Genomic DNA, 72,089 nt, shown 5'->3' with positions numbered 1-72,089 from the left:
GGGTGGTGCACGCATATTTTCTTCCTAACGTGGGACGCCCTACCACACGTTTTCTGGGTCCTCCTCGGTCGTAGCGCCGAAGCAAGTAAATGAGTCGTCAAATGATGAAAGACTACCTTTCCTGCCGAGTACATCAGTGAAGCACAGTGGCTAGCTAGTTGGGCTAGTTCGACCGATTAGCTAGGCCACCGCCACATTTGTTTTTTCACCCCTTTTTTTATCTACTTGCCGGCAGGTAAATTTAAATATCCACCGCAGCATTGCTCTGGTGTTTGGGTGCGGTAGGATTTTTTATTTTTTTGATTGACGGGAGCAGGTGCGGCAGGATTTTTAATTTTTTGATTGACGGGAGCAGGCGCGACAGCAATTAGTCACGATGACTCCGCCTGTAAAAATCCACTGCTCCCTAATGTGAGAAGTCGTCGACTGGTGTTTTACCGTGGTGAAAACCAAAAGATTCCCCGCTCCTCGGCTGGCTGCCTCCGCCTTCCCGTAGATTGCATTGCCTTTCAGCCGTTTCGCCCCCTTTGCTTCCTCTCCCCATTGCTTCTACCTGGTGCCATGGCGGCGCAGCAGATCATGGAGTCCGAGGTGAGGCGCCTGACACAAGAGCTCCATGACAAGGGTGCGGAGCTCAGGGCCAAGGACGTGGAGCTCCATGAGCTCAAGGAGGAGAGGAGTGCCATTCTCCTCCGTTATGTGCGGGAGTTCACGGAGCTACAAAAGCGGCAGGCGTCCACCACAAAGATGCTCGAGGCGTCGGCGGTGTTGCTGCAGAAAGCGGGAGATATGATAGGCCTTCAGGGGAGCCAACTGGAGTGCGAGCGGGCCGATCATGACGAGGTCCAGGATCGCCTCAGCCACTTGGTGAACCAAGTTGCCATGCATGTGTTGCGGCTGTCCGATGCCTGCCGTCGTGCCAGCGCGACAATGCCGGCCGTTGGGATAAACCCATTCGACCACCCGGTCGACTTCAACGAGCTGCGGCTTCCTGACCTGGTCTCCTTCTTCACCTATATCTCCGAGGAGCCGAGCCGTCTCCGTGCGATGGTGGGGGCTGAGCTAGATAAGGAGGGGTTGTGGGCTGCCGTCGCCGTTGCTGGGCGAATCCTTTTAGGGATCCGTCACCGGAATCCATTCGTGCCATTGGACGCCGTCTTTGACGAGCTGGCTCCCGTTGACCGGAAGCGGGCTCTGCGGGCGGTTGCACCCTGCATCACCAACGTCATGCGCCTTGAGAAGCAGAGGGACTTTGGTGGTGTTTAGGCGCCCTCTGCATGTGTATGTCCATGTCTCAGCGCAACATGACCGTTGGATCAAACTCGGACGGTGTAGATCAGTCACTGTAGCACAAAGCGTGTGGGTGTGTTTGGTTGCATTCTCATCTCAATATAGTTGTTTCCTCTTCGTGTATTTTTGTCAACCTACTAGTGTGGACTCATGCACCCTTCATGCACTCTGCCAAACACCCAAAAGTGGGTCGAGAAGGGAACTTTTGCTCCCATCCCGTGCACCCTTCATACACCCTGTCTAACACTATGCGTGCTTCATATGGTTCATGTTTCATGGAGTACTGTAGCACCATACTCTCCGTGCGCTGTGGACCTAGTTCTGTTAACATTGATCTCACCGTTCATTCTCGACCGGACATGCGAAAAAGAGGTACTATGTTACATATAGGAGTAGTTGACATGCGCACAACATCATTTGTTATCGCCATATCTTACTACACTAGCAACAAGATTGTGTAGTACTGACATATGAACCACTGCACATGACTAGTAGTAGGAGCACTATATATGTTCAAGTGGCTGCCGTGTTTCGCACTCCTCCGTCGTAAGAGTGGAAACGCTTGTTGTAATCATTTTTTTCTTCAGAATGAAAAACAGTGGACACGCTCTACCGTGCGGATCCTCCTCCAGCCATGTACTAAATTACTCACTTTCGCCGACGTGTGGGACAGCCACCACCTGGGTCCACCAACCATGCACTAAATTACTCCGTAGTAGAGTGATGGTAGACTACCCCGATCGAACCACCACATTAATGCCCAATGAGCTGTAAAATCACAAAACCCCCTCCTTTCCAGCAGTAAGTTGGACGGACGAAGCAACCATCATTTCACTCTTCTCTCTCAGCTTCCTCTCTTGAAGAAAACCCCCACTCGCTTCGCTTCTCCCTCATCTCGTTCCTCCTCTCACTCTTCTCTCTCAGCTTCCTCTCTTGGATGGATGCCGGAGCACCGGCCGACGTGATGTCTATGGCTCTGGCCAAAACTATCGAGCTCATGGTACAAAGAAGCGCAAGCACCCCGCCGAGACTACCGCAGACAAGCTCAAAGCCATCGCCCTGTCCAAGCCCCCCCTCTCTGGGATCCCTCATTAAGCAAGTCCAGGTAATGTCTCTTGTTGACGATCTTTTTCTCGATCTTGATCGTGTTTTTTCATCTAACACGCAGTACTAGTACTGGTAGTACAACTTTCTGGGTGATCTTGCATGTGATTTTAGTGTGGCAAATGACGGTTCTAAATTCCTCTTTTGACCAAAACATGCGAGAGGTTGACACTGATTTCTTATAGATTACTTTCAACTACTCCCTCTATCCCATATTTGTTGTCTTAGATTTGTCTAGATACGGATGTATCTAATACTAAAATGTGACTTGATACATCCGTATCTAGACAAATCCAAGACAAGAATTTTGGGACGGAGGGACTACTTTATGAACATCAATGCTACCTTTTAAGAGGGCATATTTGCCTCAGTAACTTGTGTTATGGATATTGCATGTAATCCCTCTACTCGCATGCCTTTGAAGACATGTTCTAGTGTCTTTGTTCACTCATTTCTGTGTGTATATGTAGTCATATATGGAGTATAATATTGAAAATCATGTTATATTTCTGAACGGAGGTAGTAATAAAATATGGTTTTTGTTTGAATTAGAACCAGGTCCGCGGTGGAGATGAAGTTCTCAAAGTCATGTCGCATGAACTGGAAGACCTGATGATGAGTTCTACTACTGAACTATCCAGCTGTTGTGTCCTTGTCGCCACGTGTCCTGAACTAGTGTTTTCCTGTAGCATTGTTGTCAGGCGTGTTGTCGAGGCTGTACTTGACCACAACAATTTCCTGGTTGTGCCTTCGATTACGAAGGGTGTGGTTCTTGTAAAGCTTCCCCACAAATCTGATGCGGCCTGTCTTCATCATCATGTTTATGAGTGGAAAGACCACTCTTTTAGGTTCTCCAAGGTTGACAAGATGGTGATGGTGCATGTAGACATCTCACACAAAGTCCATGGCCTAGTCAGTTATGCGGGGTTCATCCCGTAGGTCGGTGGCAAGAAATAGTCTGCAGAGTTTAGTTAGTGCAACTTTGCTTGTCTGTAGTAAGTACTATTGTTCAGTACTTGATTTGTGTTTGTGAACCCTATATTGTTTATTAGTACTGCCGCTTTTGGTGTGTGATCAGTCCAGAGAAAGGTCTATGTTAATGTCTGTGCACTCAATTTAGTCTATGCATTTTGAAGTATCCAGATCATATTTTTTGTGAGGACGGTTTATCAGTTATGGGTACACTCCAATATCTGTATGCATTGCAGGGTTTATCGCACCACCAGGATTTCCAGTCCCATGGATGTTCGGTCCATACGATTTGTCATGACCTTTGGACTGTCCTGCTTGTGGGAGTAGGTGGGGCCCCTGCATGCCACACGTAGTTGGACGATCAATCTTTTGTTTAGTACTTCAACATAGTGATTTCCTGGTAAGGGTTCACTCGTGTCACATCAAGTAAATCTTATTGATTTACTGTCTAAATCTTATTGATTTAATGTCATGTTTTCTTTCTTTTCCTGCAATTTTACGATGCAGGTTTTGCCATGTGACATTCATCACAGAATAAACCGTTTGGTTTGCTCTACGATGGCTATTTTTGCAGGTTTCACTTATTATGTCGTGTCACTAACGAAGGCACTATCCATCACTTATATTACTGGAAAAAATTGGATCAGTCTGTTGTCTGAGTACAAGTTGAATTCCTATGATGAACTGCAGTTTGGTTTAACAAAAACGCCACAATTAGTCCTTTCGTTTAATAGAAATGACGAAAAAAATGGATCATGGTCACGGATCCTAGTCAAATTAGAAAGCTGATCATAGCAAACCAGACATGATCGCCGCTGTCTCGCGCATATCGAGCACCGGCGGTTGCTCTAGTACTAACAGCGGCAGCAGCTCAGTTTGATCCAGCTGAGGATTGGGCACCGACCGCGTCAACGGATCAGTCTGATCTACCGGAGGATCAGGCATCGACACTAGCACCTGCTCCGACACCAGCACCAGCTCTACAAGGAGCACCATCTCCGGCAGCAGCGGCGGGTTCGGCACCTGCACCAACACTTGCACTTGCATCTGCTCCGGCCCGTGCAGTTGCACCAACAACAGACTGGGCTGCAGTTTGCACTTCATATACTAAAGTCCTTACAAAAACCGACATGTCCACCTTCTTGGTAAGCATTGGCCGCCCAAGTGCTTCGTTCTTTTTTATTTCCATGTTGTTTCACATGATTCACTGTGTTGATCTACCTGTTTGGGTATGTCTTCTTGTTTGCAAATAGATAATTCCGAGAGCAACGAGGGAGTCGTTCAACAATCCGGGCGACCACGGCCAAGTTTCTCTTACCATGCGAAGCCTTGGTGTGAATGAACCTGCTCAATATACCATAAGTACAAAGGATGGTCGCATGATGATTGATGCTAAAGGATGGTCAAGGTTGAAATCTAAATCATATCTTGCGGTAGGGGATGATGCCAAAATCGAACTTTCTCGGCAAGGAGAGCTGGTCCAAATCAACTTTGAAATTCTTCAGAGCACGCAACTGCTGAACTGATCTATTCTCCGAGAGATTTTGATGTAATAATCTGGCATGGTGAAACAAGTGTCTTGTGTGTATAAGTAGTACGATAGTATTATTTATCACATGGTATATCGTTGATAGAATTGCAACTCTGATTGCTGGTTAGGAACTGTCGTTCGATTTCATTCCAACTCAATTTTGTGTATTCGCCTTGCGACAGCATCTAAAACCAGCGTCGTACCGATCGCTTGCAATATGAAAAGCACTGAGGTAGAACACATGGGCCCCCAAACATGCAGGGCCGGCCTATGGCCCAAAGTCTAGAACCGTGAGCCTATCTGAGTATTATATTCTTAGCTGAACCACAATAAGAAAAGCTGAGCCCCCATAATGCCCGTGCGCTGTAGAGGGAGTATATTTCTCGGCAAGGTGAGCTTGTGATATAAAAGATTTGTATATTTCTTTACAGAGGGAGTATCTCTCTGTCAAAAAATATATTTATGTGTAACTAGTTACTCCTATCTTTCTACTTCCTTTCGCTGATATGTGGGGCAACCGGCAATGGGGTCCACGTGCCATATGCAGAAATTAGAGTGCACAACTTCACGGTAGACACACCCCGGTCGTAGCGCCGCAGTAATGCCCAATGAGCCGTCAAATCACAACCCCCCTTTCCAGCTTTAGCAGTAAGCTGGACGGACGAAGCGGCAATATTTCACTGGGCCTGAATCCCCTTCTCCCTCGTTTGCTTGTTCAGAGAAAATCCCCGCTCGGCGATTGCATAGGGTTTTCTCATGGAGAACCAGGTACAAATTGTTCATCCATCCCCGATAAATTCAAGTACCTTGGTCGCAGGTAATCCTAGGATGGCAGCCGCCGCTGTTGATGCATTTTTCTTCATACTGAATCTAGTGTGTTTCAGTTCTAGTGCCCAAAGTGCGAGTACCCTACAGATTTCTGCGCCTTCGGTGAGAAGCCACACTTGTTCCTTCTCATCCTAACACAACATTTTGAAACGCGCACAATATGTTCCTAGAATCCTCTTTTCTATTCGGGAGGATGGTTTTTTTTGAACATGCTGTGTTCTCATATTATTTTTCCTGCCATGTATTATTTGCTCTGCGAGAACACATGTACTCAAGATGCTCGACCTTGCCATAACTGAATACACTAGTTTAATGGTCACAATGAAGACAAGCCATGTATATTACTTCCGAGTTGGGTTCATGAACCAAGAAGATCGCTGCTTTTTTTATGGCCGAACTTGGATAAAATTTCTCAAGTGTTACGGACTGAAAGTTGGCGCACGAATGTTGATGGAAATAGCAGAACCTGGTCTCCTCTTCACTGCGATCTTCCACCATGATGTCGTTCCAATTTTTCATCCATGTTTGTTTCGTATCTGGTTATTGCTTGTTGCCTCGATTACTTCTTAATCCACCTATTCTGTATAACTAATCACAATTTAACTTTAGAAGTAGCAACGAATCTCTCACGAAGATGCTACTTCTAACTAATATTTTCTTATAATTAGTGGCACGTGTAGGTTTTTTCAGAGTTAAGTAGTCTGCTCGTTTGTTACTCTGTAATAACTCGGCTGTTATTAATGGCACTGAAGTTGACTGGATCGACATCCACAAGTTCCTACACTTTATTGATCGTCTTGAGGTCCTTGTGGGGCGTTTCAATGGTGGAGGGCCACGTGGGATATGTGTGCCACTACTGCACTCGTTGAACAGGTCCAACTATGTCGAGAAACTTATGGTACGAGTTGTTTTCTGTTATATATGTTGTTCATAAACTATTGCCTATATACAGTTTTACAGTTGTGATCTTCTTGAAACAGGAACTGCCGAGTTCTATTGTTCCTATACAGATGCCTGACCATGGTCGGGTCAGACTTGCGCTTGGTCACAACATGATGTTTATGTCGACCTACTCAATTCCCCTTGGAGGTGAAAAGATACTTATTCATGGGTGGTCTCAAATAATGAAGGCCCGTCCATCTTGGAGAATAGGACAGAAGATTATGTTCATGCTTTTCCATGGCACTAAAGCGAATATCCTGTTTATTGACCGCGTTGCGAGATGAAGCCGCTTTCAGAAGGTTGTGTATGCGCGGGGTGGAGCCTGGGCCTTGTCCTAGGGCTTGGCGGCCTCACCCTTGGTTAACTGTAGGCAAAGTAGCACTGTTCGAGGCGTGCTTTGTGCGGTTGAACCTGTATAAGTACTCATACTGCTTTCAGCTTTGGCTGTTAAGTGCCCCTGCTGGTTTCAATTAAGGTTGTTAAGTACTCCTGCTGCTTTTACAGTCTGTCGTGTTTCTTCAGTCCTGTCTTCCTCCAGCCGCCAAAACCAAATCAGCACCGGCAGGGCCGCCTGCTTCCGCCTCCCACGGCTAGCTGTGCCTCAGTGCACGCATCGCCGCCCCCACCATCTCCTAAATCATTAACGCCGACGTCCTCTGCACGCTGTGGTGCGCTCGCCGCAGCACCGCCCTCTCGCGTTGTCAACATGGTCAACAAACAACAGGAATCGGCAGAAGTACGTGGAGAGGATGACAGTAGGGGCCCACCACGTCAGCATATGGAAAAATAAAATGCTTCCTCCTAGTGTTTTCCTGACATCTGGGACCCACGACATTGTGAGCGTATACAATCAATAGACAAGAGAACAGCACAAGATCGGCTGACACCTGGGATATAGCTACTCGAGCAGTTTTTTTGTTTGGTTTTGTTGAGACGGAGCAGGGTTTGAACTGGGCTGTGGCCCGTCTAGCCCAGGCTTATATTTTATGTTCACCATGTGACCAGCCCAGCTAATTTTTCTTTGTGAAAATGAGCCCAGTTTATTTTTTCTGAAGAATACCCAATCCAGGCCTAGTTATATTTCTACGCCCTAATGGGCTGCAACTCTTTCAAGATGCCTGCAAATCTTGAAAGTAATATGAAATGGGTTGTAAATATAAAAACAGATGACAAATTGGCAATTACTTTATAATTTCTGATTTTTTCACATTTTCAGATTCCTATTTCACTGGGCATTAACCTAATTTAAATATATCTTCAAAGTACTTTAAATCTGGCTCGACATTTCGGTATTAAAAATAGTTTGGAACCCACAGAAATATGCGAAATTGGCCCTGGCCAACCAAAAAAACGACTGCAATAAATTGCATAAGAAGTTGCCATGAGCGATATATAAATTATTTAAAAAAAGAGGGAGTTGTCTGACCTGTGGGCCTGTTTAGTTGATGCGTATGCAAGATTTTTTTAGTTATTATATACGTCAACAAACGATTCTAGCAGATGTAACCGTTGGATGTCAATCCAACGGCCGTCATGTTTCTTCAATCTCTAATCTTCTTGCTCCAGCCGCCAAAGCAGCGCCGGCGGGACCGCCTGCTCCCGCTTACCGTGGCCGGTTGTGCTGTCGCGCAGGCCTCAGCGCCCCCTACTACTCCCACCGCTGGCGAGGGCATCCCTCTACTCACCCACACCCCCTGTTATTCTGCGGTGACGGCAGCCTCACACCGCAGCCGAACCGGTGAACCCTTGTACTCCTCTCCGCGCGGGCTTCCACTGCCGCATCTTCCCCGGCTCCGCGTCGTCCCCTTCCTAGGCCTCGCCGTTGTCCACCGCCGTGGTGCTCTCGGCGCGGTGTCGTCAATGTGATCAATGACCGACTTCCATGGGAAGAGTACTGTACGTGGAGAGGCTGACAACTGGGTCCACGGCAGCCGCAAGGAAGTGCCTCCTTATTACACAGAAAATAATTATTCCTCCACCTGACAGGAGGGACCCACCGAACGGGCCACCAGTATTTCACGAAAAAACATTTCCCCCTGACTGCTGGGACCCACAGGACGGGCCACCGTATTTTGCGAAAAAAATGTTACCCCCGTTGTCAGCTCGGACCCACCGAAAATGCCTCCTTATTACGCACAAAAAAATGAATATCCCCTGCTAGCTGGGACCCACCTTGGTGGGAGGCTAACTTGTGGGCCTACTAAGTTGACTGGGACGGAGGCCTTTGTCACTTTAGTCAATATATGAACGATTCTAGCTCCACTGACCGTACGATGTCCATCCAACGGCCGTAGTGCTTCTTCAACCTCTAGTCTTCTTGCTCCAGCCGCCCAAAGCAGCGTCGGTCGTGCCGCGTGCTCCTGCCACCCGTGGCCGGCTGTGATGCCGCGGAGGCCTCACCACCCCCTACTACTCCCACCGCTGGCTAGGCCATCCCTCTATGCACACACACTCCCTGTTATTCTGCGGTGACGGCAGCCTCACACCGCAGCCGAACGAGTGAACCCTCAAACTCCTCTACGCGTGGGCATCCACTGCCGCATCTTCCCCATCTCCGTGTCGTCCCCTTCCTAGGCCTCGTCGTCGTCCACCGCCATGGTGCTCTCGGCGCGACGTAGTCAACGTGGTCAAGGAATGGTTTCCATCGGACGTGGACTGTATGTGGAGAGGCTGACAGCTGGGTCCACGGCCGCAGCAAAGAAGTGCCTCCTTATTACGCGCAAAATAATTATTCCTCCACCTGACAGCGGGGACCCACCAGACGGGCCACCGTATTTCACGAAAAAAATGTTTCCCCCTGTTTGCTGGGACCCACCAGCTACATCTTCGCACGCAAGGAAGTGCATCCAAAAAAACGATTCGCCCCCCTGACTGCTGGGACCCACCAGCTACATCTTCGCACGCAAGGAAGTGCTTCCAGGCAAAAAAAAACGACTCGCCCCCTGACTGCTGGGACCCATGAGCTACATCTTGGCGCGCAAGGAAGTGCCTGATAGTCGAGACCCACCTGGTCGAAGCGTATGTAGCATTGTCATTCTGGTCGCGAACGTGTACGTACATATATACTGGTCGATGTAGAGGCGCGCACGTGTCGTAGTAGAGGCACGTACGTGTCATAGTAGAGGCGCGCACGTAGCATGTACACGTACGTACAACGACCATGGTGCAAGAAAGAAAATACGGCCACGTGCGTACATACGGGTGGGGTCTCGAACGCCTACTCGCGCATACGTACGGCCAGGGCTCGTGTGCATGGCTGGGTCGGAACGGAGAAACAGCGTCGTCGTCGTGTTCATGTGGAGGCAACGGAATGCGTCGTGTTCATGGGGAGGCAACGGAATGCGTCGTGTTCATCGGGAGACAACGGAACGTGTGGGAGCCAACCGGCTGGGTTGGAACGGAATGCGTGGTTGTGTTCATCGGGAGGGCTTGGACGGAACAGGCGACGGAAACGAGGCCTGGCGTACCGCACAACGGAGGAAACGAACCTCCTACATTCGGAACGGGGTCTTGTTGATCGGGAGGGGTGTGGCGTATCGCAGAACGGAGGAAACGGACCTCCTACAGTCGAAACGGGGGTCCTGTTGATCGAGAGGGGTGTGGCGTAACGCAAAACGGAGGAAACGGACCTCCTACGGTCGAAACGGGGGTCCTGTTGATCAGGAGCGTTGTGGCGTACCGCAAAATGGACGAAACAGACTTGTGTTGGAGCGCTACGGTCGAAACGGGGGTCCTGTTCATCGGGAGGGGTGTGGCGTACCACAAAACGGGACTCCACGGGATACTGTTCATCTCCACCGTCGACCTCCTCCAGCCTCCACGGGCTCCTGTTCATCCAGCCTCCACCACGCGCTACTCCACCGGCTACTGTTCAACCACCCCTCCACCGTCTACTGTTTATCCAGCCCTCCACACCATAGGGTCCTGTTCAACCACCCCTCCACGGGCACCCCTCCACCACACCACGGGGTCCTATTCATCCAGAGGCAACGCCACCGCTCACTGTTCATCCAACCCCCCCGGCAACGCTCATTGTTCATCCAATCGATCGGCTTCAGTTAGCAACAGTAGCGAAGGAATCGCTCGATCGGGTTCAGTAATGCATAGCCTGTAGTGCAATCGCTCAGCTTCAGTTAGAGCCCAACGCCTCACTCGGGTTCAGTTAGAGCCAACGCCTCGCACACACGTGCGTACGTGTACGTGAGAAACGCGCATTGCTCGGCCCCCGACCTCACCGTAACCGGCAACTACCCGAATTTTCCTCGCCCTCACTTCTACCACGGTTTTTTACGTCATGGACGGCCCAAAGAATGTCATGCAGCTGCGTCTCCGCCCCGCTCAGGAAGAAAAGCCCATTTTCTGTCATGATTTTTTGTCATAGAAGTAGGAGCCCACCACATCTATGATGATACCGGGTTTTGTCACAATTATCGTCATAGAAGTTTCATATGTATGACAGAAAAAAATTCGTTCGGCCCAAAATGTCACGGATGTGTCTTTTTTTTGTAGTGCCTCTCTTTACTTTCTGTTACTTAGAATAAATAAAGTAGAAAATAGTGTATTTTGTCTGTTTTCTGAATTATCCATGCAATAAAAAATATCCCGAAAATAAAAGTGCTCCAAATGCCCTGCAAATTTAGTATGATTTTTTATGTAATATTTGAGGATTTTAGGCACTGAGAACACTGCAGGGGGGGTCAAGCACCTGGCCACGAGGGTGGAGGGCGCGCCCCCTCTCCCTGAGCGCGCCCCCCTATCTTGTGGGCCCACGGTGGACCCCCTCCACTTATTCCTGCACCCACACACTCCATCTTCCTGCCAAAAAAATCCCCATCCAGCTCAAGCACAAGTTCTAGCTCATTTTGCTGCGATTTTCGATCTCCTTGCTCAAAGCTCAATTTGCAAAACTGCTTTGGGAGATTGTTGCTTGGTATGTGACTCCTCCTTTGGCCCAATTAGTTTTTGTTCTAGTACTTTATTCATTGCAAATTCTGCTGCCTTGGTGACCCTGTTCTTGAGCTTGCATGTTAAATTTATGAGGCCCCAAGTAATTCTAATGCATGATATAGGCTCTAGGCACTTGTAGGAGTGGTTGCTATCAATCTTGTTTGGTTTGATTTACTTTTATTTTGAAGTTACTAAAAATTTCAGAGTTTGCAGAAAAAGATGAAGAGGTGGCGCTTGAGGGGCTCTTCTAGCCAAGCCTCCAAAGATAAGCAAGCTAAGGAGAAAGAAAAGGCCAAGTATAATCTTCCTCGCATAGCGGAAGTAAGGCCTTGTGAGTGGCCATGTGATAATTTCTTGAGAGCGGCCGGGATTTATGAAGACTTTTATTCTTTGACTAAAAATGCTGGCCTCATCGACTTCCTCCACGACCGGATCGAACAGTATCTCTTACTTACCAATACTTTCATGCAAAACTTTTATTATCATCCTAAGAATTCACCTCCTTCAGTATCTTTTCATTTATATGATGAGGCTAAGGAAATTTCATTACATAATTTTTGCGCAGTTTGTAGAATACCCTTTGAGGGTAGCTTAGATGAACCACATCATAAAGATGTGGAGGGTTTCATTGATACTATTACTGTAGGGGAACCGAAGAAGGGTTCCGATGCAAGAATCACTAGCATACACTTTCTTGTTTTACGCTACTTTGCCATATTTGCTAGTCGATGCTTAATTGGTCGTGGAAATAGTGGAAACTTCAATGTTTCTGATATTGTTATTCTGCTCCATGCCTTATTTGGTGATTACACTTTTAGTATGGGTGCCGTTATTGCTAAACGGTTAAGTCTAAATCGTACAAAGGGCCCCATCTTTGGAGGCATCTATGTTGCACGCCTTGCTAAATACTTCGAGATGCCTATCAGACATGATGATGAAGAGGAGACATCATTGCCTCTTACCTCTTTAGATTACAGGAGCATGGTAGCGCATGAGTTTATTATTTACAATGATGATATATTTACAATGATGATAAGATGCTCCTGTATAACCTGAGATTTAATAAGAAACACAATGAGGTTATTACCCTGCCTGCACCTTCTTTGTTTGATTTAGCTGCAGGTCATTACCTTGTCTCGCCGGAAGCAGTTTACGCGTACCGAGGCCAGACATCCGCTCCAGAACTTGAGCCGGAACCACCACTGGACCCATATTGTCCATCATCTTATCAACGGGATCCGGAGGAGATCTTCAACCGGTGGCAGTACGATGACACTCCTCAGTACACCGGGGAGAGTAGCCGCTATCCACGGCCATAGACCAACTTAGGCCAAAGCCTAAGGTTGGGGGAGTATGTATTTCCACTAACTTTACATTCATGTTCACACACTATTATAGTCGTCGGTGCTCATACTCTTTCATTGTATTATCCATGCTAGTTTGAATTCTTTTTCTAGTTTTCTTCCTGTATGCTTAATAAACCTTATGAAAAAACCAAAAAGAAAATTAGTTAGTTTAATTTCAATGCATGTAGTAATAATTAAAAAGAAAACCCAAAAAGATTTCTCGTTCTTCTTTTACTTGTTGGGAGCTTTCCCGTGTAAATAGTTTTATTTTCTTTTCTTTCCTTTGGGGATAGAGAGTAGAACACCATATTGAAAATGTTTGGCGGCTCTCATATGCATGACTGTTGATTTAATTTAGAGCCATATTACTTTGTCTTCTCTCTTGATTTGAATGCTTTCAGATTCCAGCTTAGTCCAATGCATGTGCACTCTTATTATTATACACATCGTTCGGTCGTGCAAGTGAAAGGCAATAATGACGAAATATAATGGACTGTTTGAGATGAGAGAAGCTGGTATGAACTCGACCTCTCTTGTTTTTGTAAATATGATGAGTTCATCGTTCCTGATTCAGCCTATTATGAATGAACATGTTTGTAATGACATTTAGAGACTATAGTTGCTTATGCCATGCTTAATTAGCTATGAGTTATAATGGTTTACCTTGCGTGCCAACATGCTATTAAAATGATTGTGATGTGGTATGATGAGATGGTAACCTCCTTTGAATGAATTGAGTGACTCGACTTGGCAGATGTTCACGCATGTAGTTGAAACAAAATCAACATAGCCTTCATGATATTTACGTTCATGGTGGATTATATCCTACTCATGCTTGCACTCGGTGTTGATTAATTTTAATGGATGTTCATGACTGTTGTCTCTCTCTCTCAGTTGGTCGCTTCCCAGTCTTTTGCTAGCCTTCAACTGTACTAAGCGGGAATACTGCTTGTGCATCCAAACTCCATGAACCCCAAAGTTATTCCATATGAGTCCACTGTACCTTCCTATATGCGGTATTTACCTACCGTTCCAAGTAAATTTGTATGTGCCAAACTCCAAACCTTCAAATAAAATTCTGTTTTGTATGCTCGAGCAGCTCATGTATCAACTAGGGATGTCTGTATCTTCCATGTTAGGTGGGTTATTCTCAAGAGGAGTGGACTCCGCTCCTCATTCACGAGAAAATGGCTGGTAACCGGGATGCCCAGTCCCATGATCAAAAAGATCAATGCAAATCAAAATAATTAAAACAAAACTCCCCTAGGACTGTTGTTAGTTGGATGCACTTGTTGTTTCGAGCAAGCCATGGATTGATGTTTGTTGGTGGTGGGGGAGTATAAACTTTACCATTCTGTTTGGGAACCGCCTATAATGCATGTAGTATGGAAGATATCGCCATCTTATAGTTATTGCATTGATAGTGAAAGTATGCCGCTCAAAATGTTATTTATCTCTCTATTTTAAAATCGAGCTCTGGCACCTCCTACAAATCCCTGCTTCCCTCTCCGAAGGGCCGATCTATTTACTTTTATGTTGAGTCATCACCCTCTTATTAAAAAGCACCCACTGGAGAGCACATTGTCATTTGCATGTATTACTATTAGTTTATATTGGGTATGACTTGACTAGATCTCTTTTACCATGAATTACAATGTTTAGTCAGTCCTTGATCTTTAAAGGTGCTCTGCATTTATGTTTTGCGGTCTCATAAAGGGCTAGCGAGATACCATCTTGTTATATCATATTATGGTTGTTTTGAGAAACTGTTGTCATCCGAGTTTCATTATTATTGCTCGCTAGCCGATTATGCCATTGATATGAGTAAACATGAGACCTAAGTGTTATTGTGAATGTGGTTAGTTCATAATCTATGCTGAAACCTTGAATGCTGGCTTTACATATTTACAACAACAAGAGCAAACAGAGTTTGTAAAGGTTTTTCTTTATCACTTTCAGTTTATCAACTGAATTGCTTGAGGACAAGCAAAGGTTTAAGCTTGGGGGAGTTGATACGTCTCCAACGTATCTACTTTTCCAAAAACTTTTGCCCTTGTTTTGGACTCTAACTTGCAAGATTTGAATGAAACCAACCCGGACTGGCATTGTTTTCAGCAGAACTGCCATGGTGTTATTTTTGTGCAGAAACAAAAGTTCTAGGAATGACCTGAAAATCCACGGAGATAAGTGTTGGAAAATATAAAAAATACTGGCAAAAGATGAAGGCCAGGGGGCCCACACCATGTCCACGAGGGTGGGGGCGCGCCCCCCTATCTCGTGGCCCACCTGCTGCTCCACCGACCTCAACTCCAACTCCATATATTCCTTTTCACGGAGAGAAAAATCAGAGAGGAAGTTTCATCATGTTTTATGATACGGAGCCGCCGCCAAGCCCTAAAACCTCTCAGGAGGGCTGATTTGGAGTCCGTTCGGGGCTCCGGAGAGGGGGATTCGTCGCCATCGTCATCCTCAACCATCCTCCATCACCAATTTCATGATGCTCACCGCCGTGCGTGAGTAATTCCATCGTAGGCTTGCTGGACGGTGATGGGTTGGATGAGATTTAACATGTAATCAAGTTAGTTTTGTTAGGGTTTGATCTCTAGTATCCACTATGTTCTGAGATTGATGTTGCTATGACTTTGCTATGCTTAATGCTTGTCACTAGGGCCCGAGTGCCATGATTTCAGATCTGAACCTATTATGTTTTCATGAATATATGTGAGTTCTTGGTCCTATCTTGCAAGTCTATAGTCACCTATTATGTGTTATGATCTGACAACCCCGAAGTGACAATACTCGGGGTACTTCTCGGTGACGACCGTAGTTTGAGGAGTTCATGTATTCACTATGTGTTAATGCTTTGGTCCGGTACTCTATTAAAAGGAGGCCTTAATATCCCTTAGTTTCCACTAGGACCCCACTACCACGGGAGGGTAGGACAAAAGATGGCATGCAAGTTCTTTTCCATAAGCACGTATGACTATATTTGGAATACATGCCTACATTACATTGATGAACTGGAGCTAGTTCTGTGTCACCCTATGTTATAGCTATTACATGAGGAATCACATCCGACATAATTATCCATCACTTATCCAATGCCTACGAGCTTTTCATATATTGTACTTCGCTTATCTACTTTACCGTTGCTACTGTTACAATCGCTACAATACTGCTATATTTACTTTTGCCACTGTTACCATTACTATCATACTACTTTGCTACTAAATACTTTGCTGTAGATACTAAGTTATCCAGGTGTGGTTGAATTAACAACTCAACTGCTAATACTTAAGAATATTCTTTGGCTCCCCTTGTGTCGAATCAATAAATTTGGGTTGAATACTCTACCCTCAAAAGCTGTTGCGATCCCCTACACTTGCGGGTTATCAAGCACCAACAACATAATCACTAGCATCACACACAATTTCAAAAGGTAAGTTCCAATCAAGTGGCTGAACAATAGGTGCAGAAGTTAAGGCTTTCTTACATGTTTCAAAGGCTTCTACACACAATCGTCATAAAAAATAAATGGAACATCTTTTTGCAAAAGATTAGTAAGAGGCCTAGAAATTTTAGAGAAGTCTTTAATAAACCTCCTATAAAAACCAGCATGACCAAGGAAACTTCTTATACGTTTGATAGCTTTAGGACATGGCATTTTCTCGATTGCATCAACTTTAGCCTTATCCACTTCAATGCCACGCTTAGAAATTTTATGCCCCAAGACAATACCTTCATTCACCATAAAGTGGCACTTCTCCCAATTCAAGACAAGATTAGTTTGTTCACATCTCTGCAAAACTAGATCATGGTTGCTTAAGAAATCATCAAAAGAAGTTCCATAAACGGAAAAATCATCCATGAAAACCTCAACAATCTTTTCGGAAAACATAGAGAATATAGCAGTCATACATCTTTGAAAGGTAGTAGTTGTATTGCGTAAACCAAAAGGCATATGTCTCGAAACAAAAGTACCGAAAGGGCATGTAAAAGTAGCTTTTTCTTGATCCACTTATGACACAGGTATTTGGGAAAATCTAGAGTATCCATCTAGAAAACATAAATGTGTATGCTTTTATAATATTTCTAGCATTTGATCAGTAAATGGTAGGGGTAATGATCCTTCCTAGTAGCATTGTTTAGTTTTCTAAAATCAATTACCATCCTATAGCCTATTACAATTCTTTGTGGGATAAGTTCATTTTTATCATTAGGGACAATCATAATTCCTCCTTTCTTAGGGACACAATGAACATGACTTACCCATCTACTATCATCCATAGGATAGATTATACCTGCTTCTAGGAGCTTTAATATTTTATTTCTGACCACTTCCTTCATCTTTTAGGAATTAATCGTCACTGATGATCAATGACTGGCTTAGCATCAAGCTCCATATTTATCTTGTGCTGACATAGAGTGGGACTAATGCCCTTAATATCATCAAGAGTATATCCAATAGCAGCACGATGCTTTCTCAGAGTTTTCAATAATCTCTTTTCTTCATGCTCTGAAAGGTTAGCACTAATAATAACATGATATATCTTAGTTTCATCAAGGTAAGCATATTTCAATGTATCAGACAATTGCTTAAGCTCAACACAGGATCACTCTTGGGTGGAAGAGGATCTCCAAGAGTCTCAACAGGCAAATTGTGTTTTGAAATAGGTATTAGTTATAACAATATCTCATCTATTTCATTTCTTTCATTCATATGCATATCATTTTCACGGTCTAGCAAATATTGTTCTAACAAATCAGTAGGAGGCACGACAATAGAAGCAAGACCAATAGTTTCATCCTTACTAGGAAATTCTTTATCATGAGGTTATCTACGAAATTTGGAGAAACTCATGAGACACATCACCAAAGTTAACACTGACAGTTTCCTTAGCATAATCAATCTTAGTATTAACTGTATTCAGGAAAGGTCTACCAAATATAATGGGACAAAAATCATCTTGTGGGGAACCAAGAACAATAAAATCAGTAGGATATTTAACTTTCTCACACAAGATTTCAACATCTCTAACAATCCCAAGTGGTGAAATAGTATCTATATTCACAAGTTTAATAGTAAGATCAATATCTTCTATCTCAGCAGGTGCAATATCATTCATAATTTCTTGATATAGGGTAAATGGAATAGTACTGACACTCGCACCCAAATCACATAAGCCATGATAACAGTGATCTCCTATTTTAACAGAAACAACAGGTCTATTTTTTATCTTTAGGATCAGGGTTGGCTATTCTAGCAGCTCCATCACGGAAATAAATAGCATGCACATCAATATTATCAACCAAGAGATCTTTAACCATGGCAATATTATGTTCAACTTTAATTTTTTTACGGGGTGTAAGTGTTCTTATATAAATTTTATTGACCACAGTTGAAACCTTGGCATGCTCTTTCATACTAACAAGGAAAGGGGTTTCTCAATATAAGCAGTAGGAATAACTGGATTAGCACTATAAGTGATAATTTCTTATTTAGCTTTAGTAAGTTCTTCTACTTCTACTTTAATAGCGGGATGATATTTAAACCACTTCTCCTAGGGGAGATCAACATGAGTAGCAAATGATTCACAGAAAGAACTATCTCAGAGTCAAGTTCGTACTTAGCGCTAAATTTATTAAAAGTATCGGTATCCATAAAGGATTTGACACAATCAAACTCAAGCTTTATACCTGACTCTTTACCTTTGTTGACTTCTCAATCTTTGGAGTTGTGTTTAATTATTAACAAATTATCCCATCTAAATTCATTAGTCTTCTTCATAAAAGAACCAGTGCAAGAAAGTATCGAGCATGTATTAATCATTACAAGAAAGCCGAGCACAAAAATTCTGCATAATAATTTCTCTTGAGAGATCATGATTGGGGCATGAGTATCATTGAATTAAGCCTCCTCCAAGCTTGAGCGATTCTTTCTCCTTCACGAGGCCAAAAATTATATATATAATTCCGATCATGATGAACTAGATGCATAGGATAAAACTTCTGATAAAATTCCAATTTCAATCGGGTCCAGTCCCATGTTCAAATATCATCACATAGCCTATACCATGTCAATGCTTTTCCCCCAAAATATAAAGGGAAAACCTTCTTATTATATCTGTCTTCGGATAAACCCGCAAGTTTAAACAATCTATAAATTTCATCCACATATATCATATGCATATCAGGATGCACTGTTCCATCTCATGCACAAGGATTAGCTAGCAGTTTCTCTACCATACCCGAAGGGATCTCATAATAAATATTTTCAGTAGGTGTAGCGGGTTGAGGGAAAACTCTTTGTGTTTCCGGTCGAGGTGAAGATACTCCAAACAAGCCCCTCAAAGGATTACTTTCCATAGTGACAAGTGGCAGTAAATTTCAGCACGTAATATAAATGTTTCCTTACCAAATTCCACTCACCAAAAGCGCTTCACTCCCTGACAATGGCACCAAAAAAGAGTCCTGATGACCCACAATTATAGGGGATCAATTGCACTCCTTTTGATAAGTAAAAGTGCCGAACCCAACAAGGAGCAGAAGGAAATGACAAGCGGTTTTCAGCAAGGTAGTCTCTGCAAGCACTGAAATTATCGATGACAGATAGTTTGGAAGTAAGGTAATTCGTAGCCGGTAACAAATAACAAGTGCAGAAAAGGTGCAACAAGGTGGTCCAATCCTTTTCATAACAAAGGGCAAGCCTGGACGAACTCTTATATAAAGAAAGCGCTCTCGAGGACAGATGGAAATTATCGTCAAGTTAGTTTTCATCATGCTCATATGATTCGCGCTCGCTAGTTTGATAATTTGATATGTAGGTGGACCGGTGCTTGGGTGTTGTACTTACTTGGACAATCCTCCCATTGATGATTAACCCCTCTCTCAAGCATCCAGAACTATGAAATAAGAATTAAGATAAATCTAACCATATCATTAAACATGTGGATCCAAATCAGCCCCTTACGAAGCAATGCATAAACTAGGGTTTAAGCTTCTGTCACTCTAGCAACCAATCATATACTCGCTACTTCCCAATGCCTTCCCCTAGGCCCAAATCATGGTGTAGTGTCATGTAGTCGACGTTCACATAACGCCACTAGAGGAAAGACAACATACATCTCATCGAAATATGAACAAATACCAAATCCACATGATTACTTATAACAAGACTTATCCCATGTGCTCAGGAACAAAAGTAACTACTCACAAAGCATGTTCATGTTCATGATCATAGGGGTATTGAATATCATTAAGGATCTAAACATATAATCTTCCACTGAATAAACAAACTAGCATCAGCTACAAGGAGTAATCCACACTACTAGCAACCCACAGGTACCAATGTGATGTTTTGAGACAAAGATTGAATGCAAGAGATGAACTAGGGTTTGAGAGGAGATGGTGCTGGTGAATATGGTGATGAATATTAGTCCTTCCATGATGAAAGGATCGTTGGTGATGATGATGGCTTCGATTTCCGCCTCCGGAGGGAAGTTTCCCCGGTGGAATCGCTCTCCGGTGACCTAGGTTGCTTCTGCCCAGGTTCCGCCTCGAGACGTCGGTGCTTCATCCCTAAAGTCCTCTCTTTTTTTCCAGGTCAAAACCCTTCATATAGAAGAAGTTGGGCACCGGAGGCTGGCCAGGGGGCCCATAAGCTAAAGGGGCGTGCCCTAGGGGTAGGGCACGCCCCTCGGCTTGTGGCCACCTGGTGGGTCCCCTCCTGGTATTTTTTTACCCAATATTTTTTATATATTCCAAACAATTCTCCGTAAAGTTTAAGGAAATTTGGACTTGTGCAGAATAGGGATCTCAAATTTGCTCCTTTTCGGTCCAGAATTCCAGCTGCCATCTTTCTCCCTCTTCACGTGAATCTTGCAAAATAAGAGAGAAAAGGCATAAGAATTGCATCATAAGGTGTGTATTAAATATCAACATAAAAACATGATGCAAGATGGACATATCAATTTCCCCTTCATTGGAGTGCCAAAAAAGGCCTCAGATGGGATCTGTTGAGAATAGAAAATTGCGGTGGCGGAAAAAGTATTTCGGGTGCCTTTCTGTTGGTTTCCCAGTTTTAGAGAATTTATAGAGGCGGAATTAGGTCAAAAGGGTGAACATGGGCACCACAAGCCACCAGGGCGTGCTACCCCCCGGGCGCGCCCTGGTGCCTTCTGTGATACTTCTTCATCTTCTAGCCCTCTCCCGAAGCTGCAGGGTCTCTTATGTCCAGAAAAAACTCCAAAAAGTTTCATGGCAATTGGACCTCGTTTGGTACTGGTACTATGGAAAACCAAAAATAGGCAAAAAAAAACTACAACTGTCACTTGGCACTAAGTTAATAGGTTAGTCCCAAAAATGATACATAATTATAGATACATTGGAGATGTATCAAGTCACCGGGGGTCCCTAGGCCTTGACCTTCATATCCCTCGTAGGATGGAGGTTCAGCCGTGCGGATGGACACACAATGCCATCATGAATGAAGCATGATTTCACCAAGAGTTTGCACAATTTGTTGCCAATGCCGGGTTGACCGGCGTCCTCGCAGATGAGTGTGACCAATACCACCTCCTCACAAATTCCTTTGTCCAAAATTTCCATTTCATGCCTAGGGTCCATATTCCCATGGTGTGTTTTGCTTTATATGTTGATCATGAGATACCACTTGTGGAATTTTGTGAGATATGTTTGATTCATTCTGATGGGGAACTAAGGGAGCTTCGACCAGAGGAGTTCGAAGGCTTACTTTGTACTTTAACTATGGGAGAATATAGAGGTGTGTCGAGAGCGCTTGCATTTTCCTGATGTGCACTAGTTTGCTTTATTAATAGGAAAATGTATTACTGCCTGGGAAGAAGGTGGTACTCTCAATACTCCTGACCTCGCCATTTTATGTCATGCTCTTCACAGTGACAACACTTGTAGTTTGGAAGCTATCATTGCACGCCACCTGCACAATAACATGACTAGGGGTAAAATTCATGGTGGTATTCATGCTACTCTCCTAGCGAGACATTTCCATGTTGATATACGCCATAATGATTATTTGCTTCCTAGGATTTACCTAGTTCACCAGTCTATGATAGATCACCACTTCATTGATAACCCTGAGCGTCCTCACGACATTCGTTATAACTTGGTATTTAGTGAGGACAGCCGTGATATTATTTCGTTGCATGCACCCTCTTTGTTTGATTCTCATGCCAGGCACGGGTATGTCATTATGCCACCAGATAACATTGCTTATAAGTACGAGTTGGCCACGGTGAAGAACGAGGCCCTGTCTTGGGATGCTCGAGTGTCGCGGCCCAGCCACTTTCCTACCAGACCCGATGGATTCTTTGAGTGGCGTTACATCAAGTTAGGCCAAAATCCTAAGCTTGGGGGAGTACGTATTTCTCACCGGCATTACATTCATGTTTACACATTCATTCCAGTTGTCGGTGTTCATCCTATTTCATTGTATTATCCATGTTAGTTTTTATTTCTTGCTTTCTTCTTGTGTGTTTGAAGAACTTCGAAAATCCGAAAATATTTCTCGCTTCTTTTCGGGTTTTTTTATCTTAGCTAGTTTTTAGTATTAAAAGAAAACCCAAAATGATTTCTCATTTCTTATTTTGCTTGTTGGGAGCTTTCCCGTGTAAATAGTTTTTCTTGTTTTTCATTTTTCCTTTGTTATTTTGCTTTCTTCAAAAAAACACTAAAAACACCAAAAACATTGCAGTGTGTTTCTCTGAATTTCTTTTCTTTTTGTTGAAATTATTGATCTCTCATGCTTCACTTATATTATTTTGAGAGTCTTTTAGAACAACATGGTATTTGCAATGGTTATAAAATTGGTCCTAGAATGATGGGCATCCAAGTTGAGTATAATAAAAACTATCATAGAAAGTGAATTGAATACTATGATCAACTTGATACTTGATAATTGTTTTGAGAAATGAGGTTGGTAATATTAGAGTCATGCTAGTTGAGTAGTTGTGAATTTGAGTAATACTTGTGTTAAAAGTTTGTGATTCCCGTAGCATGCACGTATGGTGAACCGTTATGTGATGAAGTTAGAGCATGATTTATTTATTGATTGTCTTCCTTATGAGTGGCGGTCGAGGATGAACGATGGTATTTTCCTACCAATCTATCCCCCTAGGAGCATGCATGTAGTACTTCGTTTCCATAACTAATTATTTTTTTGCAATAAGTATGCGAGTTCTTTATGACTAATGTTGAGTCCATGGATTATACGCACTATCACCCTTCCACTATTGCTAGCCTCTCTTATGCCGCGCAACTTTCGCCGGTACCATACACCCACCATATACCTTCCTCAAAACAGCCACCATACCTACCTATTATGGCATTTCCATAGCCATTCTGAGATATATCGCCATGCAACTTTCCACCATTTTGTTTATCATGACACGCTCCATCATTGTCATATTGCTTTTGCATGATCATATAGTTGACATCGTATTTATGGCAAGGCCACCTTTATAATTCTTTCATACATGTCACTCTTGATTCATTGCATATCCTGGTACACTGTTCGAGGCATCCACATAGAGTCATATTTTGTTCGAAGTATTGAGTTGTAATTCTTGACTTGTAAGTAAATAAAAGTGTGATGATCTTCATTATTAGAGCATAGTCCCAAGTGAGGAGATGATGATGGAGACTATGATTCCCCCACAAGTCGGGATGAGACTTCAGACTTTATGAAAAATAAAAGAGGCCAAAGAAGACCAAAAAATTGAGAGAAAAAGAGAGAAGGGACAATGTTACTATCATTTTCCACACTTGTGCTTCAAAGTAGCACTATGATCTTCATGATAGAGAGTCTCCTATGTTGTCACTTTCATAGACTAGTGGTAATTTTTCATTATAGAACTTGGCTTGTATATTCCAATGATGGGCTTCCTCAAAATGCCCTAGGTCTTCGTGAGCAAGCAAGTTGGATGCACACCCACTTAGTTTCTTTTGTTGAGCTTTCATACACTTATAGCTCTAGTGCATCCATTGCATGGAAATCCCTACTCACTCACATTGATATCTATTGATGGGCATCTCCATGGCCCGTTGATACGCCTAGTTGATGTGAGACTATCTTCTCCTCCTTTTTGTCTTCTCCACAACCACCATTCTATTCCACCTATAGTGTTATGTCTATGGCTCACGCTCATGTATTGCGTGAAGATTGAAGAAGTTTGAGAACATCAAAAGTATGAAAGAATTGCTTGGCTTGTCACCGGGGTTGTGCATGATTAAATACTTTCTGTGATGAAGATAGAGCATTGCCAGACTATATGATTTTGTAGGGATAGCTTTCTTTGGCCATGTTATTTTGAGAAGACATGATTACTTTGTTAGTATGCTTGAAGTATTATTACTCTTATGTCAATATGAACTTTTATCTTGAATCATTTGGATCTGAACATTCATGCCACAATAAAGAAAATTACACTGAGAAATATGCTAGATAGCATTCCGCATCAAAAATTCTGTTTTTATCATTTACCTACTCGAGAACGAGCAGGAATTAAGCTTGGGGATGCTTGATACGTCTCCAACGTATCTATATTTTTGATTGTTCCATGCTATTATATTACCTGTTTTTGATGTTTATGGGCTTTACTATACACTTTTATATCATTTTTGGGACTAACCAACTAATCGGAGGCCCAGCCCAAATTGCTGTTTTTTTGCCTAATTCGGTGTTTCGAAAAAAAGGAATATCAAACGGAGTCCAAACGGAATGAAACCTTCGGGAGCGATCTTTTTGAAACAAATGCAATCCAGGAGACCTGGAGTGGACATCAAGAACAGCCGAGGCGGCCACGAGGGTGCAAGGCGTGGCCTAGGGGGCGCGCCCCCTGCCTCGTGGGCCCCTCGTGGCTCCCCTGACCGACTTCCTTCACCTATATATATCTACGTACCCCAAAAACATCCAGGAGCACTACGAAAACCTATTTCCACCGCCGCAACGTCCCGTACCCATGAGATCCCATCTTGGAGCCTTTTCCGGCGCTTCGCCGAATGGGAAACCAATCATGGAGGGCTTCTACATCATCGCCAAGGCCTCTCCGATGAGTTGTGAGTAGTTTACCACAGACCTTCGGGTCCATAGTTATTAGCTAGATGGCTTCTTCTCTCTCTTTGAATCTCAATACAATGTTCTCCTCGATCTTCTTGGAGATCTATTCGATGTAACTCTTTTTGCGGTGTGTTTGTCGAGATCCGATGAATTGTGGGTTTATGATCAATTTTATCTATGATAAATATTTGAATCTCCTCTGAATTCTTTTATGTATGATTGGTTATCTTTGCAAGTCTCTTCAAATTATCAGTTTGGTTTGGCCTACTAGATTGATATTTCTTGCAATGGGAGAAGTGCTTAGCTTCAGGTTCAATCTTGCGGTGTCCTTTCCTAGTGATAGCGGGGGCAGCAAGGCACGTATTGTATTGTTGCCATCAAGGATAAAAAGATGGGGTTTATATCATATTGCTTGAGTTTATCCCTCTACATCATGTCATCTTGCTTAATGTGTTACTCTGTTCTTATGAACTTAATACTCTAGATGCATGCTGGATAGAGGTCGATGTGTGGAGTAATAGTAGTAGATGCAGGCAGGAGTCGGTCTACTTGTTGCGGACGTGATGCCTATATATATGATCATGCCTAGATATTCTCATAACTATGCACTTTTCTATCAATTGCTCGACAATAATTTGTTCACCACCGTTATACTTATGCTATCTTGAGAGAAGCCACTAGTGAAAACTATGGCCCCGACTCTATTTTCCATCATATAAGTTTCCAATCTACTTTGTTTTGCAATCTTTACTTTTCAATCTATATCATAAAAATACCAAAAATATTTATCTTATCTTATTATCTCTATCAGATCTCACTTTCGCAAGTGGCCGTGAAGGGATTGACAACCCCTTTATCGTGTTGATTGCGAGGTTCTTGTTTGTTTGTGTAGGTACAAGGCACTTGCGTGGAGCCTCCTACTAGATTGATACCTTGGTTCTCAAAAACTGAGGGAAATACTTGCGCTACTTTGCTGCATAACCCTTTCCTCTTCGAGGGAAAAACCAACACATGCTCAAGAGGTAGCACGGCCCGACCAGATCGGGACGGCCTCGTCCAGCCCGGCCCCGACCACCGATCCAAATGCAACACCATATCGCCCCCGGGATCGCTAGATCCAGCTTTCCCCGAGGTGACTTTCCACCAAGTCCCCATATTTCAACATCATGCATGCATCTTGTGCACCTTATAAGTTTTTGCATATGTATCAATTTTGCGTGTATGATATATCAAAATGTTCACCTCTTGATGCTCTAAATGATGGTTGCATTTGAATTCATGTTACTGTTAATCTAGATGCCTCAATATTCGTTGCAAGATTGATAAGTGATATAAATAGCTGAAAACTGTTATAACTTGTCATTTTGTCATTTTTATATCTTTTTGTGTGATTTTCTTTTGAGCAACATGTCAACATGTTTTAGGATCGTAATCATGTCATATTTGCATTTTTGCAATCCATTTACTTTGATATGCCCTGTGGTGAGTGAATCAAGCTTGTGAAGTGGGCTACTTGCTGTTACGAGTCTGCTAGTCTGAATCTGTTATATCGTGTTGCTATGTTTGCTTGATGCTACCATCAATTCCATGCATAATATGGAGATACTAGTTGACATGTATTGATTTCCACGTGATGATATATCATGCCATGCCATTTGATAACTCATATAGGAGTTGTAGCATAAGTTTTGGTTGCTATGAACTTGCCTAAATGATGTTCCAGTTTTCTGTTAACTTCATGATGCCATGTTGTGAGCTTGTAATCAATTGATCTATGCCTCTTTTGGAGATGCTACAATTACATCAATTGAAGTATGCTATGAGTACTTCGTTCACGTGACAAGTGTTATAGTTTTAGACTTCATATGACCTCCGTTCCAAGCTTGCAAACATGCTATCATGATGTTGCTGTTTTACACTTGCTGGAATTGTTACCACATTTAAACTTATCTTGATGGTTCCCACTAATCCATGAGCCATATGCTCATGATGCCTTGATGTTATTTTCTCTTTGTTATATGTATTTTGATGCCATGCCCTTGGTTGCTATTTATACTTGCCTTAGCATCTTTGTTTCTTGCCTCTAACATGCCATCATATTAACTTTGCTCATGCATATGCCCTGTTTTTTACTGTCATAATCTGTGTCATCAAGTTGCTTTTTTGCATTTATCATTTTGGTTCAATCTTGATGCCTATGAACCTTAACCTTAATGATATTTGAAGTATGTAATCTATACTAGAAGTGCATATCAAATTTGTGTTCATATGTTTCCTGTAGCATGTTGTTTTGATGCTTGCAAAGTGCCTCGTTGCTGTTTTGGGCAGATTATTGTTATAACTTGTTTGGAGTGAATGTGTTGAACCGTTGCTCCGTTTTGAGCATGCTCTATATGAAACTTGCTTAGAATTGCATATAGTTTCATAATATCATGTTGCATCCATGTTTTGGGGTGTGTTCTTGATGTTTGTATGCATTCTGCATCAATGCCATGTTTAACTTGTTTTCCTCATATCTTCTAGGTCGTAGCTACGAATTAAATGAACTTTATATGTAACTTGATAGAAAAACGTGTAGATCATCATGATGCATTTTAACTTGTTGTTTAACAACTTTAACATAATGTATTATTCAGATCTGGACCAGTTTCAAAATTTGCATATGAGGACTTACCGGAATTGTTATATGTTGTTTCCAGCCCCATTTAAACTTGCTTTGGTGTGATGTTCTTGTATGCATCATCTATTTCCATGAGTAACATCATATAGCCTTGTCATGCATCATACTTGGTTGAGCATCATGTCATGTTTATGTGTTGAGTGTTTAGCATGTTGTTCGCTTCTTTCAGGTTGTTCTTCTTCTCGATAGTTCTTGTTTCTTGCAATCATGAGGATTCGTTTGACTGTGATTTGGTTCGTCTACGCTTGTTATTCTTCTTCATGGTCTCGATCTTCTTCCTAGCGGGATTTCAGGCAAGATGGTCGTCACCTTGGATCTCACTACTATCTTTGCTTTGCTAGTTGTCTCGATACTATCGCTATGTCGCGCTTCCTACCACTTGTTTATCAAGCCTCCCAAAAAGCCATGAAACAGCCTCTAACCTTTCCACCATACTAGCAAACTATTGTTTGGCTATGTTACCGCTTTGCTTTGCCCCTCTTATAGCGTTCCTAGTTGCAGGTTGTTCCATGTTGGGACATGGATATCTTGGGATATCACAATATCTCTTATATTTAATTAATGCATCTATATACTTGGTAAAGGGTGTAAGGCTCGGCCTTATGCTTGGTGTTTTGTTCCAGTCTTGCGCCCTAGTTTCCGTCATACCGGTGTTATGTTCCTTCATTTCACGTCCCTAACACGATGAGGGTTTATGGGCCCCTCTTGACAGTTCACTTTGAATAAAACTCTTCCAGCAAGGCCCAACATTGGTTTTACCATTTACCTAATAACAACTAAAACTTGCATAGGGACTTTTTGGACCATGAGGACTTAAATAACAACTCGGGCCAGTGCTCCTCATGAGTGTTGGTCCAAACCTGTTGGGGATATAACTACTGAGTATAAACCGCCCAGGAGGGGCTGGTTCACGCTCAACTATATTGAAGCCCATGAAGACCCAGAAGATGGCGCTTTACTATGAAGCTTAGAGGCCCGGAGCCAAAAGGCGGATTAGGGCCCATAATGGTAAACCGCCATAATCATATAACTTGTATTGTAAGATAGGAGAGGAGAGACTGAGCCGGACACTTGTATGAGCCGGCCTCGGAACTCTGTAAGCCGTCCAGGCATCAACCCGTGTATATAAGGGGACGACCCGGCAGCGGTTCAAGGACAATAAACAACAACTCGAGAGCCAGGCATAGCGTGTTTAGCTCCCTGGTTATTGAGACCCCAATAATCCCATCACAACTAGACGTAGGCCTTTACCTTCATCGAAGGGGTCGAACTAGTATAAAAACCCTCGTGTCCTTTGTCCGATTTAACCCCTTTAAGCTAACCCGTCGCGATGGCGCCACGACTAAGTCCTTTCACGAGGACATCTGACGTGATATTTCCACAATAGTTGGCGCCCACCGTGGGGCTATCGCACGATGGTTTCGAGTTCTAAAAGGGAAACTTTGAAGGACTCAAAGGGTATACGGTTGGCCGGATGACCAAGAGTCGTCGTGGCAAGATCTACATCGATGATGCGGGATGGGGCCCTGAGGTCGGCTCAATTGAGTACGGGTACCGGGTCCCCTTTGGCGGAATTCATGTTTTCATTGGCAAGATCGGCGAACCAGGCCCTGAGATGGACATCTGCACCGACCTCGTCGAGACGGCTCAGCGTGCAAGCCCTGCTCGGATTCAGGCTGCCATGAAGCGTGCGTTCGTAGGATGTGTCCATGGGATCAGATCTGAACCGGTGTCTGAAGGTGAGACGGTCGCTTATTTCGATGGCGAATCATCCGATGGTGAAACCGAGTCCCTGTACCAAGTTCATGACGGTGTGTTCGAAGGGTATTCCGATGGCACCAGTATTCCGGAATTTCTTGAACCACCGAACCGTGTTGGAATCTTCATGGCTGGAACGCAACGGCGGCATCCGGACCGGTAGCAGGGGCAGGAGGCTCCGTGCACCGGCCGGCTAAAGTTCTCTTCGTTTTGATGGATGCCTGGGCAACCTTGTTGACCACGGCAGTTACCCCGGCGACGCAGGATCAGCACAATGCGGACGTAGCGAAAAGCTAAAGGATCAGATAGCACAGGCTCAGGAGGACCTGGCAGCTGAGGACGCTAGGATGGCTGAAGAAAGGGCCGCTTTAGATGCCCAGGCGTAGAGGATTCAAGCCGAGAATTATCGACTTTTGATGGATCAGAATGCTTCGAATCAAGTATTCAGGAGGAGACATCAATCTCGCTTGCCGGCGGATTACAATGCAATGAATCTCTTTGATACACCAAGAGTAGGGACTAGCAATCCGACAGCAGTGAACCGGACTATTGTGCCAAGGACCGGAGCGCCGGATCAACCTCAGGTGATGGGTCCACCTCGTCGAACGGACAACCCGCAACGGTATACCACACCCCCGCCGGGTCACTTTTCCACCTCTTTGGACAATATGATAGCAGCAGCATCCCGGCTGGCAGCTATTCCGATAGAAGGTGAATCGCCAACGGCGGTTGAGACACGGCGGTCCAGGGATCTTCTTCAAACGGCTATGACACAGCAGCAGGCTTACTCGTATAGCCGAGACATGATTCACTCGACCCCACATCCAAGCAAAAGCTATAGCATGCATATAGATGAACCATAGGTGTCCAGCAGTGTGCGGCGCCGTATTGTCCCTCAAGGACCCAATCCGGCGCATGGTGGGAACACACAGGACGTGGTGGATAATGGCAGAGCATGAAGGGAGGCCGCTTTAGCAGCACAGTATAGGGGTCATCATCAACCCGCCCCGGTTCAGCCAGCAGCGTCAGTAGACCGAGGCACCGGGCTTGCCTTCAGTTCCTGGGGAGTACCATGTCTCATTCCGGCTCTCCCGTGCGGCTGCCTAAAGATTTCAAGGGTCCACGTAAGGTGCCTAATTACACCGTTGATCAACCGCCCAAGGCATTGGTGGAAAGTTATGAGATGACAATGGAGATGCTGGATGTGGATGAAGCGGCCTGTGCAAAGTACTTCACGATGATGTTGGAGGGAACAACCCGTACATGGTTGAAGAACTTACCAGCTAAGTCCGTTGAGTCATGGGACCAGCTGAAGGCCCGTTTTATAGCCAATTTCAAAGACACATGTAAACAGCCTATGTCCATTGTGGATCTGGATGTTTGTGTTCAAGGGGAGAACGAGTCAACAACTCATTGGGTGCGCCGAGTTTCAGAAGTTTTGCATTCATCCGACCGGATTAACGCTAGCCAAGTAATCATCACACTGGAATGTAATTGCCGGTTTAAGTCACTGAAGATGAAGTTGGGACGGCTCAAGCGCCACTGCAATGATATGGGCACCCTTATGGCCGCCTTGGTCAAATATGATGATTATGATAATACCAAGGATCCCGATTCTGATGAGGAGAAACTGGAGAAGGGAAATAAGAACGGCGGTGCAAAGGGACAGCAGCACAACCAAGGAGGCCATGGGAATAATGGTAAGCGCAAAGCAAATTCAGATTTTGTGGCTAACACTAATGTGCAGCGTCATAAGGGTAAACCGCCCCAGCATGGTGGCGAAATGAATCTGGAGCGTCTGTTAAACCAGCCCTGCCCGAAGCATGGGACGAAGGAGGTTCCTGCAACACATCTTTGGAAAGATTGTCACATTATGAAGGAGTTCAAAAACTCTGATATTTTCCGGTATGATCAGGGTCCATCAGGCGGTTCAGGTCCAGGTTTTCATGGTGGCGGCGATTCAAACTCTGGATTTCAGAATAGTCAGGGCAACCAGAACGACCAAGGTGGTAATAGCCAACATAATAATCAAGGAAATCAGCAGCAGTCGGGTTATCAGAGTCACCCAAAGCAGTTGAATGGTGGGCAGTATCATGTATTCACCACTAGCTTGTGCAAGTGTGATTAGAAGCTTTACAAGAGGGCAGTTAATGTTGTTGAACCGGCAGTACCACGTTACTTGCGGTGGTCCGAGCAGCCCATTGTGTGGAGTAGAGAGGATCATCCGCCCCGGGTCACCTGGCTTTAGTGGTGGCACCTCAGGTGGGAGGTTATAAGTTCACCAAGGTGCTTATGGATGGAGGGAGCAGTATCAATATTCTGTATTATGAGACCTTCCGTCGCATGGGGTTGACAGACAAGAGTCTTAAACTGTCAAACATTGTTTTCCATGGTGTGGTACCAGGTAAGTCGGCATATCCTATTGGCAAGATCGCTTTGGAGGTTGTGTTTGGTGATGAGCATGACTCCCGGTCTGAAACATTGACCTTTGAAGTGGTGAGGATCCAGAGCCCGTATCACGCACTGTTTGGACGGCCGGCTTATGCAAAGTTCATGGCAAGGCCCTGTTATATTTATTTACAGCTCAAGATGCCGGGTCACAAGGGTACCATCACAGTCCACGGAAGTCGTAAGATCGCTTTGGATTGCGAGGAAGGTGATGCGGCTTATGCTGAGTTGGTTTGTGCTACAGAGGAGTTGAAACACTACAGGGACAATGTTGATCCGGCAGACATGACCCCTCTGAAGAAGCCCACCACTAAGCATGAGCCAAGCCTGCATTTCAAACCGGCTGATGAGACTAAACTTGTTGACTTTGTTCCTGGCGATTCATCCAAACAGTTTAGCATCAACACAAATCTGGATCCAAAATAGGAAAGCGCGCTCATCGAGTTCATCCGTGAGAACCGGGACATTTTTGCATGGAAGCCTTCTGACATGCCAGGTGTACCGAGGGAACTCGGTGAGCACACTCTCAATATTGATCCCAAGTTTAAACCGGTCAAGCAGTTTTTTCACCGCTTTAACGAGGAGAGACGCAAGGCCGTTGGTGAGGAGGTAGCCCGCCTGTTGGCTGCTGGGTTTATCGTTGAAGTGTTTCACCCTGAGTGGTTGGCTAATCCGGTGCTTGTTCTTAAGAAAAATGGCACTTGGCGCATGTGTGTGGACTACACAGATTTGAACAAGGCTTGTCCGGCCCATCCTTTTGCTCTCTCACGTATCGATCAGATCATTGATGCGACAGTGGGTTGTGAGCGTTTGAGTTTCTTGGATGCTTATTTAGGTTATCATCAGATCAAAATGGCAGTTAAGGACTAGGAGAAGACCGCCTTCATCACTCCCTTTGGAGCCTTCTGCTATGTTTTTATGCCCTTTGGGCTCAAGAGTGCCCAGGCAACTTATCAGCGTTGTGTGCAAAATTGTCTTCACACTCAGATTGGGCGCAATGTTCATGCCTATGTTGATGACATTGTGGTAAAGTCCAGGAAGAAGGAGACATTGATAGATGATCTCAAGGAGACCTTTGACAATCTGCGTGTTTACAAGATGACGCTCAAGCCGGATAAGTGTGTTTTCGGTGTTCCGGTAGGCAAGCTTCTAGGTTTCCTGGTGTCCAACAAAGGCATTGAGGCTAATCCGAAGAAGATCAAAGCGATTACATCTTTGTCTAAACCGGTGTGCATTAATGATGTCCAGCGTCTGGCAGGGCGAATTGCAGCCCTAAGCCGGTTTATTAGCCGCTTGGGAGAGAAGGTGATCCCTTTATATCAGATGTTGAAGAAAACAGACACCTTTGTCTCGAGTGATGTGGCTAATATGGCGTTTGAAGACTTGAAGCGGCAATTGGTTGAACCGCCGGTCCTTGCGGCTCCAGTTGACAAAGAGCCCTTGTTATTATACGTGGCTGCTAATGCACGTGCTGTCAGTGTGGCGATTGTGGTAGAACGCAAGGAGGCTGGCAAGGAATATCCGGTTCAACGACCGGTTTACTATATCAGCGAAGTGCTTATTGAGTCAAAGCAGCGGTATCCGCATTGGCAGAAGCTGGTTTATGGGGTTTTTATGGCGAGTCAAAAACTCAAATAGTACTTTCAAGGCGATCCCATCACAGTTGTCAGTTCAGCTCCTTTGGGTGATATAATCCAGAACAGGGAGGCAACTGGCCGGGTTGCAAAGCGGGCGATTGAGCTTGGTCCACATGGGTTGAAGTATATACCTCGCATCGCCATCAAATCTCAAGCGCTTGTTGACTTCATCAATGATTGGACAGAGTTACAAGCACCAGAGGACAAACCGGATAATACATACTGGACTATTCACTTTGATGGATCCAGGCAATTGGAGGGCTCGGGGGCTGGAGTTGTCCTTACTTCCCCTCGAGGTGATAAAATTCGTTATATTCACCGTTTAATGTTCCCCATGTACTAACAATGCAGCTGAGTATGAGGCTTTACTCCACGGGCTCCGTGTGGCCAAGGAGATGAATTTAAGCCAGGTACGATGCTTTGGAGACTCTGATCTGGTGGCCCAGCAAGTTTTTGGCACTTGGGATTCTAAGGATCCACTCATGGTGGCTTACAGACGTGAGGTGGATATGGTGGCAGGCCACTTCAAAGGGTATCAGGTTGAGCATATTGATCGGCGTAAAAATGAAGCGGCAGACGCTTTGAGCCGGCTGGGATCCCAGCGTAAACCGGTACCTCCCAACACCTTTCTAGATATCTTGCATAACCCATTTGTTAAGTTGCCTACAGAGGAGGATTTGGCTATTCCTGATCCGGAGGCCCAATTGGTGGCTGCATTACATGTTGTTCCGGATTGGGCGGTTCCGTATTTGGCGTACATGAACCGGGGCGAGTTACCAGACGATGAAGTTCTGGCCCGGCAGATAGTCCGGTGATCCAAGACCATGGTTATTCACAATGGCGAGTTACACCGCTGTAGCGTTTCAGGTGTATTCCAGCGTTGTGTTTCTCCTGAAGAAGGCCAAGAGATCTTACGGGAAATTCATGAAGGGGATTGTGGTCACTATGCTAGTTCAAAGTCCCTGGTTGCTAAAGCTTTTCGTCATGGGTTTTACTGGTTGACAGCTCATGCTGATGCAGAGGATATGGTAAAACGGTGTGATGCTTGTCAAAAGTTTTCACGCCGAGCTCATGTTCCGGCTCAAGAGTTAAGGACGATTCCTATCACTAGGCCGTTTGCCACTTGGGGGCTTGATATGGTGGGACCCTTTAAGCGCTCCAAGGATAAGAAGACCCACCTGCTGGTGGCGGTTGACAAATTCACTAAATGGGTTGAAGTGGATCCTGTCAGCAAGTGTGATGCGGCCATAGCGGTTCAATTTCTCAAAAAGATTATCTTCCGCTTTGGCTTTCCACATAGCATCATCATGAATAATGGCACAAACCGTTCTAAAGGTGAGTTGGAGGATTTCTGTCAGAGAGAGCACATCTGGCTTGACTTAGCATCCGTGGCGCACCCCCAGTCCAATGGTCAAGCAGAGAGAGCCAATCAAGAAATCTTGAAAGGTATCAAACCTCGGCTCATGGTTCCTTTAAAGCGGACGCCGGCTTGTTGGGTGGAAGAATTGCCTTCTGTGTTATGGAGCATCAACACCACTCCCAATAGATCAACGGGTTACACACCTTTCTTCATGGTATACGGTGCAGAGGCGGTCGTCCCAAGTGATATTCGTCATGATTCGCCTCGGGTTGCCAATTATGTTGAAGAGGACAATGAGAAAGCATGCTAGGAGGCGTTGGACCTGTTAGATGAAAAACGGGATATGGCTTTGGCTCGTTCGGTGGTTTATCAGCAAGACCTGCGGCGTTATCACAACCCCCGGGTTAAGACAAGAACCTTTCAATAAGGTGACTTGGTGCTCCGGCTCATCCAGGATCAGACCGATATGCACAAGTTATCCCAGCTTGGGAAGGGCCCTTTGTGGTCAGCAAGAATTTGCACAACGGATCATACTACCTCATTGACGTTCGAGACAACTCACGCAGTTCTGAGGAGGAGACCCAGCGGCCATGGAACATAGCTATCATTCGGCCTTACTATACTTGAGCCATAGGCTTCTCTTATGTACATATTTCGACAATGCATATATTATGATCAATATAATAAACCGGCATCCTTGCTATAAGCAGGGCCTCTGCTGTTTTTTCTCAAATATCTTTTGAGTTACATGCGGGCTTCAGCCGACAAAGTGGAGTATTGCCTGTTAAATCGGCTATCAGGCCATAATACAGCTTGGGAGCTTCACACCCAAGGGGCCAAAGAGAGTCTGGATGCTATGCACAGCTCAAACATAGGCACCCAATGAGCATAGCTCACAAAGTTACTTGGGGGCTCTTTGTATAAAGTAACAAAGAGTTTGAAAGGACCCTTGTAGCTGGGTATCGACCCACGGCTTGGAATCCTGGTGTATTCACCTAAAACCCCGGGTTAACCTGCCTTCATCAAGTAAGCCACTCCTATCCAGGTAATCCTGGCATGACCCACCGAACATTTGACAGTTACTCTCATTGAGACCCTGAACTTGTCAAAGTTAAAACGACGATTGGTTAGTTGGAGTCCATCTTAAAAGGCTTTGTCAAATGGTTTAACTCAGCGGCCTGCCAGCCCATGAAAAGCCTCGAATTTGGGCCTGGAAGCCCTCGAAAAGCCTCGATTACACGGTTTTATTTGCCTTTGTCAAAAAAATCTATTTGAATGAGTTTTATATTAAACCGGTATCTTTTGATCCGGTCTGGCTCTTTAGTCATCATATTAACCCGGTGTTTGTTAACCCGGCTTGGCTTTCAACTACAAGTTATCAGACCTTATTACTAACCCAGTGTTTGTTAACCTAGCTTGGCTGTCAATTAAAGGTTGTCAGACCTTATTATCATACTGGAGTTTGTTAAACCGGCCTGGCTTTGAATACATGTCGCCAGTTTTGATCATCTGGTGTTCGTTGTAACCCGGCATGACTTATTACACGCCATCATTATATGGTGAGACTTATAAAAATTCAAGATTTGGGTCTTCACCCTTATTACAATCAGAGTTGATAAACCAACTACGTCATGTTACATCACAGGTATGAGTGGTTTCATATTTATTCCGCTTTGGTTATTATCCAGGCTTTATCTTGGGCATTATGACCTGTCCGGCGATAAAGTGCCAGGACAATTATTTTTATGCAGATATCAGAATCGCATGAAAATTGTCAAAGTGTAACCAAGCACAACTAATATTATGATGGATCAACCAAAAGTTGTGTATCAGTACCGAAGATTAAAGTACTTGCACTAGCTTATTACAAGGCGCTTTAAGGCTCAAAAGGCTGATTGTTTTTTGCACAACAAAGTCTGTCAAAGTAACTCGAATGCCGGATTAAGACTCATTGCCAGGACGACGTGAAGTTGATGGATCTTCCGGCGCCGGTTCACCCTTCTCCTCTCCACCCAGAGGCTGGAAGTCAATGGTGGTCCAGTCAATCCAGGTTAGAGCCTGAAATACAGCTTCTTCACTTATCAGATCGGACATTTCAACATCAGGGGCGTAAGTGTGCTTACGGATTGGCGGGATAAGGTTTTGAGCTTCTGTCATAGTTGTATCAACCCGCTGGTTTCTTTCATCCTAAAATGATCGATGAACAGTCAAGTTAGCCTCTACAGCCAATTGACTTGATAGCGGACGCATCTCCTTTGTCAGAGCTTTGAGGGCTTCATTGTCAAAAGCTGACCCATCTGCTTGTTCATCCGGAAATCCCTTGGCGATATCAACTGGGTCCAAGTCAGATATCCATGATTTGGCCCAAGTCAGTGCCAGTAAAGCGCCCGCCCTAGCAGCCGATCGCTTCACCTCCTCTATCTGAGCAGGAGTCATTGAGCGCGTGGCCAAGGTATCCTTGATCAAGGTGGGTGCCAGTTTGTTATATGAAGCTGCAAAGATAACATGTTTTGCACCAGTATACAGCTGCTCAATCAACGTATAAGCCGCCTTTAACTTCATCCGCATATCCGCTCCAAGATGAGCAATGCGATTGCCTGTGACGGTTTAGGAATTTCATGTTAAACCAGCGGAGTTGATAGTACTGCAGAAGCAAGTTATTCTAGAATACTTACCAAAAAGTGCAGCGGTCATGGAGTTCACTTGAAGTTTCAGACCCGTCACCTCTTCCTCCACCGGTTTAAGAGTTGCTTCGGCGTCTTCAGCCCATTTCAACAAAGCAGATCTTTCCGTTTCCCAATTGGCGCGTTCAGATTTGAAACTCTCTTTCAACTGTTCCATTCCAGTCAAAGCACACTTTAGCTCCTCTTTGGCTTTAGAGGTCATTTCTTGCTGAGACTTGATGTTTTCTTGAAGATCAGCGATTTGAGTTTCTTTGATAGTCTTCTAGGTCTGCAAAAGTCACAAGATGAAGTTGTTAAAGTCCCAAGCACATAACAAGTTATGCCCTTGGCACTTGGTGGCTAATGTGGATTGCTTTTTCAAAAAGTCAGAATTTTCAAGTCCCAAGGCTCAATCCAGGTATTAAGCTTGGTACTTGGGGGCTAATGCACAATTGATCAATTATGAGAAAAGACAGTTAACACGGACAGAAAGTCCCGGTTTGTCTTCAAGAGACAAACCGGTCCTTGGGGGATACCCAGTTGAAGTATTGTTTATATTGAAGTCCCGGTTTATCTTTAAAAGATAACCCGGCCCTTGGGGGCTACAATGGAAGAGATATACAGAATAGAGTAAGTTTCAAAGTGTTCTTGAAGATTACCTCATAGAGTTCCTTCATCAGGTTCACCAAGCCGGCTTTAAAATCACGGCTGGTGTAAAGGCGGTTTAAAAAACCGGAATGAAGTTCCTCAGCGCTAAGGTTAATGAAATTGGATAAATCCGTCTTCCCCTTCCCTTTGCCCATAGCAGTGAATTCCTCTTTGGCAGTATGTTTGGCCAAGACAACCGGATTACCAGGACTAGTATGAGTTGTGCCAGTAATAACCACATCATCATCATCACCTCTTGGTGGACTTGGTGGATTGATGGTACCCCTGGCTGGACTTGGCGGATTAGCAGCCGGGCTCGGCGGATCAGCAGTCGGGCTTGGAGGAGTAACATGAGGGCTCGACGGATCAATATGAATGGCCGGGTCAGCTTCCGGCGGATTAGCTTTAGTGTTCTCGCCTTGTGGGGCGGAATCATCCATAACATCAGTATTTCTACTGATACCCTCAGGAGCCCTCTCCGGTTCAACTTCACCGATAGGGGCACTGGTTTTAGCCTTCTTGCTCATACGGGCTTTGGCACTGTGACATCAAAACAAAAGATTAGCACGGTAAACCGAACTATGAAGAAAAAATATGAAGGACAATATACTTACCCAGGGACGGTTTTAAGGGGAGGCAGCTGAGTGGTTGATGAGCCGCCAGATGAATTGGAAGACATCTAGTAATTCGTATTAGACGGATTGAGTGGGTATCGGAAGAAACCCTTCAAAGGGTAAAGTTTTTTGGGAGAACAAGTAACCTCTGGACGACGTTTTCGGGTTGGTGTATCTGGTAAACCGGAAGAGGTGATTTGCTGGCCGCTGTGCCGGGTTGTGCGACGCTCTTCACATTGCTATGTCTTCAAAGAAAATTTTGGATCCAAATAAGCAAGAGGGTGAGAGTATTACTTTTCGAACTGTACGGCAAAATCTTTGAGCAGGCACAAGATCTGAATCGGAGGAAAGAGAGATTACCTCAACATGGTCCGCACGGCTGGCCTCCGTGTCATCCTGGGAATAGTCATTGTCAATAAGGTGTACGAAAAAGGAACCAAGCGAGTCAAGTTCTACCTCTGGATCCGATTCGTCAACATCTTCTGGCGGATCAGAAGACTCGGCGGTTTTCTTCTTGGCAGCTCTCTTGGTGACCTTACTCTTTGCACGAGGAGCCCTAGCCGGTTTATCCTGAGCTTTCCTCTTCCAGAAGGAGCTGTTGGCCTGTGAAATTAAAACAAAGGAGTATTAGCACATTGTTAAAGCGGAGGCGAATCAGTGAGCATTAAAATAAACTTTACCGCTGGCAGTTTGTTGGCGGTGCAAAAAGGTGGCAACCCGGTTTGGCTGCATGCGGTGATCGGTTCGTCAAGCATCTTCTTCACAGATTCAGTAACTTTAGTGTCTGTCATTTCTATTTCATGATATTGTTGAGGATCCTTGATGTTGCAACTATATTCATGCATTAATCTGGGCGGCGACTTAAAGGCAGAATACCCCAAGAAACCTAGCAGCGGACGAGATCAATATCAGTCAAACTGTTGGCCAGGAGAGCCCGGAGCTTGGTGAGTTGAGGTGCATAAGTTTGCTGCTCTTAGCAGTTAATCATAGAGGTAACGGGTGGCCGTTGCTAAGCCGGTGAGGGCGGTAACCCGGCAAAGGATTTTCTCCAGCAGGGGCAGTATTCCGGCAATAAAACCACGTTTGGTTCCAATTTTTGGGATGGCTGTGGTGTTTTGCATGAGGGAAATCAACTTCTTTTCTCTCCTGGATTGATACCCCACCAAGTTCCATGTTGGGACCATCAGAGAACTCCATGCGGCGGTTTAAATGGAAAAAATCCCGAAAAAGCTCCACAGATGGTTCTTCTTGAAGGTAAACTTCATAGAACACTTGAAAGTTGCATATATTGGACACGGAATTCAGTCCAATATCTTGTGGATGGAGTTGAAAGCTCGCAAGGACATCCTGGAAATTTTTTGATCCGGGCGGGCTGAATCCCCGGTCTAAGTGTTGCATAAATACAATCGCCTCTCCATCTTGAGGTTCAGAAGGGCACTCAGAGCCCGGGACCCGCCAATGAAGGACCCTTTTTGAAGCTAAAGCGCCAGTGGTAACGTATCCATTAATTTGCGTTTCCGTGATCCGGGACGGAACCCAGTTGTAAGTAGAGAATTGTTTGGTCATCTCGGAAAGCAGACTGTAAAGGAAAAACGAAGGCCGGTTTATGTATGACGGTTTGAATGTACTAATCAGTGACAAACCGGAAATTATTCTTCAAGTCAAGATGGCGGTTTACGTGAGGGCTAATGGCATATGGCGGATTGTCAACTACTAAAAGTTAAACCGCCCTTAGATGGAAGAGCCAGAGTTGAAAATCTGCTAAGTGTTGACAGAAATAGGTTTCACAATCTGATGCTATAAATTTGGATCTACCGCGCTGCAGTAAGAAAGTTATTTTGAGCCCTAAAAATAGCGATGACAAAACATTATAAGTCCAGAAGGGAACTGTCAAAGCAGGCGGAGATACTACGGCAAGGTGAACTAAAGTCGCAGCTTTGGCCGCAGGAGAAGGATAACAAGTTCATCTAGTTTCGGCAATAAGCGAAAAGGGCAGCAAGAAAATATGAATGCTTATGAACATGGATGAACACGGAAAACCAAAAAACAGATTTAGGGTTCAGAGGGAGAAGCTTAACAGATGCGCAGGGATAGCAGAGGAAAGCCGCAGATTTCTGGTACAATCAGGTTGATGCAGCAGCCTCTGTCGATGCAGATTCGAAGGTCGACGGCGGCGGCGGCGCTTGGGTTCTTCGGGTCACGAGGAGGAAGACGAGAAGAAAGGGGATAAAATGGAAGGGCCCTTCGGGCTTATTTATAACGAGGCAAGAAGATAAGTGACAGACGCGAGAATTGAGGAGTCCAAAGCGGCAAGGGGCGCCGCTGTCGCCTCGATTTTCAGGATACCATTAATAAAGGGAATCTTTTTAAATCTTTTTTATACAGAGATGATGTCATGATGATCTGTTGCTGTGTCCAGAGGATAACGTCACGGCGGTTTAACAAAGTTTATAAAAAGAAGACATCATGGCGGTTTATGAGAAATGAAGGAAGATGTTCACAGGAATTTTCTAAGTACTGAAGACTGACATGAACAGGTTCAAATCAATCTGGGGCCTAATGTTGGGGATATAACTATTGAGTATAAACTGCCCAGGAGGGGCCGGTTCACGCTGCACTATATTGAAGCCCATGAAGACCCAGAAGATGGCACTTTACTATGAAGCTTAGAGGCCCGGAGCCAAAAGGTGGATTAGGGGCCATAATGGTAAACCGCCATAATCATATAGCTTGTATTGTAAGATAGGAGAGGAGAGACCGAGCCGGACACTTGTATGAGCCGGCCTCGGAGCTCTGTAAACCGTCCAGGCGTCAACCCGTGTATATAAGGGGACGACCCGGCGGCGGTTCAAGGATAAGAAACAACAACTCGAGAGCCAGGCATAGCGTGTTTAGCTCCCTGGTTATCGAGACCCCAATAATCCCATCACAACTAGACGTAGGCCTTTACCTTCATCGAAGGGGCCGAACTAGTATAAAAACCCTCGTGTCCTTTGTCCGATTTAACCCCTTTAAGCTAACCCGTCGCGATGGCTCCACCACTAAGTCCTTTCACGAGGACATCTGACGTGATATTTCCACGACAAAACCTGTCAACCGCCGGTGACTACCAGGGGCAACTCTGGATTTGTCCTACCGGAATTTTGGACAATCCGATCGTGGCCTGAGATGAGATACATGCGGCTACTATCAAGGTGTCGGCACGTCGGGAGGTCTTGCTGGACTTGTTTTACCATTGTCGAAATGTCTTGTGCACCGGGATCTCGAGTTTGATCGGATGTCCCGAGATGGAGGATTGTCTGCGCGGATCGTGAGCTTGTCATGGGCTAAGTTGGGACACCCCTACAGGGTTTAAACTTTCGAGAGTCATGCCCGCAGTTATGTGGCGGATGGGAGTTTTTTATATCCGGTTCTAAAGAACTTGACACCAGATTCGATTAAAAATACACCACCCTCATGTGTAACCGTGACTGTCTCTTTTCAAGTGAGTCGAGAAGAGAACACCGTGGGGTTATGTTTGAACGTAAGTAGTTCAGGATCACTTATTGATCATTACTAGTTTGTGACCGTATGCGTAGCTTCTCATCTTATTCTTGTACTCATAAGTTAGCCACCATATAATACTTAGTCGCTTGCTGCAACCTCACCACTTATCCATTCCTTACCCATTAAGCTTTGCTAGTCTTGATACCCATGGTAATGGGATTGCGGAGTCCTCGTGGCTCATAGTTTACTACAACAACAGTTGCAGGTGCAGGTAATGTGATGTTCATGACGTGAGAGCGATGTTTGCTTATTCTGGAGTTCTTCTTCTGCTTCTTCTTTGTTCAGTGGATAGGTTCCGGGTCGGTAGCCCGGGCTAGTAGGGTGGATGTTGTTTGAATTTCCGTTTGTGTTTCATCCGTAGTCGGATGTTGCTCTTATGTATGATGTTGCTGTATTCATGTGGCATTTGTATGCCTTTTGTATGTATCCCCATCTATTATGTAATGGTATAATGTAATGATATCCACCTTGCAAAGCGTCTTCAATATGCGCTTCTATCCTTCTTGGGACCTACGAGTTCCTCTCGGATAGGGTCGCATATTGGGTGTGACAAGTTGGTACCAAAGCCTCGACCGACCATAGGAGCCCCGTTGATTGATCATAGTTTGGCCGTAGTGGAGTCTAGAAGAAAACTATTTTGGAATCTAGTAATATTAGAGAGTAGGAATTATTTTTACTCCTCAGCCCCTTCGTCGCTCTAGTGAGGAATCTTGACATAGGTGTTTTGATTCTTCACGCAGTCAGTTTTTCGATAGTTGCAATGTGAGATCCTTTCATCCGGTGCATTTCTCGTCAAGTTGATTCGATCCTCTTCGTATTTGCCAAGATCAATCCTCAGTTCTTTCTCGGACGGGGAATCAATGTCGTCCTTAGTTGTCTTCTTTTTCCCACCCGCCCACCCCTTTTTCTTCTCGGAGTCAGAGTCCTTAATCGAGTATCCATCCTACTTGTGCGAAGCCATAGGATCCTTTCTCAACTATTTCAACAGTTGCTTTTCTCTTCAAGTTATTCGTCGGTTCCCCCTTCCAAGTTGCCTTTGTTTTTCCCGCCCTCCCATCCCTTTTCTTCCCGGAGGATGAGTCTCTATTCAAGCATCAATTTCATTCATGTGGAGCCTCTTCAATCTTTCCTCAATTGTCTCAACCAGTGAATTCTCATCAATTTCATCATTGATTCGTCTTGTTTTCTTTTCTGGTGGACTCAACTCAAGTTTTTTCAGGTTGATCATTTTCTTTTCCTTGGCTCAATTGCTTCCCCTTTCTCGTTCGCCTCTCACCATTTAATCGTCCCGGAGTGCTGGAGACATCTCAGGAGATTCGTCTATGTTCCAATTAACTCAAGGTTGTCACCTCATTCAAGTCTTTCAATCATTCCGGTGCATCATTTCTCATTCTACAATCCTTTTTCAACGGTGTTTTCTCTTCAGTGGGCCCTAACCCACACGTATTTTCCCAGGATCTTACCTGGCTCTTCTAATTATTCTGGAGTTATTCCCCAATTCTTTTCAAAGTGTGACATAAAAATGAATTCAATAGTCAGATGCCTTCTTCAATGTCGCTTTCAAATCATTTTCATCTTTCGCTCAAGCTTTACTCCTTTCATTCTTCCGGAGTGTCTCAACAATTTTGGTGGTGTTTTTCGTCGTCATTCTCTACATATGAAGACCAAAAGAGATTTTTTTTTCCATCCTTCTCACTAAGATTCATGGTTCTAGCTTCCTGCCATCCTCATAATTGTTTCCGATTTTGAGAATTATTTCATACTCATCTGCAGTATTTCAGAAGTTGCTTTCCTTTCTAGATCATCAAGAGGCCATTATTCCAGAAAGATCTCTTTGTTCTGAGTTTTCAACTTCGTTCTCTAATTGTTTAGACTTCATGCCTCTTTGTTCGTCTCCATATTCTTCTAGTGCTTCATTCAAGTAGTCTTTAGTCAACTCGTGATCTCTTCGTTCTTTTGCATCTAAATCCCCTCAAGCTTATTTGTTCTTCTAATTCTTCCAGGCGATTCATTCTCTCTTCTTCATTCTTTTTCAAATTCTTGTGATGCTTCATTCAAGATTCCTTTTCCTTTGTTATCATATCAATCCATTCGTTCTTTCCAATCATACCGGTGGTTCAGGAAGAGCTTCGCAAGTTTTGCGCTATCTCTTCTAATCCTTTGCAACGCGAATAAGTAGTATGCAAATCCATTGCTTCCCATAAATTTAATTGGTGGAGGATAAGAATAACATAATTCTTATTCTTCTTTCATCAAGTTGATTAATCCCTTCCTTCGGAGTTTGCTCATGATGAATAATCTATCGGTTCTAAGTTGTTCATCTTTTTTCTTTTCCGGAGTTCCAAGTTTTTCTTGGTTGTCTTGTTGTGAAGCTCCATCTAAATAATTGCAAGGCTTTAATCTTATTCTTTTCATCCTTCAACTCTATGTTATCATCCTTTTGTTACCAGAGTTCTTCATGGTGGTTCTTCAGGATTCAGTTCATTCTTCGAGTCTGTCATGATTCTTGTTGGAGGAGTTCAAGTATCTTTTCTTCTTGCGTCTCAAAGTGCAATTAATTCTCCATATTCTTTTGAAGTGGAGTTTTGCATTTCTTCGTTCTTCTCAGATATTCAAGCATTTGGTTGTGGCATAATTTCACCTCAAGTTTTGAGATGTTTTTTCATAAGTCCACAACAAGCTTATTCTTTTGTTGGTGTTGTTCTCACCAACTCCATTAAATCCTTCCTTCTAAGGATGCTATCAAATTCATTCATGGTGGAAGTTGTTCTTCTCTTATCTGTTCTTTCATTCCACTATTTCAATTCTTCCGGAGGCATTGTGTTGTTCATCTCGTCAAGCGTCATCCCATCTTGTGAAGTTCATGTTCTATTCCTTCAATTTTCAGCCGAAGTGTTGCCCAAATTATTTCGTTCTTAATCCTTTTCTACCTTCTCTAACCAGAGTGGTTTCAGACCCTATCTTATCATCTAGCTTTGGATTCTCATCATATTCGTTGTTCCTCTTTTCTACCGAGTGCTCCTGACTTTGTTCATCTTCTCTCTTGAGCTCTTGTTTCACCTCATCCTATTTGCCTTCCGTCTCGTTCCTAAGATCTCGGGACGAGATCTTCTGTTAGTGGAGGAGAGTTGTAATGCCCCGAGATCGATGCGCCAGATGTCTTCCAATTATTCACCGCCATTGCCATGTCATTCGCTTGCATGTTGCATTTTGTCATGTCATCATGTGCATTTCATCTGCATGTTTTTCAAAACTTGCATCCGTCCGGGTCTCCTAGTTCTCTCTGTTGTCCGTTTTGAGCCCAACCACACTCGCACGCACCCGCCGCATGTAAGTGCATCTAGTGCCCCTTAGTGATTTTGGTGTATTGAAGACTTATAGGTTAAGAGACTGATGCATTTGTGAGTGTACACAGGTCTATAAGTCTATGAGGAGTTTGATATTTACAGAGAAAGTCGACCCCTAAAAATGAAGTTCTTCAACTGAAGACTTTGGATTTCTAAAGACTTTCTGAAGACTTTGAAAGTGAAGAAATTGGTGTGACCTTGAAGACTTGATATTCATTCGAGGAACATCAAGCATGAAGACTTTTGTTTTCATAGTTTCATTTTCTCTTTCTTGAGTCATAGGAAACACCGTACTGTTAAAGGGGGTCGAGGAAATACTAAGGAAAAATTTCCATGTGATGCTCAACTCAAATCCTACACCTACCAATCCCTTCGAGTGAAGCCATTGGAAATCTCGCACAGTTCAGCCATATTCTTCAGTGACAGAGACAAAGTCCTTCTGGTCTCTGAGGAATTTGTTCTAACTGAAGAGTTAGGAATTCGCCAGTGCAGATTACCTACCAAGTGAGGAACATGATAGCCCTGAGGAATTCAAACCTCAAATATTCCGACCGTTGTTGTGCTACGCGCCAGCTGTCCCAAAATATCTACCCACCTAACGGTCATATCATACAAGGGCATTTATGTCTTATCATGTCGGGCTGCTCCCTAGGCTATAAATAGCCGCCCCCGACAACCACTAGTTGGTTGGCTGCTCCGAGAGAAACTGACACTTGTCATTTGAGAGCAACCCATCCTCCGAGGACTTTGAGTGAAAATCATCAAGTGAGGAAATCCCAAACCCAAACCTACAAAACCCCAAGTGATTGAGCATCACTGAAGAGATTGATCATGCGTGGATCCGATGCTTGTTTCCTTTGAAGGTTGTGCTTCTTCCAGACAGTTAGGCGTCAAGGTCTAGAGCATCCAAGAGGAATTGTGGATTGCCGAGTGACTGAGTTTGTGAAGCTTCGGAAGTCACCTGAAGACTTACCACGAGTGATTGGCCGAGGTCTGTGTGACTTTAGCTCAAGGAGAACACGGTGAGGACTGTGTGTCCTCGAGTTTAAATACTCAGCCGCTCCAACCAGATGTACAACTGAGACAGCAGTTGGAACTGGTCTACCAAATCATTGTCTTCACCGAGCTTACTGGTTCTATCATCTCAACTCTTTAAATTCCTCATGTATGTTGTTGTGTGCTTGTTCATATATGTTTGAAGACTTTGACTGAAGACTTTCTCATTTCCTTAGTTTTATTTCTTTAGTCTGTTCGTCTTCTCCCTTGTGTTATCCTGTGTTTAGGCTATCTGTACTCCTTGCTTGTCTTCATTTCATCATGATGACTATGCTTGTGTTCTGTTGTGTTCCTTTTGAGTAATTATTCCGCTGCAAGTAGTTCTTCATTTAGGAATTTCCTCACCAGCAAATTCCTCAGTGAAGAATTCATAAAAATCGTCTATTCACCCCCCCCCTCTAGTCGATATAACGCACTTTCAATTGGTATTAGAGCAAGGTACTCCCTTGTTCTGTGTGATTTTGGTTTAACCACCTGGAGTTCTAGTTCTGTCGACCACAGGTATGATCAAGGTCTCTGCTGGGTGTCCTACCTTCGATGGCACGGACTACCCCTACTGGAAGAATAAGATGTGAATGCATCTTGAAGCAATTGACAACGATCTCTGGTATGTTGTGGAAAATGGTGTTCCCTTAGTCACACCTTCCCCGAATGCTGCTGATGTGAAGAGATTCAAGCAACTTGATTCTCAAGCAAAGAATATCATATGTGGCCATTTGAGTAAAGGGCAGTATGGTAGAGTGACTGCTTTGGAAACCGCTAAGCTTATCTGGGATAGGCTCTCCAAAGTAAACGAAGGAGTCTCTACTCAACATGACTCTCGTGTTGACCATGAGGTGGTGAAGAAATTGCTGAGATTGCTCGATTCTTCATTTGACACTCTGGCACTGATGATTCAAGAGCGTGGTGATTACAAGTCACTTGATCCCGCTGATATCCTCGAGAGGCTAAACACTCATGAGTTCCAGCTTGCTGAGAAGAGAGATCCCTATGGTCCGAGCTATGGCAAACCACATGCTCTGAAGGCCAAGGCAGTCTCTGAGTCTGAGGAAGAAGACTCTACCAGCAGCCTTGGTGATCCTGAAGAAAGCCAGGAACTAGCACTGCTCGTGAAGAAATTTCAGAAGTTCTCAAGACGTGATCGCTTTGGAAAATCCTCAAGGAGCAACGATTCCTCATCCAATGACTACAAGAAAAGGTTGTGCCACAAATGCAAGAAGCCTGGTCACTACATCCAAGATTGTCCTCAGTGGGACAAGGAACTGAAGAAGAAGAAATACAAGGATTACAGTTATGATGACGCCAAGAAGAAGAAGAAATCTTCGAAGTCTTCATCATCAAAATGCTCAAAGTCTTCATCTCACAAGAAGAGCAGCTCCAAGAAGGCTCGGGCATTCAATGGCAAGGAAATGGATTCGGATGCTGAATCTGAGGATCATGGGGAAGAGGAGGCATCCGAGGAGTCTGAGTCTGGTGTCGCAAGTCTAGCTCTTGTTACTGCATTTTTCAGCAAGTCTATCTTCAACACTGAAGAAAATGGCAACACCAGCAATGCCGACGAAGGCAATGATGACTACGCTCCCACCTATTGCTTCATGGCAAAGGGTGCCAAGGTAACTAAATACCCCTCCTCTGAATCAAGTGAGGATGAATCTGATGAAAATCTTAAGCCTAGCTATTCTAAACTTGCTAAGATTGCTATGAAACAAAAAAAGGCTATTGAGAAACTTCAAAACATGCTTGATAAAAGTGATGATATGTTGGGTGATGAAATGGACCGCACTAAAGACTTAACTGAAAATCTTCAGATACTTCAGTCTAAGTTTGACAACCTTGAAAGTCATCATAAAACTCTCTTATCTGATCATGAGAAGCTTTCTTATGAATTTCTTCAAAGAAATCAAGATCTTGAGAAGCTAAGAGTGAGTTATGAAGATCTTCAGAAGGAGCGCGATTCATTACTTGCTCAACAAATCAGCGCTACCCAGGAAGAATTTGTTCCTCCTTGTCTAAAGTGCATTGAACGTGAATCTCCTAATTCTTCACCTAAATGTTCAAATGCTTCAAATGTTACAAATTCTTCACTTGTCTCTGCTATCACTAATTCCTCATCTGAGGATATTGCTAGTACTACTAATGATGCAGGGCTGAAGGAATTGTACACGACAGGCATGTACAAAAGCCTCAAAGGACATCAGATTCTATGTGATGTGCTCAAAAAGCAGATCCTCAACAGAAACCCTAGGAAAGAGGGTATTGCCTTTGAGAGGAAACTCAATGCTGATGGAACATATTGGAAGTCTGAGCAGTACCCCAAAACCTCACGGGTTGCTGCAAAGGGACCTCCAGTTGATCCATCCAACTTATCTGGCTTTACATGTGAATCTCCTCATTCTTCTGATGAGTCATTTGACTCTAACTATAAACTGTTCAAAAATCAGAATGGTGAAGTATTTGCTAGATATATTGGGACTAACTGCAGGAACGGGTCTCCTATGAAGAAAATCTGGGTTCCCAAAAGTTATCTTGAAAGTCTTTAGGTGAATGTCCTCAAGACACCACCTATGAAGAATAGGAACCCCAGATCCAATTCTTCATATGGACCTAATTCTTCACATGGATCAAATTCCTAAAGTGGATCAAAGTCCTCATATGATCATCGTCATGCTAACCCTTCTGTTTCGCAGGGTAGAGCTAAGCGCTATGAATATGCGCATTATTCTTCAAATCATTATGTTCATAAGTCCTCGAAGAATTTCTCTGCTTATTCATATGCTTATCCTAACCACTCTTATGTGAAACGAAACGGACTAGCTTCTATGCCACCTTTCTCATATGGTGCTCACAGAGTGATGAACTCTTTGCCACCCCTTAAGATGTGAGTGGTGAAGAAAAAGAACTAATCTCTTATGCAGGGTCAGGTCTCCAGACGTGCTCAAAACGTCTAAAGAATTTGCTGGAGACCTGAACAGTGCCTGAAAGGACACAGGCTAATCATGAGGAAATGAATTATCATTTCTCACGTCCTCATACTGTTCTATCTGTGCTATTGCTTGACGAAATTGAACTGATGATATTGATGTCATATTCTTCACTGATGAAGTATATGAGTTCGCAAGCTGCACTAATTCATCTGCAGGATGATCAGCCCAAAGCAAACGAGTGGGTCCTCGATAGTGGATGTACAAACCACATGACGGGTGCAAGAATCTATTGATGGATGCTCCTTTATCACCGTCACATCTGAAGCATATCATCTTCGCTGACAAAGGCAAAAGTTAGGTATTGGGTCTAGGTAAGGTTGCGATCTCAAAGGATCGACACATGGAAAAAGTCATGCTTGTTGAGTCCTTAGGATACAACCTCATGTCTGTCTCAATGCTTTGTGATCTCGATATGGTTGTTGTCTTTGGAAGATATTGTTGTGTTGTGATCATGGAAGCTGACCATTCCAAACTCTTTGAAGGCTTTAGGAGAGGATATATGTATATTGTTGATTTCTCTACAGGACCACAACCAGCCGTGTGCTTACTTGCAAAAGCTTCAGAAGGCTGGCTATGGCATCGACAACTTGGTCATGCTAGCATGAGGAATCTGAACACGCTTGTGAATAAGAAGCATGTCATTAGCATTGAGAATGTCAAATTCCTCAAGGATCACTTATGTGGAGCTTGTGAAGCTGGAAAGATGACAAAGGCCAAGCATCCAACGAAGACTATCATGACCACCACTCGACCATTTGAATTGCTTCACATGGATCTTTTCGGTCCTAATCATTATTTTGCTGTTTCAAATGATGCATCTCTATATGGCTTTGTTATTGTTGATGACTATTCTCGTTACACATGGGTACAAATTGTAACTTACAAACATGAAGTGCAGGAAATCTTCAAACGATTTTCCTCGAGGGCTTCAACCAACTTTGGTGTGAACATCAAGCACATCAGAACTGACAATTGGACCGAGTTCAAGAATTCCGGTCTTGATGGCTATCTTGATGAACTTGGTATTACTAATGAGTTATCTGCTCCATATACTCCTCAGCAGAATGGCGTCGTCGAGCGCAAGAACAGAACCCTCACTGAAATGGCTCGCACTATGCTTGATGAATACAAGACGCATCGTCGTTTCTGGATTGAGGCACTTGATACTGCGTGCCACATCATCAATCTGGTATATCTTCACAAATTCTTCAAGAAAACTACTTATGAACTCCTCACTGACAAAAAGCCAAATGTGAGTTATTTTAAAGTCTTCGGTGCAGAATGTTGGATTAGAGATCCTCATCACACATCTAAATTCTCACAGAAAGCACATGAAGGTTTTATGCTTGGTTATGGAAAGGACTCGCACACCTACAGAGTCTTCAACAATGTTCTTCACAAAGTTGTTGAAACTATAGATGTGCGGTTCGATGAAATTAATGGCTCACAAAGAGAGCACCTACCTTCTGTGATAGATGAACCAACACCTGAAGATTCTATCAAGTTCAAGGCTACTGAGGATGTCATTCCTACCGAAGAAACTGTTGAAGAATTCATTCGTGATCGTGATGATTACCGAGCTGGCGCACCTGAAGAAAATGCTCCTAAAGGGAATGCTGGTCAAATTCCTCGAAGACAACCCACTCATACTCGCATCGCTAATGAAGTGCAAATTGAGAAGATCATTGATGACATTGAAGCACCAGGTCATCTCACTTGCTCAAAATCTTCACATCTATCTAACTTTTGTGGGCACTTTGCTTTTGTCTCGATCGTAGAGCCCACTAAGGTAGATGAAGCATTTCTGGAGCCTGAGTGGATTCAGGCTATGCAAGAAGAATTACATCAGTTTGAGCTCAACAATGTCTGGGAACTGGTCAAACGTCCAGATCCTCGCAAGCACAACGTCATTGGCACAAAGTGGATCTACCGCAACAAGCAAGATGAAAATGGCCTTGTGGTGAGGAATAAGGCACGGCTTGTAGCTCAAGGCTACACATAGGTTGAAGGAATTGATTTTGATGAAACTTTTGCACCTGTTGCTAGACTTGAGGCTATTCGCATATTACTTGCTTACACTAACCATCATAATATTATCTTACAACAAATGGATGTGAAAAGTGCATTCCTCAATGATAAGATTGAGGAAGAAGTATATGTTGCTCGGCCCCCAGGTTTTGAAGATCCAAAGAATCCTGACAAAGTCTTCAGACTCAACAAGGCCCTGTATGGCCTCAAGCAAGCCCCTTGGGCGTGGTATGACACTTTGAAGGAATTATTCATAAAGAATGGCTTCAAACCCGGTTCACTCAACCCAACTCTTTTCACTAAGATGGTGAACTGTTTGTGTGCCAAATATATGTTGATGATATTATCTTTGGTTGTACTGACCAACGTTATAGTGATGAATTTTCCTATATGATGAGTGAAGAATATCAAATGTCTATGATGGGAGAGTTGAAATTCTTTTTAGCTCTTCAAATTCGTCAACAACGCAATGGTATATTCGTATCGCAGGAGAAATACCTCAAAGAAGTATTGAGGAAATTCGGCATGCAAGATTGCAAAGGGGTCAAAATTCCAATGCCCACAAATGGCCATCTATGCACTGATGAAAATGGTAAAGACTTCGATCAAAAGGTATACCGCTCCATGATTGGATCTTTATTGTACCTATGTGCATCTAGGCCAGATATTATGCTTAGTGTTTGCATGTGTGCCCGATTTCAAGCTACACCGAAGGAATCACACCATAAGGCTGTGAAGCATATTCTTCGATATCTAGCTCACACTCCAACACTTGGATTATGTTATTCCAAGGTCTCTTCATTTGATCTCATTGGATATTCCGACTCTGACTATGCTGGCGATCGCATGGACCACAAGTCAACATCAGGCACTTGCCATTTCCTCGGACGATCTTTGGTCTGTTGGTCCTCAAAGAAACAAAATTGCGTATCTCTCTCCATGCAGAAGTTGAGTACATTGCTGTTGGATCATGTTGTGCTCAATTATTATGGATGAAGCAAACTCTCAAGGACAATGGAATCAACGTGAAGAATGTGCCTCTCTACTGCGACAATGAGAGTGCTATCAAAATTTCTCATAACCCAGTTCAGCACTCGAAGACAAAGCACATCCAGATTCGTCATCATTTTCTTCGTGATCATGTGTTGAAGGGCGATATCTCCATCGACCACGCTAGCACTGAAGATCAGCTGACCGATATCTTCACTAAGCCCTTGGATGAGAAGAGATTTAGCAAGTTGCGGTGTGAGCTAAATATCCTAGAATCTTCAAATGTTCTCTGAAATGGACACTCATCCTGAAACTTATGCTGACTTGATGACTTAGATGCGCAACACACGAAGTAACGTTTTTCTTCAATCAATGAAGACTAACCCTCTAAGTGTGAAGAAATTAATGAAGAAATTGACTCTCAGAGCCCTAGGACAATTGTATGCGATGTCTGAAGCCAACTTTCTTATAAGGTGGGTTACGCCACCACAAAAGTTGAAAATTTTCAAATTTGAGTTTTTCCTCAGTTTTTGAAATTCCTCAGTTTTTTTTCAAATTCTTCAACTTGCAATGTCTTCACTATTTCCGTCATCTGTCTTTAGTTGAATATATATATATATATATATATATATATATATATATATATATATATATATATATATATATATATGAGTTTATGTCCTCTACAACATTCACTTATTGCTAATTCTTCAAGTTGACTTTTTTCGCTAAGTGAATGTGATCGGACCCTTCACCCTCTATGCTAAACTCAACCCAGTCTATTCACAAATTCTTCATGTGCGTTCAGATTTGAAACTCGTTCAAAATCTACACTGTGTCCTTGACAGCTGAAGAAATTGCGAACGGTAACTTAAAACTTATCTTATCTAAATTTATGGCTTTGCCGCTCAAACCGTTCCGCTTCTCACGACAAATACTTATCTATTCACCCACGATCCTACACGATCGCCACCTCATAGTACGTGGGTGACACATGTCACGTGAATGAGAAAATCCAGGGGCACGTTCATCCAAAATCCTCGGGCGCATAGTTTTTCACTGCCGCTATAAATACCCATGTCTTCTCCTCACTTCACTTTTACTCTGCTCGACCTCTCTCTCCCGCTCGAGCTTCCTAAACCCTAGCGCCGCTGCTACTTCATCGTCGCCGGTGAGGAAGAGCTTCACTGCCTCGACCTCGTCACCATCGTAATCGCACCGGTTGCGGATTTCTTCACTCCGCCGCCGCCGTAGCCGTCTTCTTCTACCGAGTTAGGGCGTGGAAGATCTGAACGGACGAACTTCACTTCAACACTTCTCAGTTCATCGTGTTCTTCACTTTGGGTAATTAAAAGTTACTTTTATTGCCCGCTTTGATTCATGTGTTTATCCTAAAAATCTTCAAAGGTGTTTATTCTTAAAATCTTCACACACTAAACACCTCACATGTTATCTGTTCTTGATTCGTTTCTCTAAGCAATGATTTTCTTCAAGATTCCTCAATTGTGTGGATTTTCAAATCTGTACAACTCTGGAACCTAAGATAAAGAACGCTTAGTGAATTTTTTCAAGACTCATCGGTCAAATTCCTCAAACATATTCCTTTTTAAAAAAATTCTGAGAACGCATATGACCTCTCCAAATTCCTCACAACTATACTCTATTCACAGGTACAAATGTCCGCTGCTGAATCACTAGGTTCTCATCAACTTAACTCATTTGTAGCTTTCCTCGAAGAAAAGTTGCATACGTCTTCAGAAACCTCAATTGTTAATCCTCAGCTGAAGAAAATGGCTGACAAGAAGCCACAGAAGGGAGGAAAAAGGCCTGAGGTCAACACAGCGTTTGAAATCCCTGAGGATATCTATGCTGGATATTGCACTCCAGATGAGGTCAAGTTTGGCAAGGAGGACAAGAATCGGTGCAAAGTGTGCATACAGCATATTGAACGGAGATGGGCACGAGAATGGAGGGAGTACAGGTATGTTACTCCCAAGTACATGAAGAAATTCGCGCTCAACCCTCCATGCTCAAGACCTCCACTGAGGCCTGGCCAACTGGCAGATCCCACCAGCCTCAAGCGCGGTGAGGACTATGCTACTGAATGGGCTAGGCGCCAGGCCAAACTAGCCAAGCAAGCAAAAGAAGCAGTGAGGAAATTCAATGAAGATTCTGTTGTTGCTGCTAACACTGCTGAGGCCTCTAGTAGTAAGCCCAGGAAGGCTATGCCAAAGAAGCCTGCTCACAAGTCCAGTGCTTCTTCTTCAATGCCCTCACGGCCAAGTTCCTCAGCAATGCCCTCATGGCCAGCATCTTCAATTCCCTCATGGCAAATTCCTCAGTCTGCTCCTCCTCCAGAGTCCTCAGTACCTCCGATAAAGTCTTCGGCTGCTCCTACAAAATTTTAGGCACTTGTGCATCTTGCCACGTGCCAAAGGACTCAAGGCTTCTCTATTGCCTCAGGAGCATCTACAAGCTCCTCAGCTGCTCCACCTTCCTCAGCTGGTCCCTCACTGCTGAAGAAAAAGGCCACTGCTGGATGAGGTATTCGACCAAGTCCTCACAAGAAGCAAGTCGCTTTCCAAGTGCCCTCTGATGATGATGAGGCGGATGATGATGAACTTGCTGAAATCATCAGAGACAGGCAAGCCAGGGCCGCTAGAGCTAAAGGCAGCAATGTGCCACTGCTATTGGATCCAAAGTTGATCCTCAACTTCATTGACTTATGGCACAAGGACCCTAACACGCCTCTGCCGAAGTTGAACCTCACTCCTGGTCAAAGCCATGTTCTCACTCACTTCATTGAGGAAGAGAAATGGAAATATGAAGAAGGTCGAAGGCTAAAGAAAGCGCAATACAAGAAACAGCGTTTCCTCAAGGACAATGTCCTCACTCTCACTCCAGAACAACTCATTGTTGTACAAGCTGAAATCAAGCAACTAAGTGATGATTTCAATCGGTATCATGTTGATTGGAAGGGAGCAAAGGTTCGTTTAGTCAACTTGACGAAGACTTTCACTTCAACTGCCACTGCTCCGGTGCAGGATGGAATTCCTCAAGCTGAAGAATCTGCTCAGCCCACTGAGGAACATGCCAGCACTGCTGATGTCAGTATGGCTGCTGAAGAAAGTGAGAATACCAGGGCTAATGACTCCATTCCAGCCGCTGATGATATTGCCAGGGCATCCACTAGTGATGCGCCTGAAGAACATGATCATGCCAGGGCATCCACTAGTGATGCGCCTGAGGAAAGAGAACAAGCCAGGGCAACTGCAACAGTTGCGCCTGAAGAAAATGCACCTCCTGCGCCTACACCAACTCCTATCCTTCCATCTGTTCTTGATGTGAAGAAGACCAAGGCTGCAGAACGTGCAGCGATGAAGAAAAGGAAGGCATCAGCTTCATCAAATTCTTCAGCTCCGAAGAAGATGAAGACGATGATCAGTTCAATTGACAATCCAATTGATGTCGTTCCTGTCTCCTCAATGCCATCAAAGGACCTTGTTCCTTATGGTGAAGAATATGAGATTCTCGAGGAATCTGATGAAGAAACTCCATCTGCTGCTTCGACAGAGCAGTTGGACAAAGAAATTGAAGTGGATGTGATCCCTTCAACCCCTGTCATTTCCTCACCTATGCCCCAGTTCACTGCTGAAGAGGCAGGTGTTGAAGAAATTGATGATGAGGATGTGGACATTGGATGTACCACACATGTGTTCAATGATGAATTTTGGGACAGTCAGCATCCAAACTCACCAATGTTCACTCCTCTCCAAGTTGTTCCTCAGTCCCCAGCCACTACTGAAGTCCAAGTGGGATCTGATGAACCTCGTGCAACTCCGTCCGCCAATGAGGAAATTCCAGCCACTAGCGCTGATGAAAATCAAAATGAAGAAGAAATGGCTCAGGCTGCAGATGCAGAAGAAACTGAAATTCCTCAGCATGAGGAACCTGAGATTGCGATTCCTGAGGTGATACTGCAAATCACTAACACTCTCAACCGAAACCAAAGAATCCCTTCTCCAAGAAGCCAAAATTCAAGGCTGATGATTTCTTCGGCGAGCACGTCTTCTTCACGGAATTCAACCCGTATGATAATGCTTGTCTTAGAAGGAAGCGCTTCTGGACTGCCAGCCAAGCTAACTTCTATTCCTTAGTTCTTTTTGACAAGGACAAAATCTTCGATCATGAGCACATTCCTCATGTGGACATGGAATCCATGCCATGCTTCACGCCGGTTCTTAGTCTGCTTCACGATGCAGGCTTGCTGAATTTCTGCACTGACATTGTTGACTGGAATGAAGAGCTAATTCTTCAGTTCTATGCAACTTTGCACATCACAGGCAACGCAGCTGACATTAACTCTTGGGTGTTGGACTGGATGACTGAGAACACTCACTACAAGGCACCAGCCACTGAATTGATTCGTGCCTTGCCAATCAGTCCTCCACCAGAAGGCGCTTGTTGTTTGTATGATGAACCTGAACTTACTGATCATTATATGCAAGCACTCATGAAGCCGCTGAAGCCAGGACAAATTCACAGGACCAAATTCCTCATGAAGGAATTGCTCTATGTGCCAAGAACCATATACCGCATCCTGACGAAGACTATCAGCCCAATCAAAGGACATGATTCTTCAGATGAAGAAATTCTGGGGATGATGAAGAATATGCTCTTCAACATCATGCATGGTATTCCTATCAATTACCATGATTTCTTCATGAGGACTCTTGCAAATGTTGCACTCTCGCCATTTGAGCTGAAGCCTTATGCACCATGGATCATGAGATTCCTCAGAGCAAGAACTTCACTCAACTACAAGGCTGATAATCTTAACCATGGCAGCTACTTGCCCCCAATTGATGTCCTCAAGCAGACCATTTCCTCATCTGATGAGAAGGGCAAGTCACCAGTTGTGATCGATGAAGGCACTCGTCCATTGGATGGTCAATTCTGCAAAGCTGCATCCTATTCCACCAATGATGACTCTGCCACACATGATTCTGCTGCCAATGCTCCAAAGTCAAGTCCTCAAGCTACTGCTCCTCGTGTGATGACTGACCGTGAACTGCTCATAAGTCTTCACCAGAAGGTCGATCAGAATCACAAATGGGTTAAGCGTCAGTTTGGCTCTATTCTTCACAACATGACTTCCACACATAATGCAGTGAATAAAAACCACTACTACCTCCATGAAGTGTTTGATCGCACCTGGGCTATAATTCACATCTATATGGCGAAGAAGATCTGAAACAAATGGGCTTCAAGGAAGACTTTGACTGGTCTGCACCTCCACCGAAGAAATTCAAGAAGGTCAAGGTTCCTTCCTTGGTGGCCAGCTCATATTCTTCATCACACACCACGGACGAGAATGAAGACTTGGACGACACTGCAGTAGGCCCTACAATGACTCAAGACCCTGACAATGTTGGTCCTCCTCCATCATCATCATGAAATTCTTCAAGGGCGTTAGTCCTTAGTTTCAACCCTTTTGGTCTTCGATGACAAAGGGGGGGGAATTTGAGTTAGTCTTCAAGCGGGTCTATATATGGGCGTTTTTTTTTGCTAAGTTACAACTCCCGTTCTTCTGATGACTTTGCTGGATCGAGTTGTAATCTTAAACTCTATGGTGGCTTGATACTTTTGCTGTGTTCTTCTGCATGCTTATTCCTCATTAATGTTAATGCACGCATGTTGAATTACATCAGTCACCATATTTCACCATGCATTTCAAATTCCTCATATTATATATCAAATGCGTGTATGAATTACAAGATATAGGGGGAGATCTCCATGATTATACTCTTCAAGTGTGCATTGCTTCAAAAGCAAATTCCTCACGATGCACATCTTCAGGGGGAGTTCTTCTATATCTTGCAATCAAATTCCTCAGTATCAGTATTTACACTTCACATGTTTATCCCCGTTCAAAGCTTAACCTATATTGTCATCAATCGCCAAAAAGGGGGAGATTGTAAGTGCATCTAGTGCCCCTTAGTGATTTTGGTGTATTGAAGACTTATAGGTTAAGAGACTGAAGCGTTTGTGAGTGTCCACAGGTCTATAAGTCTATGAGGAGTTTGATATTTACAGAGAAAGTCGACCCCTAAAAATGAAGTTCTTCAACTGAAGACTTTGGATTTCTGAAGACTTCCTGAAGACTTTGAAAGTGAAGAAATTGGTGTGACCTTGAAGACTTGATATTCATTCGAGGAACATGAAGCGTGAAGACTTTCGTTTTCATAGTTTCATTTTCTCTTTCTTGAGTCATAGGAAACACCATACTGTTAAAGGGGGTCGAGGAAATACTAAGGAAAAATTTCCATGTGATGCGCAACTCAAATCCTACACCTACCAATCCCTTCGAGTGAAGCCATTGGAAATCTCGCACAGTTCAGCCATATTCTTCAGTGACAGAGACGAAGTTCTTCTGGTCTCTGAGGAATTTGTTCTGACTGAAGAGTTAGGAATTCGCTAGTGCGGATTGCCTACCAAGTGAGGAACATGATAGCCCTGAGGAATTCGAACCTCAAATATTCCGACCGTTGCTGTGCTACGCGCCAGCTGTCCCAAAATATCTACCCACCTAAAGGTCATATCATACAAGGGCATTTATGTCTTATCATGTCGGGCTGCTCCCTAGGCTATAAATAGCCGCCCCCTACAACCACTAGTTGGTTTGCTGCTCCGAGAGAAACTGACACTTGTCATTTGAGAGCAACCCATCCTCCGAGGACTTTGAGTGAAAATCATCAAGTGAGGAAATCCCAAACCCAAACCTACAAAACCCCAAGTGATTGAGCATCACTGAAGAGATTGATCCTGCGTGGATCCGATGCTTGTTTCCTTTGAAGATTGTGCTTCTTCCAAACGGTTAGGCGTCAAGGTCTAGAGCATCCAAGAGGAATTGTGGATCACCGAGTGACCGAGTTTGTGAAGGTTCGGAAGTCACCTGAAGACTTACCACGAGTGATTGGGTGAGGTCTTTGTGACTTTAGCTCAAGGAGAACACGGTGAGGACTATGTGTCCGGGACTGGATGTTCTTGAGTTTAAATACTCAGCCGCTCCAACCAGATGTACAACTGAGACAGCAGTTGGAACTGGTCTACCAAATCATTTTCTTCACCGAGCTTACTGGTTCTATTTCCTCAACTCTTTAAATTCCTCATGTATGTTGTTGTGTGCTTGTTCATATCTGTTTGAAGACTTTGACTGAAGACTTTCTCATTTCCTTAGTTTTATTTCTTTAGTCTGTTCGTCTTCTCCCTTGTGTTATCCTGTATTTAGGCTATCTGTACTCCTTGCTTGTCTTCATTTCATCATGATGACTATGCTTGTGTTCTGTTGTGTTCCTTTCTGAGTACTTATTCCGCTGCAAGTAGTTCTTCATTTAGGAATTTCCTCACCAGCAAATTCCTCAGTGAAGAATTCATAAAACTCGCCTATTCACCCCCCTCTAGTCGATATAACGCACTTTCACCGCACCTCTGAAATCTTGTTTTATGAGTGGCATTAAAATATTCTCGGAATGGGCCGAGAGTTGACGACTGGTCTTGGTATATGACCGGTAGACCGCCCAACGGTTAACCGCACTAACCGTCAGACCCCTTTCTCTTTGCAGCCCAGCACCCCTCCACAACAGTCTGCTGGCCCATATAAACCCCATCCATGCTCTTCGTCGTCGGATCACGATCATGTGGGCAAAAACTGCTATGAAAAACTCCTCTCCTAGCTCCCTCTGCCTATAAAAACGTCTCCCCCTTCCTAATCTCAGCAAAACCCTACCCCCTAGCCTTCCCTAACCTCCAGCACCGCCACACACACCTCTAAATCCGTGTCGGCCGAACCCAGAGCCGCCACTTGGCGCCACCTGAGCGGCCAGTGCAGCCGCAGCCGCCTTCCTCTTCCAACCGGCGCCCGCCATGTCACCCACGCAACCCTCCACTCCGCCATCGGCCCGCCAAGCCCGTCTGCGGCCTGCCTGGTCTAGATCTGGGGTCGTACAAGCCCACGCGCGCCGCCGTTCGCCCGCCTCCCGCTCCCTGCCCTCACGTGCGACAGACACTGCCTCGCCGAAACCCTAGCACCACGACGCCGCTCCGCTGCATCTCCACCTGCGCTCCGCCGCCTCCATTCGTCACCGCCTCCAAATCCACCCCGTGCCTTCCCCGATCTCCCTCACCCCGTCACGTGCAGCCACCCCGCGTGCTGCCTCGGACCCCATCGTCACCGGCGACCTACGCCTCCCTTGCCTCGGATCCCTCCGGCGATCGACCCCGCTGCCGCCTGGCCCTCACGCCGCCCTCGCCTGAGTCCTTCCAACTCCACCGTGCTCGGATCCGACACCGGGCCGACTGAATCTGCCGGTTCCCAGCGCCCTCGACGCCTCTGCCTCGCCTCCAGCCCCGAGCTGCTGATGCATGGGTCCCACGGGCCGACCAGATCGGGATGGCCTCGTCCAGCCCCGGTCCCAACCACCGATCCAAACGCAGCACCACCTCGTCCCCGGATCGCTTGATCCAGCTTTCCCCGAGGTGATTTTCCACTAAGTCCCCAGGATTTCAACATCATGCATGCATTTTGTGTACCTTGTAAATTTTTTATGCATATTTCTCCGTTTTACATGTATGATATGTCAAAATGTTCATCTCTTGATGCTCTACATGATGGTTGCATTTGAATTGATGTTAATATTAATATCAATCCCTTAATCATTGTTACAATATTGCTAAGTCATATAAACTGTTGTAACTTGTCATTTTGTCATTTTTATATCTTTTTGTGTGATTTTCTTTTGAGCATCATGTCAACAATGTTTTTAGGAGTATAATCATGTCATATTTGAAGTGGTGCAATCCATTTATTTTGATATGCCCTGGGGTGAGTGCATCAAGCTTGTGAAGTTGGCTACTTGTTGTTACTAGTCTGCTAGTCAGAATCTATTATATCGTGTTGCTATTTTTGCTTGATGCTACCATCAATTCCATGCATAATCTGGAGATACCTAGTTGACATGTTTTGATGTCCATGTGATGATATATCATTACATTCCATTTGATGCCTTATATAGATCTTGTAGCATAGGTTTTGTTTGCTATGAACTTGCCTAAATGATGTTCCAGTTTTCTGTTAACTTCATGATGCCATGTTGTGAGCTTGTTATCAATTGATCTATTCCTCTTTTGGAGATCCTACAATTACATGAATTGAAATATTCTATGAGCAATTTGTTCACATGCCTAGTTTGATAGTTTTAGACTTCATATGACCTTTGTTCCAAGCTTGCAAACATGCTCTATGATGTTGCTGTTTTACACTTGCCGAAACTGTTACCACATTCAAACTTGTCTTGATGGTTACCACTAATCCATGAGCCATATGGACATGATTGCTTGATGTTATTTTTTCTTTGTTATGTGTATTTTGATGCCATGCCCTTGGTTTCTATTTATAGTTGCTGTAGCATCTTTGTTTCTTGGCTCCAACATGCCATCATATTAACTCTGCTCATCCATATGCCCTGTTTTTCACAGTCATAATCTGTGTTATCAAGTTGCTTTTTGTATTAATCATTTTGGTTCAATCTTGATGCCTCTGAACCTGAACCTTAATGATATTTGAAGTATGCAATCTGTACTTGAAGTGCATATCAAGTTTGTGTTCATATGTTTCCTGTAGCATGTTGTTTTGATGTTTGCAAAGTGCCCAGTTGCTGTTTCGGGCAAATTGTTGTTATAACTTGTTTGGAGTGTATGTGTTGAACCGTTGCTCCGTTTTGAGCATGCTCTACGTGAAACTTGCTTAGAATTGCATATAGTTTCATAATATCCTGTTGCATCCATGTATTGGGGTGTGTGCTTAATGTTTGTATGCATTTTGCATCAATGCCATGTTTAACTTGTTTTGCTCATATCTTCTAGGCCGTAGCTCTGAATTAAATGAACTTTATATGTAAATTCATTAGAAAAATGTGTAGATCCTCATGGTGCATTTTAACTTGCTTTTTAGCAACTTGAACATAATGTGTTATTCGGATCTGGACCAATTTCGAAATTTGCATATGAGGACTTACCAGAATTGTTATATGTTGTTTTCGGCCTCATTTAAACTTGCTTTGTTCTGATGTTCTTGCATGCATCATCTCTTTCCATGAGTAGCATCATATAGCCTTGTCATGCATCAAACTTGGTTGAGCATCATGTCATGTTTATTTGTTGGGTGTTTACCATGTTGTTCGATTCTTTCTGGTTGTGCTTCTTATGGATAGTTCATGTTTCGTTGCGATCGTGAGGATTCGCTCGACTGCGCTTTCGTTCATCTACGCCCGTTCGTCTTCTTCATGGACTCGATCTTCTTCCTAGCAGGATTTCAGGCAAAATGATCGTCACCTTGGATCTCCCTACTATATTTGCTTTTCTAGTCGTCTCGATGCTATCGCTATGTCGCGCTTCCTACCACTCGTTTATCAAGCCTCCCAATAAGACATGAAACAACCTCTAACCTTTCCACCATCCTAGCAAACCGTTGTTCGGCTATGTTACCGCTTTGCTCATCCCCTCTTATAGTGTTGCTAGTTGCAGGTTGTTTCATGTTGGGACATGGATATCTTGGGATATCACAATATCTCTTATATTTTATTAATGCATCTATATACTTGGTAAAGGGTGGAAGGCTCGGCCTTATGCCTGGTGTTTTGTTCCACTCTTGCCGCCCTAGTTTCCGTCATACCAGTGTTATGTTCCTTGATTTTGCGTCCCTAACATGATGAGGGTTTATGGGCCCCTCTTGACAGTTTGCTTTGAATAAAACTCTTCCAACAAGGCCCAACGATGGTTTAACCATTTACCTAATAACAACTAAAACTTGCATAGGGACTTTCCGGACCCCGAGGACTTAATTAACAACCCGAGCCAGTGTTCCTCATGAGTGTTGGTCCAAACCTGTCAACCGCCGGTGACCGCCAGGGGCAACTCTAGATTTGGCCTACCGGAAGTTTGGGCAATCCAATCGTGGCTTGAGACAAGAGATGAGCGGCTACTATCAGGGTGTCGGCACGTCAAGAGGTCTTGCTGGACTTGTTTTACCATTGTCAAAATGTCTTGTGCCCCGAGATCCCGAGTTTGATCGGATGTCCCGAGATGGAGGATTGTCTCCGCGGATCGTGAGCTTGTCATGGGTTAAATTGGGACACCCATGCGGGGTTTAAACTTTCAAGAGTCGTGCCCGCGGTTATGTGGCAGATGGGAGTTTTAAATATCTGGTTCTAGGGAACTTGGCACCAGATTCGATTTAAAATACACCAACCGTGTGTGTAACCGTGACCGTCTCTTTTTGAGTGAGTCAAGAAGAGAACAGCGTGGGGTTATGTTTGAACATAAGTAGTTCAGGATCACTTACTGATCATTACTAGTCTGCGACCGTTTGCATAGCTTCTCATCTTATTCTTGTACTTGTAAGTTAGCCACCATACAATGCTTAGTCGCTTGCTGCAACCTCACCACTTATCCATTCATTACCCAATAAGCTTTGCTAGCATTGATACCCATGGTAATGGGATTGCTGAGTCCTCGTGGCTCACAGTTTACTACAAGAACAATTCCAGGTGCAGGTAATGCGATATTCATGACGTGAGAGCGATCTTTGCTTGTTTTCGAGTTCTTCTTCTGCTTCTTCTTTGTTCAGGGGATAGGTTCTTGGTTGGCAGCCTGGGCTAGCAGGGCGGATGTCGTTTGAGTTTCTATTTGTGTTTCATCCATCGTTGGATGTTGCTCTTATGTATGATGTGGTTGTATTCATGTGGCATTGTATGCCTTTTGTATGTATCCCCGTCTATTATGTAATGGTATGATGTAATGATATCCACCTTGTAAAGCGTCTTCAATATACGCTTCTATCCTTGGTGGGACCTACGAGTTCCTCTCGGATAGGGTCGCATATTGGGCGTGACATGTCCACCCTCGGCGCTGAGGGTTTGTACCAGTAGCTATGTGTTTAATCTCTCTCTCTCTCGTGTTCTTAATTTGGCACGACCTTGATGTATCACGGGCTTTGTCAATATAGTGGGATCATATAGTGTTTCTCCCTGTCTATCTTGTTGTGATGAATTGAGTATTCCCTTTGAGATTTCATTCTTATCAGATTGAATATTTTTACGGATTTGAGAACACTTGATGTATGTCTTGCTATGAATACCCGTGGTGATAATGGGGTATCATATTGATTCACTTAATATGTACTTTGTCACTCAACTCGCGAATTCCCGAGGTGACATTGGGGTAATCTATACATAGGGGTTTATGCATGTTCTCATCTTTGTTTCTCTGGTAGAAATCTTGGGGCACTCATTGAGGTTCTTTGTGTTGGATTGAGTAATATGAATCTGAAATTGTTTGATGCATATTGCATAATCAACTCACGGATACTCATGGTGACATTGGAGTATCTAGGTGACATTAGAGTTGGTTGATGTGTATCATATGGTATTATTTTAGTATGAACTCTCTATAGATCGATTGGAAAGAATAACTTGGTGTTATTTTAGTATGAACTCTTGATAGACCGATCAAAAAGAATAACTTGGTGTTATTTTAGTATGAACTATTGGATAGATCGATTGGAAAGAGTAGCTACAAACAATTTCTTCTTATGTTCTCTGCTAGATAAGTACTTTGGAGTGATGCTTCATTGCACTTTGAGGGATGGTTATATGATCTAATTAGATTAGCATTGTTGAGAGATTGCACTAGCGAAAGTATGAACCCTAGGCCTTGTTTTCAAGCATTGCAATACCGTTTCTGCTCAGTTTTATCGATTTCTACCTTGCTGTTTTTATTTATTTAGATTATAAAAATATATTTCTACCATCTATATTACACTTTTATCACCATGTCTTCGCCGAACTAGTGCACCTATACAATTTTCTATTGTAGTGGGTGTGTTGGGGACACAAGAGATTTCTTGTATTTGGTTGCAGGGTTGTTTGAGAGAGACCATCTTCATCCTACGCCTCCCACGAATTGATAAACCTTAGCTCATCCACTTGAGGGAAATTTGCTACTATCCTACAAAACTCTACGCTTGGAGGCCCAACATGAGTCTACGAGAACAAGCTGTGTAGTAGACATCAAGCTCTGTTTTGGCGCCGTAGCCGGGGAGGTGAGTGCTTGAAGGTATATCTTTTGATCTTGAGTCGAGTCTTTTAGTTTCTTGTTTACCACTAGTTTGGTTTATAAAAGGTAAATTGCAAAAAAATGGAATTGAGGTGTACTCATATTGTTCATCTTTATAATGTATTTCTTGAAAATGATGGATCGGAAAATTGTGCTCAGTTGATAGAAGAAGAATTCAATAAAATGTTTGGCTTACAATCCATGAATGATGAGCATGATTGAAATGTTGCTAGTATGAATTCTATGAATATCCATGATTTTAATGATATGCAAAACCATAAGCTTGGGGATGCTATGTTTGATGAAGATGATATTTTTAGTCTCCCAAGTATTGATGAGAATACTTACTATGATGAAAGCATGCCTATCTATGATGATTATGGTGATGAAATGTATGCTATATTTAATAATGATAACCATGAAACTTTTCATCATGATTTTCATTTTCAATCACATGATAGTTATTTTGTTGAGTTTGCTCCCACTACTATTGATGAGAATAAATTTGCTTGTGTGGAGAGTAATAAATTTTCTATGCTTGTGGATCATGAAAAGAATTATTTATGTGAAAGTTATATTGTTGAATTCATTCATGATTCCACTAAAAATTATTATTGGAGAGGAACATATGCTTTTAAATATCTCAATAATATCACGTTTCCTCTCTATGTGTTGAAAGTTTTGAAGTGTTCCTTGTTTTGCCTTCCTATGCTAGTTGATTCTTGTTCCCATGAATTTTGCTCACAAAGTCCCTATGCATAGGAAGTGGGTTAGACTTAAATGTGCTAGTAATATGATTCTTGATGCTCTCTTTGTGTTTCAGTTCTTTACTTTTATGTGAGCATCATGGAAATCATCATGCCTAGCTAAAAAGCATTAAAGAAAAGCGCTTGTTGGGAGACAACTCAATATTTCTACCTACTGTTTATTGTGTGTTCACATGGTAAACTACTGTAGTAATCATGTTTTATTGCTTTTGTTTCAATAAAATGCCAAGTAAAGCCTTTGGGATAGTGTGGATGATAGTTGATTTGATTCTATGCAAAAACAGAAACTATTGCACTCAGTCGAGGAGTTTTCAAAATTCACTAGACGTGCTTTTGATCTGAATTTTTTACAGATGATTGGTATACACATTCCCTATGTTTCCTAATTTTTCAGAATTTTTAGAGTTGCATAAGTATGCTCTTTGTTCAGATTACTACAGATTGTTCTGATTTTGACATATTATGTTTTCAATGCATAGTTTGCTTGTTTTGTAGTTTCCATGGCTTATATTGGTTAGTACAAATTATGGAAATGATAATTTACTGTAGGCATTGTGTGATAACAATTATGAACCCTATCTTGACAATATCCAAGTGAATGTTTTGCTCTTTATCATACTAACGCATCTCACAAAGTTCTGTTTAGTTTTGTGTGATTGAAGTTTTCAAGTTTTGGGTGAGATATCAACATGAGAAGAATAAGAGTGACCAGAACCTAAGCTTGGGGATGCCCAAGGAACCCCCAAGGTAATACTCAAGGAAGACCCAAGCAACTAAGCTTGGGGATGCCCCGAAAGTCATCCCCTCTTTCGTCTCCAACATTATCGATAACCTCACTTGGAGCTATATTTTCATTCATCACATGATATGTATTTTGCTTGGAGCGTCATTTTATTTTGTTAGGATTTGCTTGCTTTTATGTATATAATCTTTTGCTTCTTTTAATTCAATAAAAATTTCAATTATAGCCTTTGCCATGCTTATTTTGCAAGTCTATATGATGCTTTTTGAAAACAGAAAGTTGCACGCTAGTGTGTGAATTCTTGAGAAAAGTCAGAATGTGAAAAATCATTGAAACTTTTTGCACAATACGCTATGATAAATTTTCTATAGTTTGGTAATTTTTTAGAATTTTTGGAGTCGGAGAAGTATGGATCTTCTTCCATTCTTTACATATTGTCTTGTTTAGATAGATTGATGTTATGTTTGCATTGTTTGCAAATGAGTTTGCTTGTTTAATGATTCTATTTGAGGATAGGACTATTAAATATGTAGAGGCATTTAGTATGCAATGTTAAATAGTAATTTTAGTGATTTTATATAGTAGAGAATGATAAGGTTTTGCATTGATTTATAATAACTTATCTCACGAGTTCTTGTTGAGTTTTGTGTGGAAGAAGTTTTTAAGATTTGGGGAAACCATGATATAAAAGGAATTAAGGAGACACAAAAGCTCAAGCTTGGGGATGCCCAATGCATCACAAGATAATATTCCAAGAAGTCTCAAGCATCTAAGCTTGGGGATGCCCATCCCACCTTTCTTCATCAACAATTATCGGTTAGCCTCGATTGAGCCTAAGTTTTCACTTCTTCACATGATGTGTGTTATTCTTAGAATGTACTTTTCTTTTGTTTTGCTTGTTGTTTTAATAAAATAATTAGACCTTAAAGTTTTTAAATGAGATAGAGTCTTCAAATAGCTACCCATTTACTTAACTACTCACTTGACCTTCACTTCTATCTTTTTGGAGTAGTTTGCCAAACACTCTCATGCTTCACTTATATTATTTTGAGATTTGATAATAGTGACGAAAATTTTCCCAAGCTAAGAAATTGGTCCCAAAGTGATGGATATTGAATAACAATATAATAAAAGCTTTCATGTAGATCACTGGTTATGATATGTTTCATTCCTTGCAATATTTTTGCTATATGGAGATAATAATATGTGAGTCATGTTGGTAAGTAGTCACTACTGGAATCAGGATCTTTGTCGTCTACTAGCTAATGGCAAAGAAGGTCTTTGCCATCAGCTTACAGAAAATAGACGGCAAAGATCATGTTTTCCATCAGCCGGGTCTTTGTCGTCTGCTAGCGGACGGCATAGAAGCTTTGTCATCTGCTAGCAGACGACATAGAAGCTTTGTTGTCTACTAGCAGACGACAAAGAGGAAGGGTGGCCCACTAGACAACCTAATGGCCACTTTCTTTGTCGTCTGCTAGCGGACGACAAAGATTCTTTGCCGTCAGCTAGCAGACGGCAAAGAAAGTGTCCAAATTAACGTCCGTTAGCTAGGCTCTTTGTCGTCTGCTAGCAGATGGCAAAGAGCTGTGCCCTAACCAAAAAGCCAGCGCCCGCGCTCCACCTCCCTCTCTCTCTCTCTCTCTCCGCCCCGTGCCTGAGTCGCTGCCGCCCCGCGCCATGATACGTCTCCAACGTATCTATAATTTTTTATTGTTCCATGCTATTATATTACCTATTTTGGATGTTTATGGGCTTTACTCTACACTTTTATATCATTTTTGGGACTAACCTACTAACTGGAGGCCCAACCCAAATTGCTATTTTTTTGCCTATTTCAGTGTTTTGAAGAAAAGGAATATCAAACGGAGTCCAAACGGGATGAAACCTTCGGGAACGATCTTTTTGGAACAAACGTGATCCAGGGGACTTTGAGTGGACGTCAAGCAACAGAGGAGGCGGCCACGAGGGTGCTCGGCATGCCCCCTAGGACTAGGTGCGCCCCCACCCTCGTGGGCCCCTCGATCATCAACCGATGTACTTATTCCTCCTATATATACACCCGTACCCTGAAAACAGCAGAAGCGACCACGAAAACCTAATTCCACCGCCGCAACCTTCTCTATCCACGAGATCCCATCTTGGAGCCATCGCCGGTGCTCCACCGGAGGGCGAATCCACCATGGAGGGCCTCTACATCATCTCCAAGGCCTCTCCGATGAGTTGTGAGTAGTTTACCACAGACCTTTGGGTCCATAGTTATTAGCTAGATGGCTTCTTCTCTCTCTTTGAATCTCAATACAAAGTTCTCCTTGATCTTCTTGGAGATCTATTTAATGTAACTCTTTTTGCGGTGTGTTTGTCGAGATCCGATGAATTGTGGGTTTATGATCAAGTTTATCTATGAGAAATATTTGAATCTCCTCTGAATTCTTTTATGTGTGATTAAGTTATCTTTGCAAGTCTCTTCAAATTATCAGTTTGGTTTAGCCTACTAGATTGATCTTTCTTGCAATGGGAGAAGTGCTTAGCTTTGGGTTCAATCTTGCGGTGTCCTTTCCCAGAGACAGCAGGGGCAGCAAGGCACGTATTGTATTGTTGCCATTGAGGATAAAAAGATGGGGTTTATCTCATATTGCTTGAGTTTATCCCTCTACAGCATGTCATCTTTCTTAATGTGTTACTCTGTTCTTCATGAACTTAATACACTAGATGCAGGGAGGAGTCGGTCGATGTGTGGAGTAATAGTAGTAGATGCAGGCAGGAGTCGGTCTACTTGTCACGGACGTGACGCCTATATACATGATCATGCCTAGATAATCTCATAACTATGCACTTTTCTATCAATTGCTCGACAGTAATTTGTTCACCCACCGTAATACTTATGCTATCTTTAGAGAAGCCACTAATGAAACCTATGGCCCCCGGGTCTATCTTTTATCATATAAGCTTACCATCTACTTTTATTTGCATCTTTTAATTTCCAATCTATATCATAAAAATACCAAAAATATTTATCTTATCATATTATCTCTATTAGATCTCAGTTTCGCAAGTGGTCATGAAGGGATTGACAACCCCTTTATTGCATTGGTTGCGAGGTTCTTGTTTGTTTGTGTAGGTGCGTTGGACTTTTGAGGAGCCTCCTACTGGATTGATACCTTGGTTCTCAAAAACTGAGGGAAATACTTACGCTACTGTGCTGCATCGCCCTTTCCTTTTCAAGGAAAACCAACACAAGCTCAAGACGTAGCAAGAAGGATTTCTGGTGTCGTTCAACTCAATTCATACCAAGTACCCATCACAAACTCATCTCCCTCGCATTACATTATTTGCCATTTGCCTCTCGTTTTCCTCTCCCCCACTTCACCCATGTTGTTTTATTTGCCCTCTCTTTCCCAATCTTCTCCTCTCTCTTTCGCTTGCCTTTTTGTGTGAGCTTGTGTGTTGGATTGCTTGTCACGATGGCTCAAGATACTACCAAATTGTGTGACTTTTCCAATACCAATAATAATGATTTCCTTAGTAGTCCGGTAGCTCCTCTTAATGATGTTGAGTCTTGTGAAATCAATGCTGCTTTGTTGAATCTTGTTATGAAAGATCAATTCTCTAGCCTTCCTAGTGAAGGTACCGCTACCCATCTAAACAACTTTGTTGATTTGTGTGAGATGCAAAAGAAGAAAGATATGGATAATGATATTGTTAAATTGAAGTTATTTCCATTTTCACTTGGAGATCGTGCTCAAATTTGGTTTTCGTCTTTGCCTAAAAATAGTATTGATTCATGGAATAAGTGCAAAGATGCTTTTATCTCTAAGTATTTTCCTCCCGCTAAGATCATCTCTCTTAGGAACGATATTATGAATTTTAAACAACTTGATCATGAGCATGTTGCCCAATCTTGGGAAAGAATGAAATTAATGATTCGCAATTGCCCTACTCATGGTTTGAATTTATGGATGATCATACAAAAAAATTTTGCCGGATTGAATTTTGCTTCTAGAAATCTTTTAGATTCGGCCGCGGCAGGCACTTTTATGGAAACCACTTTAGAAGAAGCTACTAAACTCCTTGATAACATTATGGCTAATTATTCTCAATGGCACACCGAAAGATCTACTAGTAAAAAAGTGCATGCTATAGAAGAAATAAATGTTTTGAGTAGAAAGATGGATGAACTTATGAAATTGTTTGCTACTAAGAATTCTCCTATTGATCCCAATGTTATGCATTTGTCTACTTTGATTGAGAATAATAATGAATCTATGGATGTGAATTTTGTTGGTAGGAATAATTTTGGTAACAATGCTTATAGAGGAAACTTTAATCCTAGACCGTTTCCCAATAATTCCTCTAATAATTATGGAAATTCCTACAACTACTCTTATGGAAATTTTAATAAGATGCCCTCTGATTTTGAGAATAGTGTTAAAGAATTTATGATCTCTCAAAAGAATTTTAATGCTTTGCTTGAAGAAAAATTGCTTAAAGTTGATGAATTGGCTAGGAATATTGATAGACTTCTGCTTGATGTTGATTCTTTGAAACTTAGATCTATCCCTCCTAAGCATGATATCAATGAGTCTCTCAAATC

This window comes from Triticum aestivum, chromosome 4B (genome assembly GCF_018294505.1).
Source record: "Triticum aestivum cultivar Chinese Spring chromosome 4B, IWGSC CS RefSeq v2.1, whole genome shotgun sequence".
Classification (NCBI taxonomy): Eukaryota; Viridiplantae; Streptophyta; class Magnoliopsida; order Poales; family Poaceae; genus Triticum; species Triticum aestivum.
This window is presented reverse-complemented; position numbering follows the sequence as displayed.